The 60,948-nt window shown below is 42.7% G+C and overlaps 1 protein-coding gene across 1 annotated transcript; it reads left to right on the plus strand.

Annotated features, from left to right (window-relative positions):
- The first annotated feature begins 22,288 nt into the window (after nt 1–22,288).
- On the plus strand, nt 22,289–46,068 carry camkva (CaM kinase-like vesicle-associated a). Its single transcript, XM_060918222.1, has 10 exons — nt 22,289–22,383; nt 22,482–22,613; nt 24,429–24,503; nt 30,782–30,920; nt 32,721–32,841; nt 33,178–33,253; nt 45,084–45,220; nt 45,393–45,471; nt 45,588–45,675; nt 45,802–46,068. The coding sequence occupies exons 1-10, from the start codon at nt 22,289–22,291 to the stop codon at nt 46,066–46,068; spliced, it is 1,209 nt and encodes a 402-aa protein (XP_060774205.1).
- The last annotated feature ends 14,880 nt before the right edge of the window (nt 46,069–60,948 follow it).

Consider the following 60,948-nt stretch of genomic DNA (forward strand, 5'->3'; position numbering starts at 1 on the left):
CTAGCAGCAGCTGTACAGTCAGTATGATCTAATTTTATATTGATTAGGTTACTGGAACAAACTCTCTGAAAATTTCTACCTTTTTGTTGAGCTCGGGGAACAGACACAGTCTCGATGTAGTGGACCCTGAGTGACGACTCTGTGCAGCTAGCAGACAGTCGGTTTAGCCTGTTCGTCTGCTCCCTGGCCTTGGCTCTGGATTGTCAGAAATTAACTCGGCCTGTTCTGAGACTATGACCTATGCTGCAGGAAATGAGAGCAGCACCTTCCCGAGTGGGATGGATACCGTCCCGCCCTAACAGGCCAGCAGTGCCCTCAAAATTAGCACAATTATCTATAAAGCGGCTTAAGACATACCAGCCTTCTGTGTGGCGATGCTTCTGTGCTCGCTTTGTGGATCCATGGCACAGTATTCTGAGCAATGTTGCCCAGTGGTGTGTTGCGGCAGCTGTGCAGGTGGTGTGGGTCATATTTTCATGCACCTTTTGGTGAATTGTGGGCACTTATGCCACTGGAATTACATCTTGACCCTCTTTTGGTGGACTCTTTTTTTTTTGTAATTGTAAAGTGACCTTGGGTATGAGAAAGGCGCTGTATAAGTTGAACTTATTATTATTATTATTATTATTGTTGTTATTATTATTATTATTACCTGGCCACTTGTCCAGGGTGTACCCCACCTTTCGCCCGTAGTCAGCTGGGATAGGCTGCAGCTTGCCTGCGACCCTGTAGAACAAGATAAAGCGGCTAGAGATAATGAGATGAGATTATTATTATTATGACAGGAGACTGCTTGACAAAACCAGGCCCTGGCACAGGAGGGACTTTGACTTTGCTGTGATATAATTTGTCCACTTGTCCATATATAATCCACATGTCTTTGGACTGTGAGTGGAAACCAGAGAACTCAGAGGAAACCCATGTAGGCACTGGGAGACACGGGCACTGTGAAGTGACAGTGCTAACAACTGTGCCACCCCTATTTTGTTATATAATAGAATATTGAATTTAGGATCATACAAGGATTTTTTATTTTTTTTATACTGTGTTCCTTGAGACTCACATGTCAGAAGCGAGCTATGGAGATTGTATGATATGACAAAATGGGACATGATTCGTACAAAACATTGCCTTATTTGAAGTGTTCAAATAATGTGACAAATAATTCATAATTCACTTATAACCTACCCTGTTCTGCTTTCATGATCTCAGAGTGTCTGGAAAACAAATGATTCATCTCATCTCATTATCTCTAGCCGCTTTATCCTGTTTTACAGGGTCGCAGGCAAGCTGGAGCCTATCCCAGCTGACTATGGGCGAAAGGCGGGGTACACCCTGGACAAGTCGCCAGGGTCATCACAGGGCTGACACATAAACACAGACAACCATTCACACTCACGGTCAATTTAGAGTCACCAGTTAACCTAACCTGCATGTCTTTGGACTGTGGGGGAAACCGGAGCACCCAGAGGAAACCCATGCAGACACGGGGAGAACATGCAAACTCCGCACAGAAAGGCCCTTGCCAGCCACGGGGCTCGAATCCAGACCTTCTTGCTGTGAGGCCACAGCGCTAACCACTACACCACCGTGCCGCCCCAAATGATTCGTCTTAAAGAAATAATACACCTAAGTGAACATCAAGCAGGTTAAAAGAATAATTTATAATGGTCTTAACTTTTTATTGTGATCAAGTTTTATTTAATTTTTATCTTATTACACATAAAATCAGAGTGTGTCAAAAGATAAATGCAGATTACAGTGACAGCAGTCACAAAAAAAAAAAAAAAAAAACTCACACCAAATGGAAAATATACCACAAAAGGGAATACATTTCAGTCTTCACTGGGCAAGTCCTTCACAATTAATGTAATCTTTGTCCATGTCCTTACTGTATCTCACTTGGTCTTATTAATCACAGCAATGGTTCCTTCGAATTAAACTATTTCATAATAAATATAAAAGCCTTTGCCTAAGCATATTTCTACCTGAATTGTACCATTTCTCATCTCATCTCATTATCTCTAGCTGCTTTATCCTGTTCTACAGGGTCACAGGCAAGCTGGAGCCTATCCCAGCTGACTATGGGCGAAAGGCGGGGTACACCCTGGACAAGCCGCCAGGTCGTCACAGGGCTCATTTTTGCAGCTGTGAAGCCAGTGAAGATTGGTCACTTATGATTCCATGTAAAGGTAAAAGAGCTGTCATCATATAATAAACATAGACAGGGATTTTCCCAGAGGGTATTCTTGTCCTCTTTGGAGGAAGGAGGCGTAATGGTTTTGACATTATAGCCTAATTGTGGCATTAAACATTGCAAGAGCATACAGAACAAATTATAATCTCCTTATGTTGGCATGATGCCATACCAACTGTATAATAATTGTTAATTATCCCTATAGTAAATCCACACTCTACCAAAATAATTAACAAGAGAGGTAAGCATATTTAGAATTTTTTGAGGAGAAAAATCCTTCTGCCAGTATGTGTTGCCAGCCAAAGACCCAGTTGAACAATCTTCTGTTCCATAAAAGCTTTGTGGGATTTAGGGTCTCCTGTGATTTTCTGAAAAACATCAATAAACATTAAATCTTGAATGAAGCACATACAGTGAGGGGAAATAAGTAATTAAACACTTGTATTTATATGTCCATTGTATATATCCACATCAAATTTACACACAGTGGCCCTCATTTACGAAACAAATGTACAACAGAAAACTGGGCGTACGGTCATTTCCTTACAAAGCTTGCCATTTATCAGTGTGGACGTGAGCAGAGGCTATGATCAAATCTCATGTTAAGTCTGACCTCGTGTATGGCAGTGCCACACAGTACAATCTGGCTGAGTGGAGAATTGTTATTTGACCATATATTCTGACTGGCTTATGCAGCCACACTTAAAAATATGTAGCATATGGCAAAATCTTATATTTTGTAAAGGCCTACATCAACTATGTTCGTAACATACAGTGTGTTGCAAAAAGTATTCAACCCCTTGGCATTTGTCCTGTTTTGTTGCATTACAAGCTGGAATTAAAATGGATTTTGGAGGGTTAGCACCATTTGATGTACACAACATGCCTACCACTTTAAAGGTGCAAATTGGTGGACTGAGGTGGACGTGGCTCTGTGACTTCTGTCCCTTGCAGTAGCGAGACATTATCGTCTGTCCTCTTCGAAGGCAGCTGTTACTCTGGAAGTGAGCAACCTCCAGGCTTTCCTGTCTGTGGCAAAGGCTTCAGGTTCTTGTGGTTGAATGCCACACCATTTGAGGTTGCTCTTCAGGGTGTCTTTGTTACAGCAGTTTGGGCCTTCCCTGTCTGCGTGAGCCCTCCTTGAGCTCTCCGTACATCAGCTGTTGGGGGATGTGGTTGTCATTCATTCTGATGATATGGCCAGTCCAGTGTAGTTGAGCCTTCAATAGCATTGACTCGATGCTTATTGAGTCAGCTCTGTCCAGCACCTCTTGGTTCATAGCTCTGTCTTGCCAGTGTATGCCCATGATCGTGTGCGGCGACCTTCTGTGAAACTGTTCCAGCTGTTTAATGTGCTGTCGATATAGGTTCCATGTTTCACACCTATACAGGAGTGGAGAAAGGACTATGGCTTTATAGATTTTGAGCTTGGTGGACAGTCTTATGCCCTTCTGCTGGAGAACCTTCACTCTCAGTCTTCTGAGTGCTTGGCTAGTTTTCTGGATCCTAGACGTGATCTTATCCAGTGAGCTGTCTGCAGGGATTGTGTTGCCCAGATACTTGAAGCTCTCCACACATTTCAATTAGTCTCCATCAATGGTGATGGATGCTGTATTTGGGTCGGCTTGAACCAGGACCTCTGTCTTTTCTAGACTGAATGTTAGTCCAAACAGCCTGGATACTTTAGTAAAGCGGTCAACGATGGTCTGCAGGTGATTCTCCTTGTGTCCCAGGATGGCACAGTCATCTGCAAAGAGGGCTTCAAGGATGAGTTTCTCCATGGTCTTGGTTTGAGCAGAGAGACGATGAAGGTCAAAAACAGATCCATCTGAGCGATATTTGATGTACACGCCCAGGTCAAGGTCTTTCACAGCATGGAGTATGACCTGCAAGAACAACAAATTGAACAACATGGGGGCAAGGACAGAGCCCTTTTTCACTCCATTTGAGATGTTAAAGGAGCTTGTATAGTCACCATTGGAGAGGACTTGTCCAGTCATGTTGTCATATAAGAGCCATATCAGTGTTGTGAATTTACATGGGCAGCCCAGCTTCATGAGGTTAGTCCACAGAGCTTCCCTGTTGACTGTGTCAAATGCTTTTGTCAAGTCTATGAACACTGCATACAAGTCCATCTGTTGCTCGATGCATTTCTTCTGGACCTGACGCACAGCAAACACCATGTCTATGGTACTGCAACCAGGGTGGAATTCACACTGAGCTTCAAGCAGAATGCTGTCAGAGATGTTGGTGATGAGTCTGTTGAGGAGGATGCAAGCCAGGATCTTTCCGGCAGTGGAAAGTAGTGAGATTCCTCTGTAGTTGCCGCAGCATGACTTCGCTCCTTTGTTCTTGTATAGTGCCACTATAGTGGTATCCCAGAGGTCTGATGGCATGCCTTCTTCCTCCCAGATGGTTGAGAGGACATTATGGAATGCTTTGAAGGCTATGGTTCCAAGTGCTTTGTACAGTTCTGCAGGAATTCCATCCTTTCCAGGTGCTTTGCCACAGTTCATCTACTTTTGTGGTAGTCCTGACCTCATCCGCACTGGGCGGGAAGTCAAGATCCTCCTGTGTTGGCTTCTGGGGGATCTGTTGTAAAGCACCCTGGTCGACAGTAGAAGGTCATTTGAGAAATTGGCAGAAGTGTTCCTGCAATCTTGCCCTGATTCCCTCCTTGTCCTTGATGATGGTGGAGCCATCAGCAGAGAGCAGAGGGGCCGTTCCTCCCCTTGAAGAGCCAAAGATGGTCTTGATGGCACTGAACAGCATTTTGCAGTTGTTGCTGTCTGTGTAGAGCTGCACTTCATCAGCCTTCTTCTTCCACCATCGATCTTGTATAGCATGGAGTTCTCTTTGGGCTCTGGCCTGACAATCCTTGAATCTGTCACATCACGAGGAGTAGTTAGGATGGGTCTGCCAGTCAATGTAGGCCTTTCTCTTCTCATCCAGCAGTGCTTCCATGGCCTTGTCCTTTTCGCCAAACCAGCCTTGATGGAGCCTCTTCTTTGGGCCTAGTACTGTCTTGGCTGTCTCTGTGACCATTTCTTTGACCTGGTTCCATTTCTCCTCTGGTCCACCAATTAGCAGTCCTGTTGCCTCGAACTTGTCATCAAGACTGGTTTGAAATTCTTGCTGGCAACTGGGAGATAGCAGTCTATCTGTGTTGAAGGCCAGTCTGACAAGCTTTGGGCATTTGTGATGGTGAGGGGCTATACGGATATTGAGCTTGGCTCTAACAAGTCTGTGGTCCGTCCAGCAATCAGCACCATGCATTGCCCTGGTGATAAGGACATCACTATTGCCACATTGGTGGGTAATGATGAAGTCAATGAGATGCCACTGTTTGGATTGCGGGTGTATCCACATAGTCTTGTACTTGTTGGGCTGCCTGAACATTGTGTTGGTTATTAGCAGTCCATACTCAGAGCATTTGCTCAGCAGTAGCAGACCATTTCTGTTCATCTTTCCAACTTCATGTTTCTCTATCACTCCTCTCCGTTGGTCATTATCTCTGCCTACTGTGGTGTTAAAGTCGCCTAGCAATATAAGCTTGTCAGAAGCAGGCATGGCTTGCAGCAGAGCATCCAAGTCAGCATAAAACTGATCTTTGATGTTCTCTGTGCTTGCTATGTTGGGTGTGTAGGTGCTGAGGATGGTAACAAAACACTTGTTGCTGATAAGGAGGTGGATCTTCATCAGTCTTTCATTGATGCCAGTAGAGAGATCGGGAATCTGCTTCAGAAGGCTGGACTTGATGACGAATCCAACTCCATGGATTCTGTCCTCGTTCTGGGCTTTACCTTTCCAGAAAAATGTGTACCCACTGCCTGTTTCTGACACTGATCCTTCTTTATCAAGTTGAGTTTCACTGAGTGCTGCAATGTCGATGTTGTATCTTGACAATTCCTTGGCAATGAGAGCTGTCCTTCTCTGAGGTCTCAAGGCATTGTCTCCATCCATAAGGGTATGCATGTTCCACGTCCTGATGATGAGTTTCTTCTTTTGGGGTCGACCGCAGATGGGTAAGTCAGCCAGCCACGGTGAGCTGGCCAGACAGTTGAGGGCAGGCTTTGTTTGTGCCACCTTTCCTAGGCCCCTCCTTTACTAGGGTGAGCAATGTGATCCTGAAGAGGCTGCTCAGTCACCTGAGATGTTGCCGAAGTTCTTTGCTGCCCCAGGTTCAGAGAGTGATGACCAGAGTCTCAGGCCACCTGCATGTAGGCTTGTGACTATGACTTCCAGTGGTTACCTCTACCTGTCATTTTCGCCACTCCCCCATCACCACAGGACTTGGTGATTGGGGGCGTGGGTTGCACAGACACCTGTGCATGAATTTGATTAAAGTGGAAGAACCATTGCACAGAGGCAATCCGACTCTCTCAGCAGTAGAAACCTTGACCCAGTGGCATGGAGAACCATTACATCTGGAGACCTCCTCTGCTGCAGTGGATGACCAGGACTCCCTTGTGTCTCATCATGCTCTGAAGTGCTCCACAGCACCTGCAGGGACAGGAAACCTGGTCAGGATTGAAGGAAAGATGGATGTGACTAAATACAGGGCAATTCTGGAGGAAAACCTGTTTGAGTCAGCCAGAGGTTTGAGACTGGGACGAAGGTTCACATTCCACCAGGACAATGATCCGAAACATACTGCTAAAGCTACACTGGAGTGGTTTAAAGGGAAACATTTAAATGTCTTGGAATGACCTAGTCAAAGCCCAGACCTCAATCCAATAGAGAATCTGTGGCATAACTTGAAGATTGCTGTACACCAATGCAACCCATCTAACTTGAAGGAGTTGGAGCAGTTTTGACTTGAATGGGCAAAAATCCCAGTGGCTAGATGTGCTAAACTAATAGAGACATACCCCAAGAGACTTGCAGCTGGAATTGCAGCAAAAGGTGGCTCTACAAAGTATTGACTTTGGGTAGTGAACACCTATGCACACTCTAGATTTCTGTTTTGTGTCACAATTTTGTGTCACAGTTTAAAAAAAAAAACAGTTTTCACGTTTAAAGTGGTAGGCATGTTGTGTAAATCAAATGGTGCTAACCCCCCAAAAATCCATTTTAATTCCAGCTTGTAATGCAACAAAACAAGACAAATACCAAGGGGGATAAATACATTTGCAAGACACTGTAGGTATTTTAAAACTGTTTGCAATTAACGGGGTGTCAGTCCTGCATGCTTTGGCATGCACACCTAAAGGACCCTCAGGCAAGCATGCGCCAAGCGGACTCTTGTGCACGCCGAGCAGACTCTCGCGTGTGCGCCTTTAATGACAGACACCTGCTTATGATTAAGGAGCAGTATGTGCACCTATATAAAGACTGTTTAGACACACACTCAGTGCGAAGTATTGAGTTCATTGCAACACTTTACCAAGCCTTGTTTCTGTGGTTGAGTTCCTAGTTTTCTGAATTCTGATTCCTGTTCCTATTTTACGTTTTTCTCTGTGCCTGTGACATCCCATTTGTGCCTCGCCTGACCCCTCACTCATTTAACAGTTGTGATTTTGCCTGCTCATTTGGACTGTCTGCCTGTGTGTTTTCACTATTAAAATGAAACATAATTCTGCACTTACATCCACCTCCTACCTCATCCCTGACAGACTACTTCACTGAACAATGGATGTAGCAGAATTATACCAGTATGCCGTTCCATGCTGCTTCCTGGTTTCTATATCTCAGCCCCTCGCCTCTTATTTCCAGCGGCATTGTGGAATGAGTCCCCCGGCACCCTACGATGGAAGGTATCGTCCTAGAGGATTCAGTTTACAGTGTGACTTTATCTATGCAGACCTCCAAGAGCCCAAGCCGCCAGAACCCATCTGGGTAAGCTTCGTACTCACTTGCCTCTCTGGACAGCCACACTGATGGGCAGATTCCCTTGTCAGAGTAGAGTACCCATGCCTTCGGTGCTCACAGACTTTTTTAGCTATGCTCCGGTTCATCTATGAATCTTTAGAAAAAGAGGACCCCCATGAAATTTTTTGGGAGGGGGCTATCACGCCTGAGGTTGACGCAGTGGCAGCGGAGGAGGTTGTTGCTCCAGAGCTCCCTCCAGTGGCCGACGCAGAGACAGCAGAGGAGGCTGTTGCTCCAGAGCCAGTCTCACAGTCAGAGCCAGCACCTGAAACAGAGCTAGAACCAGACCCAGTGCAAGAGCCAGAGCCTGTGTCAGAGTCAGAACCAGTGCTGGAACTAGAGCACCAGCCAGAGCCCATACCAGAATCAGAGCCTGCATCAGAACCAGTGCCTGAACCAGAACCAGTGCCTGAACCAGAACCAGTTCCTCAGCTTGCATCAGAGCCAGTATCTGAACCAGAGCACCCACCAGTGCCAGCACCAGCATCGGCGTCAGCTCCAGTGCCTGCGTCAGCTCCAGTGCCAGCGCCTGAGTTGGAGTCAGCTCCAGTGCCAGCGCCTGAGTCAGAGTCAGTTCCAGCACCAGTGTCAGAGCCAATGCCAGTGTCTACTCCAGAACCAGTGCCAGCATCAGAGTCAGCTCCAGTGCCAGAGCCAGCACCAGCACCAGTGTCAGAGTCGGAACCAGCACCAGGGCCAGTTCCAGTGCCAGAATCAGAGCCAGTGCCAGCTCCAGTGTTGGCTACAGTGTTGCCAGATTGGGCGGTTTCAAGTGCATTTTGGTGGATTTTGAACATATTTTGGGCTGGGAAACGTCAGCAGTATCTGGCAACACTGGTTGGCTATGAAGATGTCGTTGTCCTGCTGCTACTCAGCTATGAAAACATCGTCGTCCCACCGCTGGGGCCTGACCAGGACTAGAACGATGCGCTGACAGAACTCGCATCCAATCCAAGGTCCAGCCCAGGGTCCATTCCAGAGTTCAAGCCCATGCCTGAATCCATTTCAGAGTCCAAGCTATGTCCAGAGCTCAAGTCCAGTCCAGAGCCCGAGTCATCTCCTGAGCTCGAGCCCAAGTCCAGTCCAGAGCCCAAGTCCAGGCCAGAACCGGAGTCATCTCCAGAGCCTGAGCCCAGTCCAGAGCCCAAGTCATCTCCAGAGCTTGAGCCCGAGTCCAGTCCAGAGCCTGAGTCCAGTCCAGAGCCCAAGTCATCTCCAGAGCATGTGCCCACTCCAAGCCCAGAGTCCAAGTCCTTCCAAAGCATGAGCCCAAACCCCCACCTGAGCCAAGTATGCGGTGCAACATTGGTTCAGGCAACCAACAGCAGGCCCTCATCCGTGGGGCTAGGAAAGATGAATTTTCGCTCCCGGAGGAAGCTCTTGGGGGGGGGGGGGGGTTCTGTCAGTATAAAGAACCTAAAGGACTCTAAGACAAATGGTGGCTGTACAAAGTATTGACCTTAGGGGGTGAACACCTATGCACACTCCAGATTTCTGTTTTGTATCACAATTTTGTCTGGATGGCAGCATATTGCTCTGAAACATGTATATATCATTGAGCATTAATGATGCCTTCCCAGATGTACAAGCTACGCATGTCATGTAATGTACACTGATCGGTGTATGGTCAAAAAGTGCAATTGTGTAACCAGGAAACTCATTATAGTTTGAGCATGAAGTCTATTTTGTTGAAATTATCAAATGTTCACTGATGGAGACTTGAGTACAAAACTTTTAATGACAACTGTGGTCCTAAAGTTATCACGGTAATTGTAGTCCTAAACCATCAGAGCAAAACTGTCAGTGTCCAGAGCTATCTTCTAATTATATCTTTAGATTGTCTATATGGGGCCATCCTCCACAGGAGTGAAGCGATGAGAACCTCAGCCAGAAGTAGAGCATCAGGATGGATCAAGGCCTGTACATATGGAGCTATTCTTGCAGGAGTGAAGTGATGAGTACTTCAGCTAGAAGTAGGGCATCAGGATGGATCAGGCAGGTCCAAAGAGCAGGAGAGGCCAGCATCAAATTGCTTAGTGGGATGATTATTTGTTTTTCAACAGGACGATGACCCAAATCACACCTCCAGGCTATGGGCAATTTAACCCTCTGGGTTTGAAGGCTTCACCAGTGAAGCTTGGCAGGTTTAGAATGATGAGGTCATGTATTTAGATAAATATCTTCATGAGTTTTTATCATACAAGCATGATAAAAATATTGACAGAAATTTTATACTTTACACTTTCCTATGTGGGCGGCATAGTGATGTAGTAGTTAGCACTGTCGCCTCATAGCAAGAAGGTCCTGGGTTCAAGCCCAGTGGCCAACAGGGGCCTTTCTGTGTGGAGTTTGCATGTTCTCCCCGTGTCTGCGTGGGTTTCCTCTGGGTGCTCCGGTTTCCCCCACAGTCCAAAGACATGCAGGTTAGGCTAATTGGAGGCTCTAAATTGACTGTAGGTGTGAATGTGAGTGTGAATGGTTGTTTGTCTCTATGTGTCAGCCTTGTGATGATCTAGTGACTTGTCCAGGGTGTACCCCACCTCTCACCCATAGTCAGCTGGGATAGGCTCCAGCTTGCCTGCGACCCTGCACAGGATAAGCAGTTATGAATGGACTTTCCTATGTACCCACTGCTAAATAATATTATATTTTTAAAATTACCTAAATTAGATGAAACATAAAACTTGTAACTGTACTCAGTCACACCTGAGTCAGAGCGCTGAGCACCCACTTACGCATTCATAAGACTACTCACATGGTAACGGCATGATAATCACTTTCACTCTTTCGGTTTCGATTGATTTCTCTTTAGCTGGGGGAACTCCCACCATAAACAGGATAAAATATGTCAGCCATAGTTTAGGCTACCTGTTTGAAGGTAAAACATGTTGTGAGATGGCACGGAGATTTGATGCTCATGAGGTGCTTTGGATGATTCAGGACAGTGATTCAGTTTCAGGACAGGGATTCAATTCATGATTCAGGACAGCAATTCAGTTCAATCTTGAGGACTGAGACATTGATGATGAGTGGTGTCATTTTGAACTTCGACTTGATCCAGCCAAAGAGCAACTCGAGTAAGTGTAAGTATTTCTTCTATTTATTATGAGCAGATCGGCTGATATGCGTGCGCTATAGTGCATACACAGGAAAAATTACTGAGCAATTTTTTTTCCAGAGTTAAAAGTATTTTCCTCAAAAATAGTTAATTTTGCTCTATTTTGAGTTTAGAGAGTAAAATTTGGAGTTGGAGTGGGAGCAAAATTACAGAGTAATTGTGTAACAGAGTTGGTTGTGGCTCTGAATTGAGTAAAATAGTACAAGAGTTAATTTCAAGACGTACTGAATAGAGTCAAAACCACCAAAAAGAGTAAAATATTAACACTGAATTGAGGAGAATTGACTCTGGAAAAAACGGCTCTATCAAAAGGGTAACTTTTACTCTTTTTAGAGAGGGACCAAATGTTAGCTGGTGTAGAGTAAAATTTTCTCCAATTTGAGTAAATTTTACTCAGGCAAATTTCCTGTGTAATCTTTGTGTGCTTCTTGAGTAAACTAAATGTGTACCGGTGCTTGTTTGCATTCTTTTCTTCTTCGTCTTTTTCTGTCACTCTTATGATTTTGGTATGCTCTGATTTTGTTCTCAGTTTCAACAAATCTAAGCAGTATTTTCAGTCATATAACTTTTTTGTATTCAGCAAAAGTTCAGCTACAATAGTATCTATGTAGCATGCATGTCATGATTGTACATTTAAAAAAAATACCAGATAAATGAAGCTGTTGTAAAAAGCAGTTTTAGAACTGTGTTGGAATGTGTGAAAAAACATTACTTTACCCATTGTGACTTGACCTGATGGGATTAAGAGTTGGCAGTGAGAGGGGTTTTCACTCTTCTCATTGAATGGAATGGAATTTTTTACTCTTTTCATTGAACACCCCTCCCACTGTCAACCCTTTATCCCAAAACAATAGGACATAATTTATTTGATGGCCAGTTAATTGTCCAAATCAATGGAGCAGTTTAAGTTTTTGTGCTTGTTACATTCCTAAGAATGACCAGAATCACTTCAAGTGACCAAAATGGTCCATCACAATGGGTAAGGTCATGTTTTTTCACACATTGCAACACAATTCTAAAACTGCTTTTTACAACGTCTTCATTTATCTGTTTTATTTTGTTTAAAGTACAATCATGACATACATACTACATAGATATTATTGTAGCTGAACTTGTGCTGAATAAAAAAAAAGTCATATGACTTTGAAAATACTGCTTAGATTTGTCAAAATTTACAACAAAATCAGAGCATGTGTGTGGCAGTGGGGGCGTGGCCAAGCGTCGGTCTGTGACCGGAGGGTGGAGTCGGGGAAGGTAAGTGGCAGAATCACTACACCTGAGGTTGATTAATGTGTTTGTGTGTCTTCCCCAGTGACCGTGCCCTATTTAAGGAAGAGAGCGAGAGCAGAAAGGGTTCGCTCCCCAACCAGACGACTGGTCTGTGTGTGTGTGTGTGTGTGTGTGTGTGTGTGTGTGTGTGTGTGTAGAAAAGTATAATTAAGGCTGAAAAGCTATAATAAACGGTTTTGTGAACTCAGTTCTGGCCTGCCGTCCTTCTGTGCTCCACCCACCCATCCGAGTTGCTACAGTGCTGCCGAAACCCGGGATTTGGAGCGCCGAAGCCGAACAGCCCCATGGAGTCCTCCCCTTTCACCAAGCTGGTCCATGCCCTCGCCACGGCCCAGCAAAGCCAGCACCAGGCCCTAGTCGCCCTCCGGAAGGAACAGGAACAGCAGTTCGAGGCCCTGGTGCTGGCTCAGCAGGAAGAGCAACAGGCGTTCCGGCACCTCCTCGCGTCAGCGGGGTCCACCGCCGCGGGACCGTCCCCCTTCACCCTGACAAAGATGGGCCCGCAGGACGACCCCGAGGCCTTCCTCATGCTCTTTGAACAGGTTGCAGAGACCTTGGGGTGGCCGATGGAACAGCACGCGGTGCGCCTCCTCCCCCTGCTAATGGGAGAGGCGCAGCTGGCCGTGCTACAGCTCCCCGCTGACCGCCGGCTGGCCTACGCGGACCTTCGCCGGGCCGTCCTCCAGCGTGTGGGATGCACCCCCGAGCAACAACGGCAGCGCTTCCGCGCTTTGCGCTTGGAGGAAGTTGGCCGGCCGTTCGCGTTTGGCCAGCAACTCCGGGATGCCTGCGGGCGGTGGTTGAGGGTCGACAACCGCGATGCCGAGGGGATCATCGACCAGGTGGCGCTGGAGCAGTTCATTGCGTGTCTACCAGCTGGAGCTGCAGAGTGGGTCCAGTGCCACCGCCCGGTGTCGCTGGATCAGGCAATCGAGCTGGCGGAGGACCAATTGGCGGCTGTCCCGACAGCAGGACAGCAGACAACCTCTTCTCCCCTCTCCTCTCTCTCTCTCTCTCTCTCTCTCTCTCCCCCTCTCCTCCTGTGTCTCGTCCTCGCCCCATTCCTCCATCGTGGAGGCGGGGGCCGGCTCCACCCCAGCCAGCCCGTCGCACCCGCGGTGCCCTCCCGTTTCTCCCGTCTGTGTCTGTCTCTCCCCCCCCCCAGGTGAGTGAGCCCCAGAGCACCAGTGCAGAGAGGAAGCCTGGGCCGGTTTGCTGGCACTGCGGGGAGCCGGGCCACCTCCAACAGCAGTGCTCGGTAATGAATGTGGGCACGGTGGTTCGGATCCCTGATGCACCAGGAGCCGCCCTCGATCGGGCCGGAGCGTATCGCATACCGGTGAGTATCCAAGGGGATACATATCAGGCGTTGGTGGATTCGGGTTGTAATCGGACCTCAATCCACCAGAACCTGGTGCAAGACGAGGCATTGGGGGGAGCACAATTGGTGAAGGTGTTGTGTGTGCACGGGGATGTTCACAGCTACCCTTTAGTGTCGGTCCACATTTTTTTCCGAGGGGAAAAATTTATAGTGAAGGCGGCGGTTAATCCTCGCCTTACCCACTCGATAATTTTGGGGACGGGTTGGCCGGGATTTGGGGAATTAATGAATCACCTAGTGAAGAGTGGGTCCTGCCATAGTTTAATGAGGGGAGGTCCCGGTGTTGCGTTGGCGGGAGCAGCTGTCACAGAGCCATCTACATCAGCTCCCCGTCAGAGTGAGGAGCCGCCGGCCCCTCCTCTCTCTCTTGGGGAATCCCTCGCGGATTTTCCATTAGAGCAGTCGCGAGACGAGACTCTGCGGCATGCATTTGACCAAGTGAGAGTAATCGATGGTCAAATGCTCCAGCCAAACGCCACCCCGACCTTCCCCTACTTCGCGATTATGAAGGATAGATTATACCGAGTGACGCAGGACACTCAAACTAAAGAGCAAGTCGCGCAGCTTTTGAATCCGAAGAGCCGCCGGGAATTGGTATTCCAGGCGGCTCACTTTAATCCCATGGCTGGACACTTAGGGCAGGATAAAACACTAGCCCGAATAATGGCCTGGTTCTATTGGCCAGAGATTCGCGGCGATGTCCATAGGTGGTGTATGGCGTACCGCGAATGCCAGTTAGTAAATCCAGCGGCCATTCCAAAAGTGTCTTTGCGCCCTCTCCCATTAATCGAGACCCCGTTCGAAAGAATTGGGATGGATCTTGTCGGGCCATTAGATCGGTCAACACGAGGGTACCGCTTTATATTAGTTCTGGTGGACTATGCAACGCGATACCCGGAAGCAGTGCCTCTTCGCAATATCTCAGCACGCAGTATTGCGGAGGCACTCTTCCACGTCATCTCCCGAGTTGGAATCCCGAAAGAGATTCTGACTGACCAAGGCACCGCGTTTATGTCATGTACACTAAAGGAACTGTATAGGTTGTTGGGTATTAAGCTGATCCGCACCAGCGTTTATCACCCACAAACAGACAGTTTAGTTGAACGGTTCAATCACACCCTCAAAAATATAATTAAAAAATTCGTAAGTGAGGACGCACATAATTGGTATAAGTGGCTCAAACCCTTGTTGTTTTCAGTGCGAGAGGTCCCCCAAGCCTCCACGGGGTTCTCCCCGTTTGAATTGTTATATGGGCGTAAGCCACTCTGCATTCTAGATGTGCTGCAGGAAAATTGGGAGGAGGGACCTTCACCAAGTAAAAATGAAATCCAGTACGTTATTGACCTGCACGCAAAACTCCACACACTCACCCACCTAACCCAGGAGAATTTGCGGCAGGCCCAAGAATGACAAACCCGCCTGTACGACAAGGGTACGTGCCTCAGGGAGTTCGCACCGGGAGATAAAGTGCTCGTACTGTTGCCCACATCGAGCTCCAAATTAGTCGCCAAGTGGCAAGGACCCTTTGAGGTCACACGGCGAGTTGGGGACGTTGACTATGAGGTGAGGCGAACGGACAGGGGTGGGGCGTTACAAGTTTACCAGCTCAATCTGCTCAAATTCTGGAACGAGGAGGTCCCCGTGGCGTTGGTGTCGGTGGTTCCGGAGAAGGCGGAGCTGGGGCCGAAGGTTCAAAAGGGAACATTGGCATCGCGTACCTCTCCGGTCCCCTGTGGAGACCACCTCTCCCCAACCCAACTCACGGAGGTTGCCCAGTTGCAGACCGAGTTTTCGGACGTATTCTCGCCCCTGCCCGGCCGCACCCACCTCATAGAACACCACATTGAGACGCCCCCGGGGGTGGTAGTGCGTAGCCGCCCTTACAGGCTACCCGAACACAAGAAAAAAGTGGTTCAGGAAGAACTCGAGGCCATGCTCGAAATGGGCATCATCGAGGAGTCCTACAGTGACTGGAGCAGCCCGGTGGTCTTGGTACCCAAGGCCGACGGGTCGGTCCGGTTCTGTGTAGACTATAGGAAAGTCAACGCGGTGTCTAAATTCGACGCGTACCCAATGCCTCGTATTGATTAGTTGCTCAATCAGCTAGGCACAGCTCGCTTTTACTCGACACTGGATTTAACAAAGGGTTATTGGCAGATCCCCTTGACTCCATTATCCTGAGAAAAAACGGCCTTTTCCACACTGTTCGGCTTACACCAGTTCGTCGCACTACCTTTTGGGCTCTTTGGGGCGCCCGCTACGTTTCAGCGGCTGATGGATACGGTCCTCCGCCCCCACGCCACCTATGCTGCTGCGTACCTTGACGACATCATTATTTATAGTAATGACTGGCCGCAGCACCTACAACACCTGAGGGCCGTCCTTAGGTCGCTGAGGTGGGCGGGTCTCACAGCCAACCCGGAGAAGTGTGCGATCGGGCGGGTGGAAGTACGGTATCTGGGCTTCCACTTGGGCAATGGGCAGGTGCATCCCCAAATTAACAAGACTGCAGCGATTGCGGCCTGCCCGAGGCCCAAGACCAAAAAGGGGGTAAGACAGTTCCTGGGGCTGGCTGGCTATTATCATAGATTTATACCTAATTATTCGGACGTCACCAGCCCGCTGACTGATCTCACTAAAAAGGGGGCACCAGATCCGGTCCAGTGGACGGAGCAATGCTGGCGGGCTTTTTCTGAGGTAAAGGCTGCACTGTGTGGGGGGCCACTGTTACACTCCCCTGACTTTTCTCTCCCTTTCATATTGCAGATGGATGCGTCGGATAGAGGGCTGGGGGCTGTTTTGTCCCAGGAGGTGGAGGGGAGGATCGCCCAGTGCTGTATATTAGTTGAAAGCTGTCGGTGCGTGAGGGGTGCTACAGCACCACAGAGAAGGAGTGCCTGGCCATCAAGTGGGCAGTCCTTGCCCTCCGTTACTACTTGCTGGGGCGCCCTTTCACCCTCTGTTCGGACCACGTGCCCCTCCAGTGACTCCACCGCATGAAGGATGCCAATGCGCAGATCACCCGTTGGTATCTGTCACTCCAATCCTTTAACTTCAAGGTGGTCCACAGGCCGGGGGCGCAGATGGTTGTGGCGGACTTCCTCTCCCGTCAAGGGGGGGGGAGTCGGCTGCGGGCCGGATGGCTGCCCGGCCTGAGTCGGGCGGTGGGGGCATGTGGCAGTGGGGGCGTGGCCAAGCGTCGGTCTGTGACCGGAGGGTGGAGTCGGGGAAGGTAAGTGGCATAATCACTACACCTGAGGTTGATTAATGTGTTTGTGTGTCTTCCCCAGTGATCGCGCCCTATTTAAGGAAGAGAGCGAGAGCAGAAAGGGTTCGCTCCCCAACCAGACGACTGGTGTGTGTGTGTGTGTGTGTAGAAAAGTATAGTTAAGGCTGAAAAGCTATAATAAACGGTTTTGTGAACTCAGTTCTGGCCTGCCGTCCTTCTGTGCTCCACCCACCCATCCGAGTTGCTACAATGTGAAAATCATTAGTGCCAGAAAATACCCTCAGACTCCAGAGGGTTAACCAAGAAGGAGAGTGGAAACTGAAGGAGTGCTGCATCAGATGACCTGGCCTCCACAATCTCCCAACCTTAACCCAGTTGAGATAGTTTGGGATGAATTGGATGGCAGAGTGAAAGAAAAACAGCCAACAAGTGCTCAACATATATGGGAATTCCTTCAAGCCTGTTGGAAAACGATTTCAGGTGACTAAATCATGAAGCTGGTTAAGAGAATGCCAAGAGTGTGCAAAGCTGTCATCAAAGCAAAAGGTGGCTACTTTGAACAATCTAAAATATAAAACATATTTTTCTTAGTTTATACTTTTTTTGCTCACTACATAATTCCTTATGGTTTATTTCATAGTTTTGATGCCTTCAGCATCATTCTACATTGTATAGAATAATAAAAATAAAGAAAAAACACTGAATTAGATGGTGTGTCCAAACTTTTGACTGGTACTGTATTCAAGCTTCTTTGATTCCACACTTCACATACATAGTATCTCACTCTCACATCTCGGAAATGCTACAACATCATAGGAAGGAAGGAAGGAAGGAAGGAAGTTACTGTGTTCAGAAGTATGTCGTAATTACAACTTTGTGTGGTTTCCTATTCAGCCATAAACAATAAGTATGTAGAGCCCTATTGTTGGTAAAAGATTATTCAGGTTAACAGTGCTGAGCTCCTCCACTGGTGACCAACAATGGGTTAAGAACCTGAAAGCATTAATAAGCAGTCCTTATACATGATTTTTTTTTTGTCTGGAGCAGTCACAATTGCATTCCAAGTATAGTTAAAAAAAAATCCCAAAGGTGGCAAACCAATAACTCATAAACCAGTGTACAATATAAATAGCAGATGCTTCGACTCTCATCTCAACTAACATAGATCAAATCCCTGTTGTGCAGCAACTTGTGCTTTATTAGGGCTTGAGAGTGTTGTTTACAGCGATATTGTCATGGCTGACTCATCGATGCTTACACATGCACACATACTCTTGGCCTCTCAGCTTGCTACCTGGGTTGTTGTCTCCTACTACGGTATTTTGAATGTACAAACATTGACAACATAAAAATACTGTTCTTCACATATCAGAAATTTATTTTAATCAATCAGAGTTTTCTTTAGCAAGGCAGCTCTACAGGGTTTGAAATGACATTGAGATTTGCATTACATTTGGCTTGTAGCTTGTTTAGAAGAGCAGGAAATAGAAATGCAACAGGAAATAGCAATTTCTTTCAAAGCCCACCATGTACCCCAGTGCCCATCAGACTCCATATCTTTGAAGTCTTTGAAGTTTCAGCTTTTTAAGAGCAAAAGACATTGACATAATTTATAGCTGTTGCCTGTAACTTTTCTTGACAAGCATCAATAGTCACTCAAAACAACAGAATGCACAAGCATTCAGTTGTGCCAAAGCATTTTTAGCATAGATGCTTCATAAGCAGATGGTACAGCAAATCCCCAATCCTGAAGGCAAGGATATGTGATCTTACTGTGCTGGGCAATGAAAGGAAATTGCTTGATGTGATAAGTGGTTATAGACAGGGTTTATATTAGGACATGAGGAGGCACAACTTTTTCTATGACGTACAGCATTTTCATTCACAAAGGAAAAAGAAACATACTGTGGTTAAAAAAATGCAGCAGGACTGATGGGCATAAGTTGGATTTCCTTTAGACTGTCTGCTTCATTTAAACCTCTTCCAAATAGTTCATCTTCAACTTTAGTGGTTTAGACAGAAATGACCTGCAGGAAAGGCAAGTGCCAAGAAGCAGAAGTAAAAAGCGGGAACAAATTTGCATCACATGCAATGGTAAATATTACTGAGTTGGACGATGTCCAGAAATGCCAAGGAATTGCATTGTGTTGATTTTAGATGCCATGTGATCCTGTGTATTTCTTTTGAAGAAATTCACTGTTTTTATTTGATCATTTTGATTCTTTAATTATCATTTGATTGTAAATAATTATTAGTACATACATATGTAGGTGATTATAGAAAATCGTGCGTGCTGATTGGTTGAGAAATTCAGACTATTTCTCGATAACCACTTCAAGTGAATTGGCAAAATGGTGGCCAATCGCTTTGTCACCCTGAGGAAGAATTACAAATTATGAAAGAAAATGCTGTTCCTAAAAACACTAAAGATGCTACCAAGTTTGGTCTAAAACTATTCAAAGGTAAGCTGGAATTGGGATTTATTTTATCTGTTTCAAAACAAAGTATTTTATGTGACTTGCATAGATAAGTGACACAAGTCTGCACCGTGCCTTTATTACATTTGGATGCTGCTTTTGAAGTTTGAAATTATCTCATCTCATTATCTCTAGCTGCTTCATCCTGTTCTACAGGGTCGCAGGCAATCTGGAGCCTATCCCAGCTGACTACGGGCGAAAGGCGGGGTACACCCTGGACAAGTCGCCAGCTCATCACAGGGCTGACACATAGACACAGACAACCATTCACACTCACATTCACACCTACGGTCAATTTAGAGTCACCAGTTAACCTAACCTGCATGTCTTTGGACTGTGGGGGAAACTGGAGCACCCGGAGGAAACCCACACGGACACGGGGAGAACATGCAAACTCCACACAGAAAGGCCCTCGCCAGCCACAGGGCTCGAACCTGGACCTTCTTGCTGTGAGATGACAGCGCTAACCACTACACCACCGTGCCGCCCGTTTGAAATTATTTTTTTTAACATATTTTTTTAAATAATCACCTGTGCATTTATATAAAAGCAATTATCCGCCTCAGGTTCAGTGAATATCGGTCAATACCCCAGCTTCATCTCTGTTATTATTCACCGATATTCACTTCGCCTTTGGCAAATAATTGCTAATTGGCAATGCATTAATTCTGTGTCAAAGAACCGATACTTTTCCAGTCCTGATGTACCTTTTTTTATGAAATACACTATGATACACTTTGAGTTTACTCATGTAAAATAGTGTTTCCTACTAATTCTTCCTACCACCAGTCAAGCAACTTGAGCCTTTTAAGCAATATTTTGCTGTGAAAATTCTACATATATTCAGTGTCGTGGCATAATTGCCATTAGCATATTAGATAGGGCAGTGTAGTGGTTAGCACTGTGGCCTCACAGCAGGAAGGTTCTAGGTTCGATCCCAGCTGCTGACAGGGGCCTTTCTGTGTGGAGTTTGCATGTTCTCCCCGTGTCTGTGTGGGTTTCCTCTGGGTGCTCCGGTTTCCCCCACAGTCCAAAGATATGCAGGTTAGGTTAATTGGTGACTCTAAATTGACCGTAGGTGTGAATATGTGTGTGAATGGTTGTTTGTCTCTATGTGTCAGCCCTGCGATAACCTGGCGACTTGTCCAGGGTGTACCCCGCCTCTCACCCATAGTCAGCTGGGATAGGCTCCAGCTTGCCTGCGATCCTGCACAGGATAAGCGGTTGTGGATAATGGATGGATGGATATTAGATAGAACTTGTTCTCTTTTTCTCCCAGTATTCTCCTTGGTGCAGTAGATCTTGCTGGGTTCTTGCACAGAGAAAGAAAAATGTCACAAATCTAACTCACTACTCCATGAAAAGCACAATAGAAAAGTCTGTGTATTGTAATGGGATTATTGGATATTTTGCACATTGCTTTTCCAATTAGCTTTTATTTCAGCATGTACAAGAGAAAGCAATGTGAAAAAGATCATTTCGGCTAACTTGTGCATCGGGTGTTGTAATTGAGTCAGCTTTTACTGTATTGTTACATAAGAGTATTGCTTTTTCTGTTTTTTTTTCTGAAAAGGCATGTTGTGCTTTTAATTGCGACATGATATTATGCAGATCTGCTGCAGTACTGTCTGGTGTTTTGGACAACATGTTTAAGAAGGAAAAGTGATATGGTTTAAGTTTCATCTCTCATCTCATCTCATTATCTCTAGCCACTTTATCCTGCTCTACAGGGTCGCAGGCAAGCTGGAGCCTATCCCAGCTGACTATGGGCGAAAGGCGGGGTACACCCTGGACAAGTCGCCAGGTCATCACAGGGCTGACACATAGACACAGACAACCATTCACATTCACACCTACGGTCAATTTAGAGTCACCAGTTAACCTAACCTGCATGTCTTTGGATTGTGGGGGAAACCAGAGCACCCGGAGGAAACCCACGCTGACACGGGGAGAACATGCAAACTCCACACAGAAAGGCCCTCGCTGGCCACGGGGCTCAAACCTGGACCTTCTTGCTGTGAGGCGACAGCGCTAACCACTACATCACCGTGCCGCCCCGGTTTAAGTTTCATATTCATGAAATCATAAGAAAGTTTATGACTGCTAATTCTGTCCTTTTGCCCTAACCATAACTGTTCATAACAAATGAGCCTGTGCCAAGTTCTTACTAAGACCCTTGCATATACTGTACTTATCTGTAACATGATTTGCTTTTGTCTGTCTAGCATCTATCTCAAAGGGTGTTGCACACATCTCTTTTAGTGCATAAGAGCAATGTTTCTATGTGGGCGGTGTAGTGGTGTCGCTTCACAACAAGAAGGTTCTGAGTTTGAGCCCAGCTGCCTTTCTTTGTGGAGTTTGCATCTTCTCCCCTTGTCTGTGTGTATTTCCTCCCACAGTCCAAAGACATGCAATTAGGCTAATTGGCTACTCTAAATTGTCCATAGGTGTGAATACGTGTGTGAATGGTTGTTTCCCAAGCCCAGAAATGTGAGGGTTGCAGCAGGAAGGGCATCCAGCATAAAACTGTGCTCCAATTAATATGACGTGGGTTTATTAGTTTATTAGCTGGGTCCATATGGACCCTAACCTGGCAATAGTGCTGGACAAGGAGGAAGAAGAAGCTGGGTTTCTATGTAAATTCTTCACCCTAAACTTCTATATTTGTTTTTGTAGGAAAATATATCCTACTTTTTGTCTTCTATCTGGAAGCCTTGACGCAGCCATGCCATTTGGCTGTTTAATTTTCGGAGAGAAGAAGGATTATAACAGTCCTGGTGAGGTCACTGACAAATATGACCTGGGGCAGATGGTCAGATCGTAAGCATAACTCAACCTCTGCACTCTTGTTTATGTTTTTCTATTTGTGACCATATTGTCATGCTTCATATATGAACTTTTGCTCTCTGCCAAAACAGGGAGGAGTTTTGTGAGATTTTTCGGGCGAAGGAGAAGAGCACACAGAAAATGTACACCTGCAAGAAATTTCTAAAGAAAGATGGAAGAAAAGTGCGAAAGGCTGCAAAGAATGAGATCCTTATCTTGAAAATGTAAGTTGTTGGTGTTCAGTTTTTCAGTGTTATTGGGAACCAGCAACTACAGTGGTGCTTGAAAGTTTGTGAACCCTTTAGAATTTTCTATATTTCTGCATAAATATGACCTAAAACATCATCAGATTTTCACACAAGTCCTAAAAGTAGATAAAGAGAACCCAGTTAAACAAATGAGACAAAAACATTATACTTGGTCATTTATTTATTGAGGAAAATGATCCAATATTACATATCTGTGAGTGGCAAAAGTATGTGATCCTTTGCTTTCAGTATCTGGTGTGACCCCCTTGTGCAGCAATAACTGCAACTATAAACGTTTGCGGTAACTGTTGATCAGTCCTGCACACCGGCTTGGAGGAATTTTAGCTCATTCCTCCATACAGAACAGCTTCAACTCTGGGATGTTGGTGGGTTTCCTCACATGAACTGCTCACTTCAGGTCCTTCCACAATATTTTGATTGGATTAAGGTCAGGACTTTGACTTGGCCATTCCAAAACATGAACTTTAGTCTTCTTTAACCATTCTTTGGTAGAACGATTTGTGTGCTTAGGGTTGTTGTCTTGCTGCATGACCCACCTTCTCTTGAGATTCAGTTCATGGACAGATGTCCTGACATTTTCCTTTAGAATTCGCTGGTATAGTTCAGAATTTATTGTTCGATCAATGATGGCAAGCCGTCCTGGCCCAGATGCAGCAAAACAGGCCCAAACCACGATACTACCACCACCATTTTTCACAGATGGGATAAGGTTCTTATGCTGGAATGCAGTGTTTTCCTTTCTCCAAACATAACACTTCTCATTTAAACCAAAAAGTTCTATTTTGGTCTAATCTGTCCACAAAACATTTTTCCAATAGCCTTCTGGCTTGTCCACGTGATCTTTAGCAAACTGCAGATGAACAGCAATGTTCTTTTTGGAGAGCAGTGGCTTTCTCCTTGCAACCCTGCCATGCACTCCATTGTTGTTCAGTGTTCTCCTGATGGTGGACTCATGAACATTAACATTAGCCAATGTGAGAGAGGCCTTCAGTTGCTTAGAAGTTACCCTGGGGTCCTTTGTGACCTCGTTGACTATTACACACCTTGCTCTTGGAGTGATCTTTGTTGGTCAACCACTCCTGAGGAGGGTAACAATGGTCTTGAATTTCCTCCATTTGTACACAATCTGTCTGACTGTGGATTGGTGGAGTCCAAACTCTTTAGAGATGGTTTTGTAACCTTTTCCACCCTGATGAGCATCAACAACACTTTTTCTGAGGTCCTCAGAAATCTCCTTTGTTCATGCCATGATACACTTCCACAAACATGTGTTGTGAAGATCAGACTTTGATAGATCCCTGTTCTTTAAATAAAACAGGGTGCCCAGTCATGCCTGATTGTCATCCCATTGATTGAAAACACCTGACTCTAATTTCACTTTCAAATTAACTGCTAATCCTAGAGGTTCACATACTTTTGCCACTCACAGATATGTAATCCTGGATCATTTTCCTCAATAAATAAATGAGCAAGTATAATATTTTTGTCTCATTTGTTTAACTGGGTTCTCTTTATCTACTTTTAGGACTTGTGTGAAAATCTGATGTTGTTTTAGGTCATATTTATGCAGAAATATAGAAAATTCTAAAGGGTTCACAAACTTTCAAGCACCACTGTACTTTATGTATAACTGCTTTATTTCGAAGTAGCCATATTGAGATGTTTTTTGTTTTGTTTTGTTTTGTTTTTGCAAGTGAATGCCCCTTTGTCAAACTTTTACTTCTGCTTCCTGTCTCACTGTTACAAACTCACCCTCTTGTATCCTCACAGGGTGAAGCATCATAACATCCTCCAGCTGGTTGATGTCTTCGAGACAAGAAAAGAATACTTCCTCTTCCTGGAACTGTGAGTAGAAATGGTGTGTGTGTGTGTGTGTGTGTGTGTGTGTGTGTGTGTGTGTGTGTGTGTGTGTGTGTGTGCGTGCGCATTTATGAATGACATATCAGTTCTGTATAAAATAATGTTATATGTAATATAAGCTATGTTCTAGTATTTTATATGAGTTGTTTTATTAACTAATGTATAGTTCTGCAATTACTGTATTAACTATGGCTGTTTATCAACTAAGGTAGGTGAATTAATGTATGTACATTAATGTATATATGCATTGTATGTAATTATGTTTAATAATATATGTAACTGGATCTTTTACCACTGGATAACCACTGGTGCAGTGTATATAGGGGTGTGTTCTATGAACACTGGATGGTTCGCTTAATACTGCCAGGGTTTGCTGTTATTATCTGTGTGTACTGAGACCTTCAACAAAATTATGAAATGACTGTATGGGGTATTATTTGACATAAATACCATTGTCAAATGGCCATCATTTCTCTGGACCCTTCTCTTCGAGTTCAAGCCGAATTGACATTGGTTTTAAATAACAGGGAACCCTTGCTGTGTTCAAAGAATCCTCTGGTGCTCATAGAATCACAGTTACCTACAGTACATAACTAGCATTCTATTTAATTCTGCTTTACCCCTTCTGACTGAAAATGCAATCAGCTCATTTCCATGAAAATCAACTGGCTAGTATCAGTCATATGTGCTCACGCATGATGGATATGTTAAAAAAAAAGCGGCTGATTTTGATGTCATTTTTTAAAATTGTAACAAAAAAGATGGGACAGGAACAGATGCAAAAAAGAACGAGAGGTACTGTTTCTGTTTCTAAAACCTGTTGACCCACTGCTCACAAAATTCAACTCTCTACTGTTTGTGCATTCTTGGATTTTAAGAACTCTGAACTGCCGTTGATGAGTAGTGCAACTTGAGACATTGGGAGAACAATGTAAGTTACATGGCTGCATTCTGGAATAATTTTCAGAATTGGACAAGCTAGCTAATATTGGTATTAGTGCTGTTATAATTCATGTTATGTTGTTTAAAAAGTACTTTTATTGTGAGGTTGGGAGCATATGAAGCTTAACACAGAGCAAATATGAAATTGACTCCAATCTTTCCACAGCATCATGGAACTGTTGCAACCTCTCATTGTATTACTAATTGTACTATGGTTGCGTTTATGGGACTCCAGTGCAAGGGTGAGATCCCACAAATGGTTCTTGGAGAGCATGGTGAATGGGTGCCTTGTCCCTTTGCCCTTCAAAAAGGTTGTGACAAGTTTAAGAGCTCTCAAAGGGATGTAATGCATGGTGCTGGGAACCACTGCAATAGTCCCATATATACCTTTGACATAAACAGGAACATTTTGCTGTCTAGCAGTCTCTGCAGGAAGGCCAGAACTCTAGGAGCTCTGGTTTGATGGACTTCACACCATTTTAGCATTTACACTATTCCCATCATACTTAGGACAATGGATCTATTGTCCCAAATTGACAGGAACATTTGGCAAAAACATCCTTGGCCAGATCTGTAAGAAGTGATGGGGAAGCCATGGTCTAATGGTTAGAGAAGTAGCTTTGGAACCAAAAGATCATGGGTTCGATTCCCTGGACTAGTAGGAATGGCTGAAGCAAGGTACCTAACCCCCAACCGCTCCCCAGTAAGTTGCTCTAGATAAGAACATCTGTTCAATGCCTGTAATGTAATGTAATGTAAAGTAAACATAATGTGATGTGCAGGTTGGAGACATGAGAAAACTGTCAAAATTTTCAGAGCACTCATAAGAGCAGCAGTGGAAATCAAGGCCACACTATACACTTTGGGGACACAACAGGACTCTGTGGTTGGATCAGTGAATTCTGTGCAATGTGGGCAGAGGTAGAGACAGAAAAGTGTACAGTGTCCTGGCACAGTAGACTGTAGAGCTCGGTCAAGGAGAACCATAGGAAACAATGAGTGACTTTGGCATTAGTGAAGACGGCCACTTCTGACCTGCCAAATATTTGCTGCAGATTCAAGTGATTGCTCCAATGCAATGGCTAACTAATTGCTTACATGCACAGATGTCTTAAAACCTCACCATAATATCATCACTGCATCAGCATTTGGTGCTTGGGCAGTGTATGTCTGAATATAGTTCTTCGTCCAGTGAAACCACCAGTGATGCAAACGTGGCCAAAACCAGTTCATCATGTAAGCTAAGGCACAAAGCACAGAACCTGGGTATGGTATAACAGAGTTCCAGAACCTCCTGACACTCTCTTAGTCTTTACACTGTGGCACAGAAAAACATCTTTCTGACTGGCACTGTGTAGAAGTAAGCATTCTGTGCTATGGGCTGCACACCAGCATCCTATTAAATTTGGGTTGCCACCATTTTAATGGTGGCTGTCATAGAGTGTTTGGAGCCTGCCGGTGGTGCATGCGACCTGGAAGAGGCCAATTTAGATTCATTTCATATGCTGCTGAAACCAGAGTTGAACACTTTGGTTCAATTGTTGGCTCACTCTCATACTGGAAATCGGAAGGGAGAAACAGCTTTTTGGTTATACAGTGGTGCTTGAAAGTTTGTGAACCCTTTAGAATTTTCTATATTTCCGCATAAATATGACCTAAAACAACATCAGATTTTCACACAAGTCCTAAAAGTAGATAAAGAGAACCCAGTTAAACAAATGAGGCAAAAATATTATACTTGGTCATTTATTTATTGAGGGAAATGATCCAATATTACATATCTGTGAGTGGCAAAAGTATGTGAACCTCTAGGATTAGCAGTTAATTTGAAGGTGAAATTAGAGTCAGGTGTTTTCAGTCAATGGGATGACAATCAGGTGTGAGTGGGCACTCTGTTTTATTTAAAGAACAGGGATCTATCAAAATCTGATCTTCACAACACGTTTGTGGAAGTGTATCATGGCACGAACAAAGGAGATTTCTGAAGACCTCAGAAAAAGCATTGCTGATGCTCATCAGGCTGGAAAAGGTTAAAAAACCATCTCTAAAGAGTTTGGACTCCACCAGTACACAGTCAGACAGATTGTGTACAAATGGAGGAAATTCAAGACCATTGTTACTCTCCCCAGGAGTGGTCGACCAACAAAGATCACTCCAAGAGCAAGGCGTGTAATAGTCAGCGAGGTCACAAAGGACCCTAGGGTAACTTCTAAGCGACTGAAGACCTCTCTCACATTGGCTAATGTTAATGTTCATGAGTCTACCATCAGGAGAACACTGAACAACAATGGTGTGCATGGCAGGGTTGCAAGGAGAAAGCCACTGCTCTCCAAAAAGAACATTGCTGCTCATCTGCAGTTTGCTAAAGATCACATGGACAAGCCAGAAGGCTATTGGAAAAATGTTTTGTGGATGGATGAGACCAAAATAGAACTTTTTGGTTTAAATGAGAAGTGTTATGTTTGGAGAAAGGAAAACACTGCATTCCAGCATAAGAACCTTATCCCATCTGTGAAACATGGTGGTGGTAGTATCATGGTTTGGGGCTGTTTTGCTGCATCTGGGCCAGGACGGCTTGCCATCATTGATGGAACAATGAATTCTGAATTATACCAGCGAATTCTAAAGGAAAATGTCAGGACATCTGTCCATGAACTGAATCTCAAGAGATGGTGGGTCATGCAGCAAGACAATGACCCTAAGCACACAAGTCATTTTACCAAAGAATGGTTAAAGAAGAATAAAGTTAATGTTTTGGAATGGCCAAATCAAAGTTCTGACCTTAATCCAATCAAAATGTTGTGGAAGGACCTGAAGCGAGCAGTTCATGTGAGGAAACCCACCAACATCCCAGAGTTGAAGCTGTTCTGTATGGAGGAATGGGCTAAAATTCCTCCAAGCCGGTGTGCAGGACTGATCAACAGTTACCGGTTGCAGTTATTGCTGCACCAGGGGGTCACACCAGATACTGAAAGCAAAGGTTCACATACTTTTGCCACTCACAGATATGTAATATTGGATCATTTTCCTCAATAAATAAATGACCAAGTATAATATTTTTGTCTCATTTGTTTAACTGCATTCTCTTTATCTACTTTTAGGACTTGTGTGAAAATCTGATGATGTTTTAGGTCATATTTATGCAGAAGTATAGAAAATTCAAAAGGGTTCACAAACTTTCAAGCACCACTGTAAAGTGGACCATGCTAAAGGGCATGAGCTTCTGCTGCATGCAGCTTCAGTTCCAGGATGAAAGTTTTCAGCTAAGATACATCTAAACCCAGGTTGTCCACAGGTCTAGAAATGGACTCTGATTACTTTCTTGGTTTCTTACTCTACTTATCAGTCATTGTTGGGCATACATTTTTGCAACTAGCAATTGTATGATCTGCACTACTTCTGTCATATTATGCTTTGAATCAGGATCTAAATATAGCAGCAAAATGTGATGTTGGCTTTGAAGACAGCCAAACTAGAGACTGCTTCTCTACAGTGGTCAATGCCAAGACAATAGACACATGACTCGTCTTCCAGGGAAATTGGACATTGGCTGCATGAGAGCAGCATGGCTCGTTAGTCAATTAGATGCGAAGCGGTGTATAAGAGAAACCAGCTAAGTTGGTAGACAATCAGGAAAAGTACGCCTTACAGGAGGAAAAATACACTTGAAATGTTCAGGTAGCCTGAACAGAGTTGTCGAGGGAAGGTATACCCCCATGCCCGCTAGTCCTGCTAGGAAGGGTGAGAGTGTGGAAATATGGGAATTACGTGCAGAGAGAGGAAAAAAAATGTCTCAGTGGAGAGAATGAGGGTTTAGTGGAGGAAACTCAGCCTATTACTCAAAGATCCGCTGGTCAGGAAGCCTGAACAGAGTTGTCGAGGGAAGGTAGAAGCCTGGCGAATGTACAAGTAGTAAACTTAACAACAGGTAGTGGACAAGAGATTACTCATCCACGTTAGACATCCTTAGCCACAAGCCTGCTAGTCAGGAGACGTTGGTGGCTGTAGGACTGAGCTGATGAAGTGCAAAGGAAGGTCCCACTCTGTGGAGATATAAGGAAAATGGAGGGAAATTTAGGTTAATGGAGTCCAAATAACTTTGCAAGTTCAGTGATAGAAAGCACAGTACAGCGAGGGCGGACCACTCAGCAATGCTAGTGCCATGCATTCACAGGCTAATAGTTCACCAGACAGCAAGTAACCTGAAAATTTCAGAGTGCCTAAGGAAAGTCACACCCAGTGAGGAACCGTGAGGTGAGACTGTACACCAGAACAGTTTGTAGCTAACTCTTGGACAGCACAGGTGTAATAAACAATTAGACTAACAAACTAATGAGGGAAGGAAGCTCAAGATAGTAGTCATGGAGTTTTGATTAACTCCAAAAAGTATGAAATGCAGGGCGGCCCTGTGGTGTAGTGGTTAGCGCTGTCGCCTCACAGCAAGAAGGTCTGGGTTCGAGCCCCGTGGCCGGCGAGGGCCTTTCTGTGTGGAGTTTGCATGTTCTCCCCGTGTCCGCATGGGTTTCCTCCGGGTGCTCCGGTTTTTCCCCACAGTCCAAAGACATGCAGGTTAGGTTAACTGGTGACTCTAAATTGACCGTAGGTGTGAATGTGAGTGTGAATGGTTGTCTGTGTCTATGTGTCAGCCCTGTGATGACCTGGCGACTTGTCCAGGGTGTACCCCGCCTTTCGCCCGTAGTCAGCTGGGATAGGCTCCAGCTTGCCTGCGACCCTGTAGAACAGGATAAAGTGGCTACAGATAATGAGATGAGTATGAAATGCACTCGCCACAGCCATGATGACGAAAGGAGCCTATCGACAGGTTACCTGTAGTTCTAACTTTAGTCACAAATTTATAGTCATATACTGTAACACTAAGGGAAACATGAATTCCAACAGGTGCATGAGGCAAGAAGCAGAAATGGAAATGATAGGATGACAGTAGTATTTATATCAAATATTACATCATGTGTCTCAGGATGCATGTGCACAAAAACAAAAAGCTATCCAGTTGATATTGACTGGCTTTGTTAGTTAGGCTTGGTGAAATACAATTTTTTGACAAGTCAAAGCTAAAATAAAAAACTTTTTCATTTTTCACTTAACTGTGTCACTATTATACTGAAATCAAATTTGTTGGAACACTTGTTGGAACATGTGTTCCATAATTATGTAAAATCAAACTGAATATAATTTATTTTCATGAGATGATGTTTTGATCAGCATTTTCACAAAGATTTTTTATACTTTTTTTTGTGGCAGACCATTAGGTCATAGAAGAAAGTGTTTTTAAAGGTACAATTTCCCTTCATCTGCTCTAGAGCCACAGGCAGGGAGGTGTTTGACTGGATCTTAGACCAGGGCTACTACTCTGAACGTGACACTAGCAACGTTATCAGACAAGTGCTTGAGGCTGTGGCTTATCTTCACTCTCTCCGCATTGTGCACAGGAACCTGAAGGTAATATGCTGCTTTACTCCCATCAAATGGCTATAAGTGGTATTACACTAGTAAGACAGGTGTATGGATAGACAGACTGACAAATGGATGAATGAATTGCACACCACTACATTCAACTCAGTTCCTTATGAGTTAAAAAACAAATATTATTTAAAAGCATTTTAGTATTTACATAAGACTTCAATCTTGTACTTTGGATCATTTCATTATGTCGTGGAACTAGAGTAAAGATATTGATGTTTTCACCCCATTTCCAGAAAAATTTGGATATTTTCCATAATGCAATAAAAACAAAAATATGTGATTTTTTTTTTGTATTCACATGAACCTTTAGTTAACTGACAAAAGTACAAAGGAAAGATTTTCAGTAGTTTTACTGACCAATTTATTGTATTCTGTAAATATAACCAAAGTTAGAAGACTGAAAATTTATAGGGTATTCAAGTAACACCATTTTGGAAGATTCCACAATAAGCAGGTTAATTGGTAACATGGTTGGGTATTAAAAAAAAAAAAACAGCATGCACCAAATGCTCAGTCTTTGCAAACAAAGATGGGTCGTGGCTCACTCCTTTGTGCCAAAATTCATGAGAGAATTGTTAGTCAATTCAAAGAGAACATTTCTCAATACAAGATTTTAGGTCTTTCAAAATCTACAGTACATAATATTGTGAAAAAAATTCAGGGAATTCAGAGACATCTCAGTGTGTAAAGGGCGAGGTGGGAAACCACTGTTGAATGTGTGACCTTCAAGCCCTCAGGCAGCACTGCCTGAGAAACCGTCATGCTAATGTGACAAATATAGCCACATGGGCTCAGGAGTACGTCAGAGTACATCCAGAAATGCAACCTGAAACTGTATTATGTAAGGAGGAAGCCATTCATCAATTCTATGCAGAAACGCCACTGATTGCTCTGGGCCTGAACTCATCTCAGATGCACTGAAAGACAGTGTAAATGTGTGCTGTGGTCAAATGAGTACACATTTCAGCTTGTTTTCAGGAAAGCCAGACGTTGAGTTCTCAGTGCCAAAGGTGAACACGACCATCCAGTTTATCATCAGAGAAAGGTGAAAAAGCCAGCATCTTGATGGTATGGGGTGCATCAGTGCCCATGGCATGGGTGAGTTGTATGTGTGTGAAGGTACCATTGATATATTGGGGCATATATTGGGACTTTAGAGAGAAATTCATCAAGGTAATGTCTCTTCCCGGGAAGTCCATGCTTATTTGAGCAGGACGATGCCAGGCCTCATTCAGCACAGGCTACAACAGTGTGGCTTCATAGACACAGAGAATGTGTGCTTGACTGGCCTGCTGCCAATCCAGATTTGTCTCCTATTGAGAATGTGTGATGCATCATAAAAAGGAGAATCATACAACGGTGACTACAGACTGTTGAGCAGCTGAAGTCTTTTATCAAGCAAGAATAGATAAAAATTCCAATTGCAAAACTGCAACAATTAGTATCCTCAGATCCCATACAGTTAAAAAGGAAAGGTGATGTAATACAGTGGTAATAATGCCTCTGTCACCAACTTTTTTTTTAGTGTGTCGCAGGCATCAAATTCTAACTTTGTATATATTTACAAAATACAATTAAGTTGGTCAGTAAAACTATTGAAAATCTTTCCTTTGTACTTTAGTCAGTGAAATAAAGGCTCATGTGAATTAACAAATCATATATTTTTGTTTTCATAGCATTTTGGAAAATATCCCAGCTCTTCTGGAAATGGGGTTAGTACACAATATGGATAACATTCTCTGACAACCTTGGACTATCTTCTCCTCTCCCTTTTAGTTGGAAAACCTTGTTTACTACAATCGTCTGAAGCACTCTAAAATTGTCATAAGCGATTTTCATTTGGCCAAACTGGAGAACGGACTCATTAAAGAGCCTTGTGGCACTCCTGAATACCTTGGTAAATACTAGCACACACAAGGCTGCTTGACATATGCGTACATTACGTTTTCACATTCTGGTCATTGCATAACCTTTTATCTTGTTCTACATATTTTTTTTCAAAATATTGCTTAAAAACTCAAACAAAGAAAAAACCTGTATCTCCCTTGTTGTATTCAATTTTAACTGCCATTACATTATGTACAGTACAATATGTGTGTCATCAATTCAAACATGCTGTACACTTTATTTTGTATTTATCTGCTTAGACTTACAGACATTTATTTGGATATGCAAGCAATGGTGCATATAGAGATGGTTGCTCATTCAAGTTTTATGTGTTTGATTTGCTCAGCTCCAGAGGTAGTTGGCAGACAGCGATATGGCAGACCAGTGGATTGTTGGGCCATTGGAGTGGTCATGTACATCCTGTCAGTGAGAATCAGTTTCTCTGTGTGTTATCAAACAATACCCACAAGTTTGTTTATTTTATTTAACTGGTCTGTGTGCATAACCTCATTCTGCCATTGTGTGTGTCTCTAATTCTCTGGATGACATTAAGAAGAGAAAACACATACTTAAGTAGTCTAGAGTAACAATATCAGTAAGGACTTATAGTATATGATTATACATGCAGGACACTTTTTCCATGGAATAAAAACATGTACTCTATTCCTTTCTAGCGGGTTTCATTCATTTGGTTTGATAGCATGCAATATTGTTAGCATATCGCTTATCCTACATGTATTACGTCACTCTACCCAATGGAGAATGAGCATTGAATATGGTTTACATGGTTTTCATGGTTGTGCAACATGACGTCACACATCAGAACTGATGCGAATATCCAATGAGAAAGTTTTCTGCTGCGTATGTGCAAAAGCATTTCTTTGATCGCCGGGAAAGAGAAAGACACGTTGAACACCCAAAAGGCTACCAAAACTCCATTAGATATTCTTCATGCATATTTACAAGAGAAAAACAGACCAACGGACATAAAAAAACTGGAAAAGAGACACGTCAGAGATGTAAACTTCTGACCGATTGACAATTTGTGAACAAACATGGTCGTGAGAATTTTGAAAGAGAAAGATGCGTTGAACACCCGAAAGGAGTGTATAATAATAATAATAATAATAATAATAATAATAATAATAATATTGTCTGGCTTTTTTTATGGTATTTCATACATATTCCATTCAGCTAGCATGATACAGAACTTGTCTTCCACTCATTCAATATCATGCTAACTCAATGCAGTGCAAAAAACTGAAAACTGAATTTGAGGAGAAAATTACTTAATACTCATGAAATTATCTTGCTGCATGGACAGATAATTTTACTTGACAAGACATCTTGGAATAAGTTGGTTACAATCTAGAACTAGTTTTAATAAACTGTTTATGTTGAACTGGTTTAATGAACTGGCTTACGTGCCCAAATGCATATACCTGGAGCATACCGAAACACATACCGGCCGACATATCTTCCTCGTGTTCTGCCCATCGTCAACAACAAACTTCCTCGTACACCGGCAAACATTATGCATAGGCCGAGAGAGGTAGTACCAGTTGCACTCACGAACACTCAGAATTCTAAAGTTAAGCCTAGTACCTTATGTCAAATTACTGCACCATCTGTATGTCTTTGCAATGCTCGTTCTTTAGTGAACAAATTAGATGAGTTTCATTTGTTGTTGTTAAGCGAGAATGTTGAGGTTGCTGGTGTGACAGAAACTTGGTTTAGTAATGATGCTCCTCTTGACTTTTGGGCCGTAGATGGCTACACTGTGTTTTCCAAATCCAGAGAAGATAGACGTGGTGGAGGTGTAGCACTATATGTAAGGGATTGTATAGCTACACGTCAGATAACGACAATCACTGTACCAGATGATATAGAATGTATGTGGATCATGTTACGGCCTAGGCGCCTACCGAGGAAGATCTCCTCCATTATTATCTGTGTAGTGTATGTACCACCACAGTGTGCCTGTGAAGACACTTTAAGACAACATTTGATAGAAACTGTAGATAAGCTAAGAAGCCAATATGATAATGCAGGATATTTCATAATGGGTGATTTTAATCATGTTGACATATCTGCGGTGTGTTCTGGCAATGGTCTGTATCAAATAGTTAATATCCCAACCAGATGTGAGGCAACTCTAGACCTCATAATGACAAACCTTAACGAATTCTATTACCCCCCCACTGTGATCGCACCTCTGGGATGTGGCGACCACAACATCGTTCTACTGAAGCCCAAGTATCAGCTGGTCACGAACAAGATCACAAAGCGTCAGATATGACCAATGATTGAGTCAAACATTCGATTGTTCGGCCAATGGATTACTCAGTACCAGTGGGAAGAAGTGTTGGAGGCACATGGAACACAAAACAAAACCTCTACTTTTTACAGAATCTTAACCCAGGCAATAGATACACACTTCCCCTGTAAAGTAATCAAGACCCACGTCCAAGATAAAGCATGGATATTACCAGTGATCAAGAACGCGATTAAGCTCCGTCAGCATGCGTTTGTAGAACAAAACTGGGCAACATGGCAAACACTTCGCAACAAAGTTCAAAGGGCAATCAAAAGGGCCAAAAGCGAGTTCTACCGCAACAGAGTTCAGAAGCTGAAGAAGCAGAATCCCAGTGCTTGGTATAAGGAGCTTAAAGTCCTCACTGTTACACAGAGGAAGGAGATGACAGTACGAGTGCAAGGTGTACCCGATGACCCCAGTGACATCGCAAATATCATCAACAAAAAGTTTACCTACATCACGACATCCCTGCCACCTCTCAATGTCACTAAGTTACCAGCATTTCTTCCGTCACACGTTCCCCCCACAGTCCATCCATGGGAGGTGTACAATAAACTGTTACAAGTGAAGGTGAAGAAATCTCCTGGACCGGATGGAATCAATGGTGTGTTACTGAAAGAGTTTGCTTATGAATTCAGTACACCCATTGCTAATATTTTCAGTGCCTCTCTACACGAAGGCCAAGTGCCACAGGAATGGAAGGAGGCCATTGTAGTTCCACTTCCTAAGTCCCACCCACCAAGCATTGATCAGTTACGTCCAGTGTCATTGACTTCCCTTATCGCCAAGGTATGTGAGGGCTTTATTGCTTCTTGGATACTGTAGGACATAGAGAGCAGCATATCTCCCAGTCAATTCGGGTGTTTGAAAGGTTGTTCGACGACGCATTGTCTTGTTAGTTTGGTAAATCATCTTTTTAAGTCAGCAGACAAGCGTGGAACAAGCACCACGTGGGTACTGATGGACTTCAGTAAGGCTTTTGACTTTGTTGATCACACCACAGCTATATGTCATCTTTTAGAGCTTGGAGTCCGACCAGAGATACTACCATGGATTGCTAGTTTTCACACTGACCGGACTCAGAAAATCAGATACCAGGGAGCTCTCTCACAAGTGAAACATCTTGCCTGTGGCCTGGCACAGGGTATGAAGCTTGGCCCTATTGTCTTTATTGCCCATGTCAATAGGATTGCTGATAACATGAGGGCTCAGTCATGGGGATATATTGATGACTTAAACCTTGTTGAAGCAAGATTTATAGCTCACCCATCCAACCTGCAGGATGATCTTAACAAACTCTCTACGTGGACTGAAACCAACAAAATGAAACTGAACCGGGGAAAATGTAAAGCCATGCAGGTCTGCTTTGTCCAGAACCCACCTCCACCCCCTGTTCTCACCATTGGCGGCCATGAACTTGAGGTCGTCAGTATTGCCAAATGTTTAGGAGTAACCTTCCAGTCAGACCTGAAGTGGGGCACGCATTTCACAGAAATGACTAATAAAGGGAAACAGAGGTTGTACCTCCTATGTAGGCTGAAGCAGTTTCAGTTACCCATACAGGACCTGCTTACAGTCTACACATGTTTTGTACGACCGGTCCTGGAGTATGCAACACCCCTGTGGCATCCAGGCTTAACGAACAGCCAACGGATGAAGATAGAGAACATCCAAGTACGTGCAACTAAGATCATCCTTGGCAATAACTTTCACAGTTACTCTGCAGCTTGTGAAGCTCTACGACTCCAAAAACTTGAGGACCGACGTGTTACGCTGTGTCTGAAGTTTGCCCAGAAACTATACAAGTCTGAACAGTACAAACATTGGTTTCCACGACTGTGGGGAGAGATAAGTGGTAGGGAAACTAGACAGAACAAAAAACTTGATCAGTTGCCAGTTCGCACTGTACGATACTCTAAAAGTCCACTTCCTTACCTTGTTCAACTTCTGAATAGTACATTGCAATTGGAATGGCTAATCATGATGTTTTATTTTGTATATATATTTGTTTGTGATTTTAACTCTAAGTATGTTTGATTTGTCAATGTACCTTTTATCCAATGTACAGAACATGTAATTCAGCTCTTGGGCTGCCAAATGTTCTTTGAATAAAACCCATTTATAATAATCTCAGAGTTGGTGTCTTGTGTTCTTCTAATAGGAAATGCTAGATCGTTTCAACTATATTCAAGATATTCTAACTTGTTAAGATATAAATTTTTTGCAGTGTGGAATATAGGTCAAGGTCAAGGTTCTTCACTGCAAAAAATGATATCTTAGCAAGTGAAAATATCTTGAAAATAGTTGAAACGATCTAGCATTTCTTATTAGAAGAAAACAAGACATCAATTTTGAGATTATTAAACCTAGTTCTAGATTGCAACCAACTTATTCTAAGATGTCTTACCAAGTGTAATTATCTTACTGCACTGGCAGATTATTTCACTTGATTATAGTCTAAATGTTCTCAAATTTATTATGTTTTTCCTTATATTAGGATGGCTAGTTTTTGCAGTGTTTACTGTCATTTGCATGTTTCACACGTAAACTAAATTTGTGCCTCAGGGCCAGCAGCGTATATAAATAGAAGAATTAAAATAAAAAATAAATAGAAAAATAGAATAGAAAAATAGTGCAACCATGATTAAAAAGTGTTCAGGTGAACAGTAAAAACTTCAATATGTGTAAAATGCAAAATGGGGGGCGTGGGGCGGCAGCATCAGAGCTTAGGCTTAGTGTTCAGTAGTCTCACAGCTTCTGGGAAGAAGCTGCACTGGAGCCTTGATGTTTTGGCCCTGATGCTGCAGAGTCTTTTTCCTGATGGGAGGAGGCTGAATAGACTGTGTGCTGGGTGGGTGGAGTCACCCATGATGCAAGCTGGTCTGCTCCTGCACTGGCTGTTGTAGATGTCTTCTATGGACGGCAGGCTGCAATGGGTGATCTTCTGTGCTGTGCACACCACCCTCTGCAGAGCCTTCCTGTCTGCAGCTGAGCAGTTTCCATACCAGGAGGTGATGGAGGAGGTCAGTGTGCTCTCCACCACACACCTGTAGAAGGCTCCGAGGACCGCAGGGCTCAGTCCGGCCTGCCTTAGCCTCCTCAAAAAGTATAGGCGTTGGTGGGCCTTCTTGACCACGCTAGCTGTGTTCATGGTCCACTTCAAGTTGCTAGAGATGTAGACCCCCAGGTACTTGATGCTGTGGACCATCTCTACAGCTTCTCCTCCGATGTAGGGGGGAGGGGGCGTGGTCACCTCTCCTGAAGTCCACAATTATCTCCTTTGTTTTCCCCACATTGATGCAGAGATTGTTGTCCCTGCACCAGTCCACCAGGTCCTCTACCTCCTGTCTGTACGCTGACTCGTCACCGTGTCCCACCACCGCCGTGTTGTCTGCGAACTTCACAATACGACTGCCCGGATGTTTAGCAGAGCAGTCATATGTGAGCAGAGTGTAGAGCAGGGGGCTAAGGACACAACCCTGGGGGGAGCTGGTGTTAAGGATGATGGTAGAAGAAGAGACGCCGTGGATCCTCACTGTCTGTGGCCTGTGTGTCAGGAAATCCAGTACCCAGTTGCAGAGGGATGGTGGTAATCCAAGCGGCAGCAGTTTGTTGACTGAAGTCTGCAGGTCAATCGTGTTGAACGCTGAGCTAAAGTCCAGGAAGAGCAGCCTCACGTAGGTGTCTCTGCTCTCGAGGTGGGTGAGAGCAGAGTGGACGACGGATGAGATGGCGTCCTCTACAGACCTGTTCCTCCTGTATGCGTACTGGTCTGAGTCCACATTTATGTCCACCTTCTCATTAATGTGGTCCATGACTAGGCGTTCGAAGCATTTCATGACTATCGGGGTGAGAGCCACTGGTCAATAGTCTTTCATGCTCCTCACTGATGCACATTTGGGCACTGGAACAATGGAAGATGTCTTCAGGCACACTGGCACCACAGCCTGGGAGAGGGAGGTGTTAAAGATGTCTGTCCACACCTCAGTGAGCTCATGTGCGCAGGCCCTGGGATGTTGTCTGGTCCTGCTGCCTTGCAGGGGTTGACACGCTGCAGATTCCTCCTCACGTCATCTGCTGACATGCTGAATGATGGTAGCAGGGCTTTACATTAACTTTTTTGCTCACCGGCCACTGTGGCTAGTGGTTTTCCCGAGTCACTAGCCATTCAGCCTTTTCACTAGCTACAATTTTGTTGCCAGGAAATCGCAGTTTTTTTCTTCACCATGATACGTTAAAGTTCAGAAGATCTAGATTTAATTATGAATGGCAGCGTATAATGTATCTCTACAGTAGCACTCAAGTATTCAGTGCTGTTAAGGTAGCTCCCTATATGAAAACATGCAACCAGTTCAGACAAAAATATAAACAGAGTATTCTGTTTATTGAACTCAAATTCAAGCCCCTTACAATATGAAATATCGTATAATATGAAAAATAACATTCAGTACAACTGAACTGATTCTAATATTAAAATATTAAAAGTCCAATTCAAAACATTTATCATTGAAAAACATTTGATGTTTTGATATGCAAGTATTGTGTATTATCAAGTATTATTATATATATTATGTATTATCTATTAATAGTGTGTGTGTGTGTGTGTGTGTGTGTGTGTGTGTGTGTGTGTGTGAACATGTGTAGAGAGAGACCTCATTACGTTCATCATCAGATGAGTCTGAATGGTCCATGAAAAATGGTTTTCGTGACCTGAGGCTTTCAGCAGGCCATAAGTTGATAGCTGGGGCGAGATCAACTTCTTTCCAATCGCGTGAACGTTTCTAAACAGCAGATCCATCCTCTCCAGTTCAGCCGACTTCATGACAGCCAGGGACTGAAAGCAATGCTGTCCTGTAGTGAACCCGCCGTCTTCGCCTGTTTTGATGTTATACTACCAATATGTGCATTTGACTTTTCATGGTCCTTTATAGTTTAGAGTTTAAAATTACTGGTGCCTGTCTTTGCCAGACTTTCTACAGTCTTCGCAGTAAATGGTATTTTCGGTTTTGCTATGAACTAGCCAATCTCACCTGAACTTCCATTTGTCATTGAACTGTCTTATCTTCCTATTAGCGTCTTGTTCATCTCCATGGCCATAGCCAGCTCTGAGGCCCCCGCGGTCCGGACCTCGGTCATTTTTAAGAGCTGAAAATACATTTGTACGCTAAATATTCAACTGGATAAAAAAGTAAAGAATAACATTAAAACGTCTCCGTAAAAAGTGCATTGTTAATGATGTTAAATGTTGATTCTGTCTTCTGTGTGTGTTTGGTGTGTGCGGCTCTGAGACCAAGAACACAAAAGCGAATGAGCGCACGACTCAGCGGAGGAACGCAGTGCAGCAGACACGGGGTTTCCATGGTAACCATCAGCGCACTTTCATCAAGCTGTTCAATTTACATTTTCGAAGCAGCGCAGTTGTAGCCTGCCTTGTTTGTGATTTTAAAAATAAATCATTCGATAAGCCAAAGCAATAGAGTGGAAAGTTTCAACTTATGTTTGCCTTGGATAACTTTGCCTAAAATATGGTGGTGTATACTGTTTTTTTTCCCAGAATTTTTTTTGTGTGGGTGTAATGGATGCCAGATTGTTAATGTATCTTAGTTCCATAGGCTACATGGTTAGGGTATCTTTTGTTCTCATTGCTTGGGCCAGGTCAAACCATTAAACAAGCTTAAATTATTCTTACTCTTGCCACATACATGATTTTTTTTTCAAAACTGATGATATTCAGTTCAAACACCATTAAAAGTAATTTCAGGAATAGATCTCGTGTGGTGTGTAATTCACCCTTTTCATTTAAATATGTTGAAAATTTTGCTTTGCGCATCACGGACCTCGGTGATTTTAAAATGCTGCCTCCAGCCCTGCTCATCTCTGCCCCTTTTTTCCTGAACAGCAGGGTTTGAAACTCCAGCTATGTGCCGCCACATAGTGCGCTTGTCAGTCGTCAGCAACTTTGTTGCTTCGTTCATTAACCGCAGGTTACCGTATCATTGATTTTATCTGAGACGTTCTAAACAATTCTAACATGTTGTCAGAATGTTTATGCAGGTGCTCATGGGAGTTGTAGGTGTGTAATATTACATTGCAATGCGTTTATTATATCAGATGCCTTCAGAGAAAACTACAATTAAAATATATTGTCATACCACAGAATAAACCACCCGCCAAAGTGGCTAGTAAGACTAAAGTCATTACCTGCCAAAGCCAAATTTTACCCACATTTGGCGGGTGGGCGGGTGCTAATGTAAAGCCCTGGATGGTAGCTCACCCTCTGGGATAGTGAGCCTGGTACGGGTAGGGGGGTTGGTGGGTTCAAAACGGGCATAGAAGACATTGAGTGTGTCTGGCAGGGATGGGTCCCGAGGACACTCGGCGTTCTTCCTGTTGTAGCCTGTGATTGCCATTATGCCCTGTTGCATGCTCTGAGGGTCGTTGGATGCAAAGTGGCCCTGGATTTTGTCAGCATGTGCTCTTTTTGCGCGTGTCACACCCGCTTGGAGGTCCCTCCTCACCGCTGTCAGTGCCAGTGCATCTCCAGACCTGAAAGCTGTGTCACATGCTCTCAGGAGACGCTGAACCTCACCATTCATCCACGGCTTCTGGTTGGGACATATGGTGATGTTCTTGGTGGTGGTGACATCAGTGATGCATTTCTGGATGAAGCTGGAGACGGCCGAGGTGTACTCCTCCAGATCTACACCTTCACCGATGGTAGCAGCTTCCCTGAAGACCCGCCAGTCCGTCCGCTCAAAGCAGTCCTGCAGTGCAGGGACTGCTGTGCTGGGCCACACAGTGATGGTCTTCCATGTTGGCCGGTTGTTTTTCAGCACAGGTTGATGGGCAGGGACCAGCAGGACAGAGATGTGATCAGAGAAGCCCAGGTGGGGCCGTGGCACCGCAGCATACGCACCCCGCTTGCTGGTGTAGACCTGGTCCAGAGTATTGCCTCCCCTGGTTGTAATGTCTATGTTCTTGTAAAACCAGGGCAGGCAGTCCGTCAGGCAGGTGTGATTAAAGTCCCCAGCAATCACAAAAAATGCCTCTGGGTGTTGATCCTGCAGCTCGCTGACATGCGCATGCAGCTCTGTCAGCGCCGTGCTGGCGTGCGCGCTCAGAGGAATGTAAACAGTCACCAGCAGCACTACCATAAACTCCCGAGGCAGGTAATGCGGGCGGCACTTTAGCGACATAAACTCCACAGTCAGAGCAATGCTGGCTTACCAGGATGCAGTTTGTGAACCAGTTCTTGTTGATATAAGCACAGAGTCCTCCACCATGGCTTTCCCCCGACAGCTGATCGTGGTCGGCGCGGAAGAAAAGTAGTCCGTCCAGGTGGTACACGGAGTCTGGCATGTTGTCATTCAGCCAGGTCTCGGTGAGCAGGAAAGCACAGCAATTCTTCATCTCCTTGTGGAAGTTCAGTCTCAGCCTGAACAGGTTGCTCTTGTTGTCCAGAGACCGGATGTTAGACAGGAACAGAGTTGGAAGAGCGGGTCTGTTGTTAGCCCTTAGCCTAGCTAGCAGGCCGGCTCTCTTCCCCCTCTTCTGCCTCCGAGTGCACCCTTGTCTCCTTGCACACTGCTGCTTTGTTTTCCTTTGTCCACTCTCCTTTAGCAGCCCAAAACGTCCTAATGCTGCCTTGACATCTGGTTTCAGTCCCACATTCAGGTTCCCCAGAATAAATAGGTCCTGTGTGCTGTATTTCAGCCTCAGATTGTTGCACAAGTTAATAGAAAAGGCAGGAAGGGGTCATACGCTAACCGGGAGCCAAGAAGCCGCTGCACCACTGCGCGCCGCCATCACCAGCATTGAGTGGTATATATTTGATATACCACTCAATGCCAGCCAATATTATTTAATGAGACCACAAGATTGTCCTTTTCTTGCTTTAAAAGCAAAGAAGAAAAAAGAGCCAAATGTACATGGCCAAACAGCAATTCTGTTTATCATTGGAGAAGAGAAGATACATATAATTGTACAGAACTTCCCGACTTGATGTTTATGCTACCGGATCATTATGACAACTGTCTGTAAGATCTGTAAGGAGATTTGTTTTGAGATTACAAGCTTTCAGAAGACATTCATAGCAGTCAGTGGAAGTTCTCAGAGCATGTAGTTTGTTCGTCACTTTTCATCATCGCATCGTCTGAATTCACTGTCAGGATGTGCTGTGAGTATATGTTATTACATCTCTCATGTGTTCTGTTTCATAATTTTTTAGTCTTTTTATCGTGCATTCTTTTGTTATCATCTACTGAAATTTATGCACCAGTTAGTTCCAGTCCACTAATTTAATTGGTCAAACAGCATTCCCAGAGTACCTGTATTTCCTATAACCGCATTGGGACTTCTCACAGTGGATCCTTTTTAGGAATGTAAATTTTGGCTTCAAATATGAAAGCTTGTCAGGTAGAAATGAAAAGGAAGGAGAGACAATGATTTTACCAAAAGTACCTTTAACAGGAATGTACAAAGCAATGTGAGCTAGTTAACCAGCGAGCAGGTGTGCTAAAAAGTGAGTATGGCTATATTGAACAAGTCATTCAATATCATGCTAGCTGAATGGAATATATCTGATATACCATGAAAAAAGCCAGCCAATATTATTATTATTATACATACACATTCGATGGAACAATTATATATTTTACAAAAAAGTTAAGAACAGGGGGGAATTTACCAATATTGAATGCTGATTCTGATCGAATGTAATTCAGTGTTCTGTCAATCCAATGTACAAAGTCAACGTTCTAACAAAAAAAATGGTACAAGTCCAAAAAGCCTGAACAACAACTCAATTTATATCCAAGCTATAAACAGGTTGACAGTTCAAGTTCAAAGTTACTTTTGGTAGGAGTTAATTGTTACATTGCAGTTGTTCAAAACAAAAGGGCTTTGCTGAATGAAGTCCACGAGTAAACAATATTTCCGCTATTGCTCTCTTTTCCCGTTTTTCGATGTCCGCTGGTATGTTTTTCTATTGTAAATATGCATGAAGAATATCCAGTGAAGTTTTGGTAGCCTTTCAGGTGTTTAGCATGTCTTTCTCTTTCAAAATTCTCTCAAAATCTTCCACTTTTAACGAAGCAAACCTTGTGGCCATGTTTGTGTGCAAACTGTCACAGTCACTCACTAACGCGGAAGTTTTACATCTCCGGCATGTCTCTGTTCCAGTTTTTCAATGTCCGTTGGTATGTTTTTCTTTGTAAATATGCGTGAAGCATATCTAATAAAGTTTTGGTAGCCTTTCGGGTGTTCAATGCGTCTTTAGTTTCAGTTTTCAGTTTACTTATTTAGTGCTTAAACCTAGCACTGGATAAGCCACGTCTTCTCTCTTTCCCGGCCAACAAAAAAATGATTGTGTGCATGTGCAACAGAAAAGTTTTGTTGTTGGAGCGTCACATGAGCTCCGATGTGTGACGTCGTGTTGTCTTGACAACGTGCAATATCATAACAATATTGCACGCTCATTCTCCATTGGGGAGAGTGGCATATAACATGGAGGATCAACAATATGATAACAATATTGCATGCCATCAATAAACCCACTAGAAGGGAATAGAACACGTTTTTATTCCATGGAAAAAGTGGCCCATATGTATAATAATTAGCCATATTGTGTCTGAAATGTCACTTATTCAGTATTCATTTCTTGTTTATAGAATTGTTGTATAAAAGGACTATATCACTCTCACATTTATAAGGGTATACTGAATACTGGCACAGCTGTGATTAACTCATGCATGAGCCCACAGGGTTTTAAGTATAACTGCAATGTTACTCGTGATATTGTTTGAGTATACGTTTCTAGTCAGTTTCATCACTCTGTCCAGGACTGCTTTTTTATGAAGAGACTCTAATAAAAATATGCTAGATTCAATGTATTGTGATTTTTTTTTGTTTGTTTTGTTTGTTTGTTTGTTTACCAGACTGTCAGGAAACCCTCCTTTTTATGATGAGGCAGATGATGATGATGACGACAGTCATGACAAGAACATGTTCCGGAAAATTCTGTCAGGAGACTATGAGTTTGACTCACCCTACTGGGATGATATCTCAGATTCTGGTAATGGGAGACGCCACACTTTTTGGAGGAAATATTTGGCAAAGTTTACTTTAGCAGTTTGCCATAAAGTCAAAGTTGAAAACTATCGACTACGTTTTTGCCTTGTCCTACCGAAAGGGTTTGCCTTGTCTTCACAGTACTGTGATGAGAAAAATATGTTTCTGCATTCTAGCCAAAAGTCTAGTTGCATCTTTAATGGAAGTGGATCAAGACCAAAGACTGACTGCACAGGAGGCAATCAGCCATGAATGGTTAGAACCCTCTTTAAATACATGATGCTGTTTGAATTTTGCCCCATTACTGCAATTTGAAAATGTCACATGCAACTGAGGAAATGTATTTGTCTTTCTATACATTTATTATTTAGGATATCTGGGAATGCTGCTTCTGACAAGAATATTAAAGATGGTGTGTGTGCTCAGATTGAAAAGAACTTTGCAAAAGCAAAATGGAAGGTAAAACAATCATTTTAGTTCATGCTGCCAATAAAATTAGTTCTTGCTTGTACAACGTCCTGTCATTCTTTTTTCAAAGTCCGCATTTCGTTCACAATTCAATATGTCTTGTTTTCTTTCATGCAGAAAGCAGTCCGTGTGACCACTTTAATGAAGAGGCTCCGAGCTCCAGATCAGAGTGACTCTGGGGCCTCAAGTCCCGCTCTCGGAGCATCGGCAGGATCAGTGACTCCGAGCAGCACACCGGTTGCTATGGCTGCAACTCCTGAACCTCCCTGCGGCACCCTGGAGCTTCAGGAAATAAGAGCAGGAGAGGCTCCAGCACGGTGTAACGGAGAGATCCCTGCTGCTATGCAGCTTAGTGTGGAGACCAGAGAAGAGCAGAATGGCTAACCTGGATGTACACAAAGGCAAACACACTCATTTTAGAAAGGAAGACATATTGAAAAATCACTGGTCAAATGAACCTAACTTGTTGAGAGCCATTTACTCGTACTCGTTTTGTTTGCATATCCTTCGCTGTTTGTACGTCTAGGAATTGTTCACATTTACTTACAAACTGTTTTGAGTAACAAAACGACAGGCATTATATTTAAAATGGAGCATTAATTCATGTTAAGTCGTGTCTTAAGTACAGTCTCAAAACATTACATTAACAGTTTGTAAATAAAATAAAATAACGAGCAAAATTGCATTTTGCTTCCTGTTAACATTTAGATGGATGTAGGGGCAAAGTAGGAATAATTGAAAAATGAATAAATGAAACATAAGAAATGGAAAGGAATATGATGCAGTTGACATGCCTTACTGCAGACGATTTACCTATTATGATGTTAGTATGTTGCCAAATAATGAAATTTCCCATTAAGTTAATGAAAGACTTGTGTCTGATCTTGAGTTCTGTTTTTTCATTGAAAGTGAACACTTATTGCTGTATATCATAACATTTCCTGACAAAGTTTGAGAATAAATCACCTTTCACTGTCTAGTGACTCAAAACACAAACATATAGCATTCTTTCTGATGTGTCAAACGCAGCACTGCTATAGAAATGATAACGAGGGTGACAGTGATGTGTGGTAATGACCCTCATTTAATGATTTGATGTTTTTGGATGTGTAAACATGAAAAATCCTTAATATTACGCTGTTGCGTGTCAGTATTCTGTGTTATTTCTTGCTGCGCAAATGCCTTTACTCTCTTTATCTCATGTTGATGCCTTTCTCTGTCTTTGTGGCATTTATTAACTTATTGGGCCACATTTTACAAATTGGATATGAATTAATTTATTAATTCACAAGAGCACTTACACAAGAGATGTGTTATTGACAGAAGTCCAGTTAGTTTGTAAAAACATTCATATCCTACGAGTGCTCCTGAGATTGTCTAAATATGTGTCGATAAAGAGATTTAATAACGTAAACCCAGATTGTTCGGTTTCAAGTAATATAATTAGTATGAATTTTACATATACAGTGGTGCTTGAAAATTTGTGAACCCTTTAGAATTTCCTATATTTCTGCATAAATATGACCATCATCAGATTTTCACACAAGTCCGAAAAGTAGATAAAGAGAACCCAGTTAAACAAATGAGACAAAAATATTATACTTGGTCATTTATTTATTGAGGAAAATGATCCAATATTACATATCTGTGAGTGGCAAAAGTATGTGAACCTTTGCTTTCAGTATCTGGTGTGACCCCCTTGTGCAGCAATAACTGCAACTAAACGTTTCTGGTAACTGTTGATCAGTCCTGCACACCGGCTTGAAGGAATTTTAGCCCATTCCTCCGTACAGAACAGCTTCGACTCTGGGATGTTGGTGGGTTTCCTCACATGAACTGCTCGCTTCAGGTCCTTCCACAACATTTTGATTGGATTAAGGTCAGGACTTTGACTTGGCCATTCCAAAACATTAACTTTATTCTTCTTTAACCATTCTTTGGTAGAACGACTTGTGTGCTTAGGGTTGTTGTCTTGCTGCATGACCCACCTTCTCTTGAGATTCAGTTCATGGACAGATGTCCTGACATTTTCCTTTAGAATTTGCTGGTATAATTCAGAATTCATTGTTCCATCAATGATGGCTAGCCGTCCTGACCCAGATGCAGCAAAACAGGCCCAAACCATGATACGACCACCACCATGTTTCACAGATGGGATAATGTTCTTATGCTGGAATGCAGTGTTTTCCTTTCTCCAAACATAACGCTTCTCATATAAACCAAAAAGTTCTATTTTGGTCTCATCCGTCCACAAAACATTTTTCCAATCACCTTCTGGCTTGTCCACGTGATCTTTAGCAAACTGCAGATGAACAGCAATGTTCTTTTTGGAGAGCAGTGGCTTTCTCCTTGCAACCCTGCCATGCACACCATTGTTGTTCAGTGTTCTCCTGATGGTGGACTCATGAACATTAACATTAGCCAATGCGAGAAAGGCTTTCAGTTGCTTAGAAGTTACCCTGGGGTCCTTTGTGACCTCGCCGACTATTACACGCCTTGCTCTTGGAGTGATCTTTGTTGGTCAACCACTCCTGGGGAGAGTAACAATGGTCTTGAATTTCCTCCATTTGTACACAGTCTGTCTGACTGTGGATTGGTGGAGTCCAAACTCTTTCGAGATGGTTTTGTAACTTTTTCCAGCCTGATGAGCATCAACAACGCTTTTTCTGAGGTCCTCAGAAATCTCCTTTGTTCGTGCCATGATACACTTCCACAAACATGTGTTGTGAAGATCAGACTTTGATAGATCCCTGTTCTTTAAATAAAACAGGGTGCCCACTCACACCTGATTGTCATCCCATTGATTACACCTGACTCTAATTTCACCTTCAAATGAACTACTAATCCTAGAGGTTCACATACTTTTGCCACTCACAGATATGTAATATTGGATCATTTTCCTCAAAAAATAAATGACCAAGTATAATATTTTTGTTTCATTTGTTTAACTGGGTTCTCTTTATCTATTTTTCGGACTTGTGTGAAAATCTGATGATGTTTTAGGCCATATTTATGCAGAAATATAGAAAATTCTAAAGGGTTCACAAATTTTCAAGCACCACTGTAGATTACACTCTCAAGTTTATGACATTACTCTACTGTGATTAACATATCAATACTGGTGTTAATATTGACCTTTTTGTTAGAAAAAAAAAGTCAGCATTTTATTAGTTAAAAATGGATCAAAAAGCCATCTAGTGGTCAGAATCAACCTGAACCTTGTAAGGCTGATGCTGATGGAGAATCGACCATTTGGTACTTCTATACCTCATGATTTTATATATATATATATATATATATATATATATATATATATATATATATATATATATATATACAGAGAGAGAGAGAGGTGTTTTACTGGGAAATCCCCTACTCATATTTTTTATACGAGCTTCATCTAGGACATGGAGTAACATATTTTCCAATATCTTCACTTGTGAGGAAATCGATGACTTGTTTTGATTAACTTGCCTACTTTTTGTTTGTGAATGTGTTGATATACTAAAAAGAAAATCACACATTGGCTTGAAGACATGAAGTTTATCTTCTTGTGTTGAAAAACTCATTTTTCATACAAAATACATTGCGGATCTGAGTGACATATTTTCCAACATCTTCATTCGTGAAGATATTAATGACGTCAGTCCCAGTGTTTTCCCACTGACTTGATGTGCGTTGTCAAAATGGAGAACTGGTTCAAAATTACAATTCTTTTCATTAACTTAATTTTTTTTTTTTTTTTTTTTTGGGGGGGGGGGGGGGGGGTGTTGTGGATGTGTCCATATAATAAAAAGGATATTACATGGGGGTGCGAAAATATGAAGTTTATCTTCTCATGTTGAAAAATATTTCACTTGTTCGCTTCGCTCACTCGTGAAATATATATTCACCACTTGAAGATAAACTTTTTAGCTTTGTGCCTGTGTGTGTGTGTATATGTCACCCTTGTGTGGGAGGAAGTCTGTGTAATTGCGCTCATTTTTAAATATAATCATTCAGACCCTTCCATACACTAAGAATTCGTGTACAGTACCAGTCATAAGTTTGTACACCCCTACTCATTCATAGGTGTTTCTGTATTTTGACTATTTTCTACATTGTAGAACAATACTGAAGACATCAGAACTATGAAATAACATATATGGAATTATGTGGTAAACAAAAAAAGTGTTTTAAAAAATATTTTATATTGTTCAAAGTCGCCAGCGTTTACCTTGATGACGCTTTGCACACTATTGGCATTATCTTAACCAGCTTCATGAGGTAGTCACCTGGAATGCTTTTCAATTAACAGGTGCCTCATCAAAAGTTAATTAGTGCAATTTCTCGTCTTCTTAATGTGTTTAAGATCAAACAGTAAATAGTAAATAAAAAAACAGTAAACAGTAAATAGCCCTATTCCACAACTGTAGTAATCTATATTATGTCAAGAAGGGCTCAGTGAAGGAAAGAGAAACGAAATCCATCATTACTATAAGGCATGAAGTGACTTTTAATTAATAAAAAAAAAAACATTGAATTTGAAGATGTGTCCTGACTTTTGACTGGTACTGTATGTCTGTGGTAGGCAACACGTTGCAGTGGCTGAGCTGCATTACTGGAAGATTTAGCACATGTCACACTTAGGAAGCACTCTTTTGGTTAGCATTGCCATTATCGACTCTGAGCTTTGCCTTTTATGGAGTTTTCTGGAAGTCACTACTGTATATGTAAATCAAGTGTTCCATGAATGTGCTTGGATAATTATCATTATTATTATCAACATACCTACATGAGTATGAAGAAAATCAGCATTACTAAAACTTTTGTAAATCTGTCAAGAATTGTTTGAAACATTTCCTAAAAGATTGATAAATGATGCCCATTTCATGTGCCATAAACTATCTGTAGGCTCCAGCTTGCCTGCGACCCTGTAGAAGGATGAAGCGGCTAGAGATAATGAGATGAATGAGATGAGATAAATTATCTGTAAGTCTAACTCAAAGCTTTTAAAGGGGCTCATTGTCACTTATAAGAGATGATAAAATATATATATGTGCATGTGTCCTTAGTGAGCTTAATGTTTTGTAACAAATCTATTCTGTACACATACGTAGACCTTTGTCTTTACATGTATTTTATATTTTCCTAATGAACTTAATGAAATGCCAAATTCAATCAAGCCTTTACTATTTATTGTTCAAATTTAAGACATTTTGCCAAATAGCATTGGTAAAACATAGCATTGGACTTTTTAGCAGAATGTTTGCTGACTAAGGAAAGATTTTAATACGATTTCAGTAGTTTAGATCATCTTTGACATAATTGGCCTTTTCACTACCATTTATACTTGGATTAAATAGTCTACACATATTTAAAACTTTAGACTTAAGACCTGGTTTGATTGAATTTGACCATGAATTGTATGTTTGTGGTGTAGATGTGGTAGATATGTGTGCTGCATTTCCCAGAGAAATGCATAATATACCGAATACAGTAGTCATTGTGTAGTTCGTAAAAATAAATAAATAAATAAATAAATAAATAAATAAATAAATAGGTAGAGAAATAAAAATAATAAAATAAAAAAGTCCATCAGTGGATTGTTAATATATTCTGTTTCATGTGCAGTACAAACTGAGCAATATCTCTATTGCTGTGATACTGTGAAACTGCCATACTGGTGATGTAGAGAGCCACTTGCCATATTTCATACAGATTGTTGAGCAATTTAAATCATTGTTTCATGCTCAGCGTTCTTTTTTCGTTCGACATTAGGACGTCATCATACTTCACTATAAGTTTGTTTTCATTTAATAAAACTTTTGTTTATTTTTTAACAGCTGTATAACACTTGATCATGCTGTTGTGGCCATTTCAGCTAGCGACTACTTTCATTTTGTATGTTTTATTATAATTATTATTATTTTATATATATAGGTTTAACGTATTTTAGTGGATGCTGAGTCTATGCTCTGTTAATGTATCGATGCAGTAACTAACACCCTCAACAGCAGTAGCTGAACAGCAGACTCACCCTTATAAGTATCATGTTTGTGTTTGAATTGCACCTCTAATAAAGACATTACTTAAGCTGAGCATTCAGTTCTGTTCATTATTTAAGCTCAGAGAGAGAGAGAGAGAGAGAGAGGGGTTTAGTCAAATGCAGCAGTGGCATGTACAGTATCTTATCTATGAATCATTCACCCTTCATATTTATATTTACTTATTTGGCTGATGCTTTAATCCAAAGCCAATTACAACTGAGGTGGTACAACTGAAGAGCTGATGTATAAGGGTCTTACTTAAAGGAGATACGCAGAGCGTTTATTTTTAAATCAATTTCTGAGTGGATAGTATCTCCATCCTTGACTCTTGTATGCTGCATAAATGGGAATAAAAAAATATATATTTGAGAGTTAAAATTGACCACAAAGTTGGCATTCGAGCTGCCCCGCTGAGCTAGCCAGCCCTGAGTGCGTGACATCACAGCAGTAACCGGTTTTAAGGCCGAGGCCTTTGACAGCTATAGACCAAAGTCATATAAATAAAAATTTATAGTGAAAGTAAGAAGTACCGTTACCGACTTGCTCAACTAAGACTGATTTGACTTCACTGATTGTGGGTTGACTCTCATTAAAACAGGATAGGTGTTATACAGTGGTGCTTGAAAGTTTATGAACCCTTTACAATTTCCTATATTTCTGCAGAAATATGACCTAAAACATCATCAGATTTTCACGCAAGTCCTAAAAGTAGATAAAGAGAACCCAGTTAAACAAATGAGACAAAAATATTTCACTTAGTCATTTATTTATTGAGGAAAATGATCCAATATTACATATCTGTGAGTGGCAAAAGTATGTGAACCTTTGCTTTCAGTATCTGGTGTGACCCTCTTGTGCAGCAATAACTGCAACTAAATGTTTCCGGTAACTGTTGATCAGTCCTGCACACCGGCTTGAAGGAATTTTAGCCCATTCCTCCATACAGAACAGCTTCAACTCTGGGATGTTGGTGGGTTTCCTCACATGAACTGCTCGCTTCAGGTCCTTCCACAATATTTCAATTGGATTAAGGTCAGGACTTTGACTTGGCCATTCCAAAACATTAACTTTATTCTTCCTTAACCATTCTTTGGTAGAACGACTTGTGTGCTTAGGGTCATTGTCTTGCTGCATGACCCACCTTCTTTTGAGATTCAGTTCATGGACAGATGTCCTGACATTTTCCTTTAGAATTTGCTGGCATAATTCAGAATTCATTGTTCCATCAATGATGACTAGCCGTCCTGGCCCAGATGCAGCAAAACAGGCCCAAACCATGATACAACCACTACCATGTTTCACAGATGGGATAAGGTTCTTATGCTGGAATGCAGTGTTTTCCTTTCTCCAAACGTAACTCTTCTCATTTAAATCAAAAAGTTCTATTTTGGTCTCATCTGTCCACAAAACATTTTTCCAATAGCCTTCTTGCTTGTCCACATGATCTTTAGCAAACTGCAGATGAACAGCAATGTTCTTTTTGGAAAGCAGTGGCTTTCTCCTTGCAACCCTGCCATGCACACCATTGTTGTTCAGTGTTCTCCTGATGGTGGACTCATGAACATTAACATTAGCCGATGTGAGAGAGGCCTTCAGTTGCTTAGAAGTTACCCTGGGGTCCTTTGTGACCTCGCAGACTATTACATGCCTTGCTCTTGAAGTAATCTTTGTTGGCCGACCACTCCTGGGGAGGGTAACAATGGTCTTGAATTTCCTCCATTTGTACACAATCTGACTGTGGATTGGTGGAGTCCAAACTCTTTAGAGATAGTTTTGTAACGTTTTCCAGCCTGATGAGCATCAACAACGCTTTTTCTGCGGTCCTCAGAAATCTCCTTTGCTTATGCCATGATACACTTCCACAAACATATGTTGTGAAGATCAGACTTTGATAGATCCCTGTTCTTTAAATAAAACAGGGTGCCCACTCACACCTGATTGTGATCCCATTGATTGAAAACACCTGACTCTAATTTCACCTTCAAATTAACTGCTAATCCTAGAGATTCACATACTTTTGCCACTCACAGATATGTAATATTGGATGATTTTCCTCAATAAATAAATTACCAAGTATAATATTTTTGTCTCATTTGTTTAACTGGGTTCTCTTTATCTACTTTTAGGACTTGTGTGAAAATCTGATGATGTTTTAGGTCATATTTATGCGGAAATATAGAAAATTCTAAAGGGTTCACAAACTTTCAAGCACCACTGTAACTTATGCAACATACATGTACATGCATGCATTTTCACTGATAAAACGTAAAAGGCTAATTAAATAATCAGATGAACTGAGACAATCACATTCTGAAGCAAATTAAATAATCTTACACCACTAACTTAAACACACAATTCAAGTTACATGTATTAATCTAAATGCAGGTAAACAATGTGTTGTTTTTGTTTTGTTTTTTTCCAAATGAGAGTCAGAGATTACCCGTCTGTGTTCTCGCTTCTTGAAGGCCGATCTTGTGGCCGATTGTTTTGAAACAATCTGACTTTCAGTTGTTCGTTCAGTTCTCCGTTCATTCACTTCTTCCACGTAAGGGTGAGATGGCAGCAATATCCAGTGTGTATTCCCACGGGCACAGATAGAGGGGGGGACGGGTGGGATTCGTCCCACCCACATTTAAATTCACCTTGTTCGCTCCCCCCCACTTATAGGGAGGAAAAAACGTCTATGCTGTCTTTCTTTGCATAAGGCAAACCTCACGGAAAAATCAAAAGACTAATTACCATTCGGTTTATTGAGGTGCGCAGACTGCACAGGTTGCGAGCTCGAGCTTGGTTGCTATGGTTACCCACAACAAGTTTGACAGGCATATCGGGGACAGTGCCTCCTAGTTCAGGACCCCAACACGGCATGATGAAGGGTGCCAAAAGGCAGAAAACGATTGCATCGTTTTTTAAAAAAAAAAAACGACTGTAAGTAAACTGTGCCTTACTTTATCATATCACCTTGCAATTTTTTGATAGTCTGTTCAAAGTAATGTCGTAGTGAAAGTAAAATTGTACGGAGTGATGCCTTTCTGGTAGCCTCCTTCTTTCGGTGGTAGCCTGTAGATACAGTGCTCAGAAGGCAGTTTTAATGTTTAATCTGGCGTTCCCTGCCATAATTTCAGCGAGCATATTGTTTCATAAGGAAACTTTGCGAAGAGTTGTTGACTGACTGCCACTCACGCAACACACAGGCATAGTTAGAAAGTCAGGATGCACTGGTTTACACTTTACACACACACACGTAGCCCAGCCTCTCGCTATGTTTAACAGTTGGAACTTAGCGGTTTTAAAACTAGTTTTGCAGTTTTGCAATTTCTGTGCGTGATGATAACGTGTAAACTTTGGATTTCCATAGGCTATGTTAAAATTTTATCATTGTCCTGGCCTGCAGGTAGTTCCTGGTGATGGCAGTGAGGGAGGTGAAATAACATGTATACACACTACCGTTCAAAAGTTTGGGGTCACCCAGACAATTTTGTGTTTTCCATGAAAAGTCACACTTTTATTTCCCACCATAAGTTGTAAAATGAATAGAAAATATAGTCGAGACATTTTTCTGGCCATTTTGAGCATTTAATCGACCCCACAAATGTGATGCTCCAGAAACTCAATCTGCTCAAAGGAAGGTCAGTTTTATAGCTTCTCTAAAGAGCTCAACTGTTTTCAGCTGTGCTAACATGATTGTACAAGGGTTTTCTAATCATCCATTAGCCTTCTGAGGCAATGAGCAAACACATTGTACCATTAGAACACTGGAGTGATAGTTGCTGGAAATGGGCCTCTATACACCTATGGAGATATTGCACCAAAAACCAGACATTTGCAGCTAGAATAGTCATTTACCACATTAGCAATGTATAGAGTGTATTTCTGATTAGTTTAAAATGATCTTCATTGAAAAGAACAGTGCTTTTCTTTCAAAAATAAGGACATTTCAAAGTGACCCCAAACTTTTGAACGGTAGTATATATATATATATATACACACACGCACACATACATGCATACACAAAATGGAATCATTTGCTGACAGCTCAGTCCCCCCCAGTTCAAAAATCCTATCTGCGCCCCTGTGTATTCCGCCATTACTGCTCGACTCAGGCAATTACTAAAACCTGGGATGGAATGGGATATCACCAGTTTTAGCAACAACCGCGGGGAGGTCACTGCCGGAGCGATATGTCACGTCACGTTTCGTCCCGGGTTTTACCAACAACCCTTGGCTAACTCTGGGAGAACTGGTGCAACTGAACTCACTTTCCTTTTTTTTAAAAAAGTCCTTTTCTTGTAGTTTTCTTTTTCTTTAATTGTTGGTACTGCACCCTTTTTCAATACAGGCTTATAGCCAATGCTCCTCAACAGATCAGAGGTCTCGTACGAGTCTTCAGTAAAATATGCAGAGCAGAGGAGAGACCACTTCGTAGGTGCCCAATGTGCCCGTGAACTTCTCGCAAAATGCATCCAAATCTTTGCAGTTTGAACATTCTTGGGCCATGAATGCAACGTAAATCCACCTTCTGTCATGTTGCTGCACCGGCCAAAAACACATCTACGTGGCATGGCGATAAATTAGCTCAAAATGGAGGATCGGAGTTGCAGTCAACTCTGTGTTTTAGTATTGCGGAAATGGCGATGAACGTCCTGTTGTGACGTTACGGACATCAACGTCATTCACTCGGACCACTACCTATATGAATCACTTTAATCGTAAAAATTACTTTATTAGATTTATTGTTAACGCTTAAAACTATTCCTGTGCCATTCTTGAGGTCTCAAGGCATTAATAAACAAAAAGTGAGGCCATGGTTCTGTGTATCTGCTTTAAGGACCCAATAGTTGCACCATAGTGAAGATAGGATTTGAACCAAACATCAAAGCCTTTCCAAATCAGTTCATAGTCATTTGGTTTAGGCCTGTTAGATCACAGTATGAGTCCAATATTCCTACTTTGATGTGATATATGAATCTGTCAGTTTAGACTAAACATGTGAATTTTCCCCTTAATCCACCTTGAGGCAAAAATATTCAAATATCAAGGAGGGAAAAGCCTGTAATATATACAGTACTTTGTAAATGTCTTAGGCACCCTATTTTTTTAATATACAAACTTTGTTATAGATTTCTATTTTATGACTCTTACATGAGGCGGCACAGTGGTGTAGTTGTTAGCACTGCCGCCTCACAGCAAGAAGTTTCTGGTCTCTTTTGTAATATGCTGTTCAGATACCAAGTTATTTTTCCGTAACATTTAATTTTGTGCTGAAAAACGAATGTTTGGAACGCTAAGATGTTTTGTACTGACTCGATAATGTAGAAGTCCATCCATCCATTATCTGTAGCCGCTTATCCTGTGCAGGGTCGCAGGCAAGCTGGAGCCTATCCCAGCTGACTATGGGCCAGAGGCTGGGTACACCCTGGACAAGTGGCCAGGTCATCTCAGGGCTGACACACAGAGACAAACAACCATTCACACTCAAATTCACACCTACTTAATCTTTTAAAAAAAATTTCTACAAATAATTTTCCAGTATCATCTTCATTTTTATTGTACTGTCGCTTTCTTTTTTGTACTTTCCACTTTCGCTTTCCTTTTTACATTTTTTTTCTTTTTTTGGAAGAACGCCAGGACCGGAAGCTTCCTTTTTTTTCCTCCTGTGTAAAGACCACAAGTGGAGGCCATCCACATCAGATCTGCTTTAATATCAACAGATCTTTAATTAAGAGTACGTGAATCTTTTCATCATGGCACACCTTCAGCCTGTTCAGTGTGCTGAGTGCAGGATGTTTAGTCATTCTTCCTCCGTCGCTAGCGATAGCTTTATTTGTGATAAGTGCAGATTAGTTAGCTCTCTGATGGAGAAGATTACAGTGCTAGAAGCGCGTGTCCAGGCTTTAGAGAAGGTCAGTGAGTGTGAGAACAGTGTACAGGTAGTCGTCTACTTACGACCTATGCGACTTATGACCGATCGACTTTACGACCATCTGGTTATGACTGGCAAGTGTTTCCCAGCTGAGCTAGCTGAGCATACAACAGTTTCCGCCCCAGCTCCCGGCAGCGCCCAGCATCCAGCCAGTGTTGCCAGATACTGCTGACGGTTTCCAGCCCAAAATATGTTCAAAACCTGCCAAAATGCACTTAAAACCACCCAATCTGGCAACACTGCATCCAGCCTCTTCTATTATGTGTGCAGTGTTTCGCTGGACAAACAACGAGCGAGCTACAGCGCGCGTACGGCTTAACCAGATATTGTGCTATAATGTGTGCAGCTGGTAATCAAAGTAACTTTCACTTTTCTGTTCTGTTACACTGTTCTGTGTCCAATGTCCAAAATGAAAAGTTAATTTTCAACTGCTCAGCTAAAAAAATGTAATTAAAACAATTGTGTTGTTGAAATGATGTGTTTGCAATTTATTTATAATCAAAAACTGATACAGGTGGATGAAAGAGTGATAGTGTGATAAAAAAAGTACTATACTAGTACTACTGAGTGATAAGAAGTCCTAATGAATGCTTGATAAGTAGACAATAATAAATAATTAGTTGTATTTTTCGGCGCGCGCTGCATGCGCACACTATGACTCAAAATAATTTACCAGCAAGAAATAAAAGTTACTTTCACCCCTGAGTATGCAGTGTTTGACTTAAACCAAATAATGAGCCAAGGTAATGAAATAAGAAAATGTTGATAAAATAAGATTTTAAGATGATTACAATATCATTACACATCACAATATACTTGCGTTCATTTAACATAGGCCGACTAACGACCAGATCGGTTTACGACCGGTCAGTCGTAACCAAACGCAGTCGTAAGTCGACGACTACCTGTAGTTTCTGTAGAGAAAAGTCTGGATGCCCTAGGTGGAGTTAGTAATCTCCCAACTCCAGCATTAGAGCCCTTACAGTGGGGTGAATGGGTGACGGCTCGGCGGCATAAGCGTAGAGCCAAAGCTACCGCTGAGGCTCACCCACGGGAGCACCACTCCTCTCCGCGTCACGTGTTGAACAGGTTTGCTCTCCTTAGTGATGCACCCGCTGAGAAACCTGAAAGAGCTCTGATTATAGGGGACTCTATCATATGGCACGTGAAATTAGCTCAGTCTTTAGGGGCACCAGCAGCTTTAGTCAGGTGTATACCGGGAGCCAGGGCGCCGGACATAGCAGGTAATCTTAGGGTCCTAGGCAAGCACAGGTTCTCAAAGATAGTTATCCATGCAGGAGCTAATGATATACGCCTTCGTCAGTCTGAGGTTACTAAGAGTAACTTTGTAGAGGTGTTTAAATTAGCGAAGGTGATGTCCGATGCTGTAGTATGCTCTGGTCCCATCCCAATGCGGCGTGGCGATATAGCTTACAGCAGGTTATGGTCACTGAACTGCTGGTTGTCCAGGTGGTGCTCTGAAAACAGTGTGGGCTTTATAGATAATTGTGCTAATTTTGAGGGCACTGCTGGCCTGTTAGGGTGGGATGGTATCCATCCCACTCGGGAAGGTGCTGCTCTCATTTCCTGCAGCATAGGTCATAGTCTCAGAACAGGCCTAGTTAATTTCCGACAATCCAGAGCCAAGGCCAGGGAGCAGATGAACAGGCTAAACCGACTGTCTGGTAGCTGCACAGAGTCGTCACTCAGGGTCCACTACATCGAGACTGTGTCTGTTCCCCGAGCTCAACAAAAAGGTAGAAATATTCAGAGAGTTTGTTCCAGTAACCTAATCAATATAAAATTAGATCATACTGACTGTACAGCTGCTGCTAGCACCTTTGATCTAAAGGTGGGGCTATTAAATATTAGATCTCTTACATCTAAAGCGCTAATGGTTAATGAACTCATTACTGATCAGGAGTTTAATGTACTTTGTTTAACTGAAACATGGATTAAGCCAAATGAATATATAGCATTAAATGAAGCGAGTCCTCCTGGATACAGTTATATACACCAGCCTCATCTAACTGGCAGAGGATGAGGAGTTGCAGTTATTTATAATGATTATCTAGGTGTAACGCAAAAACCTGGTTATAAATTTAATACATTTGAAGTTCTTCCTACTCAAATAATGTATGTAGCCTCGAAAAATAAGTCTACCCAGTTAATTCTATTACTTATTATTTACAGGCCCCCGGGGCCATATTCTGAGTTTCTTTCTGAATTTGCAGATTTTATCTCAGATCTGGTTATTTCCTTAGACAAAGCTTTAGTTGTCGGAGATTTTAATATTCACTTTGATAACCCAGAAGACCCTTTAAAAACAGCGTTTGTGTCCATTTTAGATTCAGTAGGGATTAATCAGAATGTCATAGGACCGACCCATAATGGTGGTCACACCCTCGATCTAATACGAACATTCGGGTTAAACGTAGAAAATATAGTCATACTTCCACAGTCTGAAGTTATCTCAGATCATTATCTCATCTGTCAAGGACCAGACAGGAGAGGAGATCAAATGCACTTGAACCACAGTTTATTAATAACAGGGGAAAAGGGAGTTGGGAGAACATGTGTGCAGTTCAGTGGCAGGAGAACTGAGAGGCTGGTGGGAGCGTGGTGGTGACGTCTGAGGTCTCCCATCCAAGTACTGACCAGGCTTGACCCTGCTTAGCTTCTGAGATAAGACAGGACCAGGCGTAGTCAGAGAAGTGTGGCTGTAGGCTGACAGCTCTTGGGTTTCAGGCAGTCTCCCAGCAAGCAGTCCCTCAGCAGGCAGGAGATAGAGAGCAGGCTGGAACACAGAATCACAAATCAGGTAGCAAGATAGGGGACAGAAATGCAGGGTCAGGTTACCAGGGCAGAAGAGTAGGGCTCCAGGCAGGGCTGCTCACACCAGGCAGATGGAGAGGCAGGCAAGCAGCAGGGCTGGGCGAGCTGGAGATCAGGCGAAGGTACAGGAGAGGCAGGCAAGAGGCAGAGTCGACAGGACAGAAGGCAGATCAGGTTACCGGGGCTGGAGAGCAGACAGAGTCAGACGGAACAGAATATCTTCAGGAGTCAGAGTAGTAGGAACACAGAGCAGGTTATCATGCTGAGAGTTGCAGACGATCTGACACAGAAGCTTGGGAGGACTGCAGTAAAAATACACACAGGGGGAAAACAGGTGATCGGCAACAGCCAATGACAGTCACTGAAAGTTAATAAGAGGAAGTGAGTGCGGGCGTGGCCGGTAATGCTGAGTGGAGATGTTACCTGAAGAGAGAAGCCCACAGGTAGGACCATGACACTCATCTCAATCCAAACTAT

This window comes from Neoarius graeffei, chromosome 4, assembly GCF_027579695.1.
Source record: "Neoarius graeffei isolate fNeoGra1 chromosome 4, fNeoGra1.pri, whole genome shotgun sequence".
In the NCBI taxonomy this organism is placed as follows: Eukaryota; Metazoa; Chordata; class Actinopteri; order Siluriformes; family Ariidae; genus Neoarius; species Neoarius graeffei.

Bases quoted from the DNA above. Each gene is read 5' to 3' on its own strand.
- camkva (XM_060918222.1), top strand. From the start codon at position 22,289: ATGCCATTTGGCTGTTTAATTTTCGGAGAGAAGAAGGATTATAACAGT. The intron at 22,384-22,481 runs GTAAGCATAACT...CTGCCAAAACAG, and splicing joins CTGGGGCAGATGGTCAGATC to GGAGGAGTTTTGTGAGATTT. The intron at 33,254-45,083 runs GTCAGTGAGAAT...TTTGTTTACCAG, and splicing joins GGAGTGGTCATGTACATCCT to ACTGTCAGGAAACCCTCCTT.